This window comes from Arachis stenosperma, chromosome 6 (genome assembly GCF_014773155.1).
Source record: "Arachis stenosperma cultivar V10309 chromosome 6, arast.V10309.gnm1.PFL2, whole genome shotgun sequence".
Classification (NCBI taxonomy): Eukaryota; Viridiplantae; Streptophyta; class Magnoliopsida; order Fabales; family Fabaceae; genus Arachis; species Arachis stenosperma.
This window is the reverse complement of record NC_080382.1, coordinates 41,034,427-41,105,853: the sequence shown is the minus strand read 5'-3', so window position 1 is coordinate 41,105,853 and position 71,427 is coordinate 41,034,427. Positions and strand designations below refer to the sequence as shown.

The 71,427-nt window shown below is 38.9% G+C and overlaps 8 protein-coding genes and 1 long non-coding RNA gene across 17 annotated transcripts in view; 7 read left to right on the top strand and 2 right to left on the bottom strand.

The window, feature by feature from the left end:
- LOC130936106 (uncharacterized) overlaps nt 1-11,558 on the bottom strand; it is a 22,476-nt gene extending 10,918 nt beyond the window's left edge. For 2 of the 9 annotated variants that reach the window (XR_009068053.1, XR_009068057.1), the window contains exons 1-5: nt 10,126-10,906; nt 9,385-9,534; nt 9,032-9,120; nt 8,508-8,616; nt 7,439-7,518 (exon numbers count right to left, since the gene is read on the bottom strand). This is a non-coding gene — a long non-coding RNA (uncharacterized LOC130936106). The other 7 variants (XR_009068060.1, XR_009068061.1, XR_009068054.1 and 4 more) reach the window with 7 other exon arrangements.
- A 1,341-nt stretch (nt 11,559-12,899) lies between these two features.
- LOC130932454 (cell division cycle protein 48 homolog) lies at nt 12,900-17,247 on the top strand. The gene is made up of 9 exons (XM_057861782.1): nt 12,900-13,156; nt 13,266-13,431; nt 14,050-14,278; nt 14,396-15,162; nt 15,253-15,474; nt 15,604-15,675; nt 15,769-16,050; nt 16,207-16,566; nt 16,689-17,247. Exons 1-9 carry the CDS (start codon nt 13,128-13,130, stop codon nt 16,980-16,982), a joined length of 2,421 nt encoding a protein of 806 aa, XP_057717765.1. The 5' UTR covers nt 12,900-13,127; the 3' UTR covers nt 16,983-17,247.
- A 1,826-nt stretch (nt 17,248-19,073) lies between these two features.
- LOC130933979 (protein FAR1-RELATED SEQUENCE 5-like) lies at nt 19,074-20,396 on the top strand. The gene has a single exon (XM_057863570.1). It carries the CDS (start codon nt 19,074-19,076, stop codon nt 20,394-20,396), a length of 1,323 nt encoding a protein of 440 aa, XP_057719553.1.
- Nucleotides 20,397-26,618: 6,222 nt separating this feature from the next.
- LOC130933978 (uncharacterized) lies at nt 26,619-27,997 on the top strand. The gene is made up of 2 exons (XM_057863569.1): nt 26,619-26,693; nt 27,527-27,997. The coding sequence occupies exons 1-2, from the start codon at nt 26,619-26,621 to the stop codon at nt 27,995-27,997; spliced, it is 546 nt and encodes a 181-aa protein (XP_057719552.1).
- A 4,466-nt stretch (nt 27,998-32,463) lies between these two features.
- Nucleotides 32,464-49,577, top strand: LOC130933977 (uncharacterized). The gene is made up of 13 exons (XM_057863568.1): nt 32,464-32,573; nt 32,682-32,748; nt 32,830-33,040; nt 33,082-33,413; nt 33,485-33,573; nt 33,652-33,736; nt 33,849-33,935; nt 34,065-34,151; nt 34,242-34,379; nt 34,489-34,607; nt 34,714-34,786; nt 34,870-35,064; nt 49,567-49,577. The coding sequence occupies exons 1-12, from the start codon at nt 32,530-32,532 to the stop codon at nt 34,993-34,995; spliced, it is 1,458 nt and encodes a 485-aa protein (XP_057719551.1). The 5' UTR covers nt 32,464-32,529; the 3' UTR covers nt 34,996-35,064; nt 49,567-49,577.
- LOC130933976 (uncharacterized) lies at nt 35,616-36,338 on the top strand. Its single transcript, XM_057863567.1, has one exon. It carries the CDS (start codon nt 35,616-35,618, stop codon nt 36,336-36,338), a length of 723 nt encoding a protein of 240 aa, XP_057719550.1.
- Nucleotides 36,975-37,694, top strand: LOC130933975 (uncharacterized). The gene has a single exon (XM_057863566.1). The coding sequence runs from the start codon at nt 36,975-36,977 to the stop codon at nt 37,692-37,694; it is 720 nt and encodes a 239-aa protein (XP_057719549.1).
- On the bottom strand, nt 42,442-43,053 carry LOC130933974 (uncharacterized). The gene has a single exon (XM_057863564.1). The coding sequence runs from the start codon at nt 43,051-43,053 to the stop codon at nt 42,442-42,444; it is 612 nt and encodes a 203-aa protein (XP_057719547.1).
- A 2,910-nt stretch (nt 49,578-52,487) lies between the features above and the next one.
- LOC130933973 (uncharacterized) lies at nt 52,488-57,203 on the top strand. The gene is made up of 9 exons (XM_057863563.1): nt 52,488-52,731; nt 52,846-52,969; nt 53,058-53,165; nt 53,788-53,981; nt 54,060-54,570; nt 54,622-54,950; nt 55,645-56,294; nt 56,403-56,593; nt 56,777-57,203. The coding sequence occupies exons 1-9, from the start codon at nt 52,488-52,490 to the stop codon at nt 57,201-57,203; spliced, it is 2,778 nt and encodes a 925-aa protein (XP_057719546.1).
- Nucleotides 57,204-71,427: the final 14,224 nt, after the last annotated feature.

The following is a 71,427-nucleotide window of genomic DNA, read 5'->3' as shown; positions in this document are numbered from 1 at the left end:
TTAACATGTCACAAAGAATCAAGTATCTGTTAATTAAGAGAGAATTAGTTAGAAATTATCATTTGCAAAATTTATGTTATCACGGTTTAGAAATTGAGTTTAATTAACTTAAGCTTAGAGCAGTGATGGTTAGTATTAATCATAATAAATAAAATGAATTTCTCTAATAATAATTGAACAAGTTAGAGAAGGAAATCAACTCCCTATTTATGAGGGGTTTGGGTAGAAAATACCTTATTACAATTGTTGACCGTTTGGTTGTTGTGTATATAGAATTAGAGTCATTTCATATTGAACTCTCAAATATTTACAGAACAAAGCAGGGAAGCACGAAGAGTAAGGATACTGAAAATCCAAGACAAGAAAAAAATTATTCATAACAGCAATGAAAAAGGTAGTAATTGATCATTATCTCTAAAGGTCATATATCAGTTGTCTTTGTAATGATGAGTTCACATCTGTGCTTTCATCATCTAACTATTTTTAATTTGATTTAAGATAAATCTCATTCACAAATGAAGCTACTGAGAAATAATAGGGACATTACTTCTAACAAGACAGCCACATCTTTTTGTATAAATACATCAAACTTACCCAATGAAACAGGAGAAGTCAGTTCACATAACATGATAAATGACACTGGAACTATGGCACGTGGGGTAACACAACCAAGTTTAAGCTCTCTTCATATAGGTGAGATTTGATTATTATACAATGTTAAAAGAGGATACTGATAAACTATTTATAGAGTTTATAGCCACTGCAATCATTTAATTATGAGGTTGTTATGTTCATATTCAGGATCAGCATGCAGTCAAAATGTGCAATTAACACTGCTAAAACATAAAGATGAAACAGGTGATTTTTTGCTTATTTGCTTATACCAATAGCGAAGTGTGCTTTACACTAAACATACACAAGTTAACTCGGTACAACCTTTCAGCTAATACGTACCTGCACATGGGTGATGCAATGTATGCGTGTGAACATTGTCATGCACTGTTTTGGTACGAGGAAAGAACAATGAAGCACTACAACTCCACCGACCCAAAATTCACACTTTGTTGCAGAGGCGGTCAGGTCGAAATACCCCACTTACAAGATGCTCCTAAGGAATTATATGAGTTGTTGTATGGAGTAACAAACAAAAGCAAGCACTTTCTTGAGAACATTAGAACATATAATAATATGTTCCAATTCACATCAATGGGTGCAAAGATCGACCGAACAATAAATAAAACAAGAGGCCCACCAACATTTATTCTATGTGGTGAGAATTATCATCTGATGGGTAGTCTCCTACCTACAGAAGACAATCCAGCTAAATTTGCACAGTTGTATGTGTTTGACACACAAAATGAAATTCAGAACCGAATGAGCATAGTTCAGTAAGTGAAAGAACTTAATTAATTTCATATTTCTTTAGCACTTTATTTTATTTCTTTTGGTAGTTTGCATACATAATTAATAAGATAAATTGATTATATACCATGGAATTGTAATTTTCTACAGGGAATCTGACAAGAATCATTTAAAGGAGGAGATTATTAATGAGTTGAAAAAAATGTTAGATGAGCACAATGTGTTGGTGAAGGCTTTTCGTATGGTTAGGGACTCGATTCATAGTGAAGCAACATCCACCATAAAGCTTAGGCTTTTGGGGAAAAGGGGCAAGGATGGAAGAAGGTATAACCTTCCTTCAACAAATGAGGTGGCAGCATTGATTGTGGGTGACTTTGACATGGACAGAAATGATAGAGACATTATTGTCGAGACTAAAAGTGGGAGATTACAGCGAATCAACCAACTTAATCCGGCTTATTTGGGGTTACAATATCCTATATTGTTTCCTTATGGAGAGGATGGATACAAGGAAGATATACCACTTAATCGAAGTAATCCTAATTCAAAGAAAGGCAGACAAGATATTTCGATGAGAGAATTTTTTGCTTTTAGAATACAAGAAAGATTAGCCGATGGATCCCCGTTGCTATATTCAAGGAGGCTTTTCCAACAGTTTGTTGTTGATGCTTACTCAATGATTGAGTCATCTAGATTAAACTATATACGGCTTGACCAAGAAAAGTTTAGATGTGAGATGTACAAAGGACTCAAGGAAGCTGTATTTAATGGCGAGACAACACCTTCTTCTAGAGGCAAACGTATTATTTTGCCTTCGTCATTCACAGGTGGCCCTAGATACATGATTCAGAATTATCAAGATGCAATGGCTATATGCAAAGTTGTCGGTTATCCAGATCTTTTTATAACATTTACATGTAATCCTAAATGGCCAGAACTAGAAGATTTTCTAAGCAACAGAGAATTGCGATCTGAAGACCGACCAGACATGGTCTGTAGAGCATTCAAGATGAAGCTTGATCGGCTTATAAAGGATATCCGTACAAACCAAATATTTGGGCGTGTAATAGCAGGTTAGTGAAAACATTTATTACTAATACAGTGCATCGTTGATTTATGAAAATAAAGTTATTTACAGTAACTTACCCATCACCTAATTGTTAAGATCACTGATTGTACAAGTTACGAAGTAAGTAGTTCTACATATGAACGAGAAATATATATAGAATTGCACATTGAGATATTACAAATATAATTCTAATGGTTTTATATTGATGATTTATCAGTTGTTTACACAATTGAGTTCCAAAAGCGCGGATTGCCACATGCACACATTCTTATTTTTCTTCACCCAGCCGACAAATTTCCAACTGGAGAAGATATTGATCGAATTATTTCTGCTGAGATTCCGGACAAGCTTAAGGATCCATTATATTTTGAAGCAGTTGAGAACCATATGATGCATGGTCCATGTGGTCAGCTTAGAAGAAATTCTCCTTGCATGGACAATGGTAACTGCATAAGGCACTTCCCTAAACGTTTTGTTGATGCCACAACAATTGATGAGGATGGATATCCAGTTTATAGGCGCCGACAAGATGGGAGAGTGATAAAAAAGTCGGGTGTTGAACTTGACAACCGTTACGTCGTGCCACATAACAGGTTGTTATTGTTGAAATATGGCGCACATATTAACGTCGAATGGTGTAACCAATCTCGATCTATAAAGTACTTATTCAAATATGTTAACAAAGGAAATGATCGTGTTACAGTATCATTTTATAGGAGTGCAGCCCGTGATGAGGAGGTTGACGACATAGATGAAGTCAGTATGTACTACGATTGTAGATACATATCTCCCTGTGAAGCAGCATGGAGAATATTTGGATACAATATCAATTACAGAGATCCATCTGTTGTTCGACTCGGATTTCATTTGCCCGATCAACAACCAGTTGTTTTTAAAGATGATGAAAAACTCGATGATGTTGTTAAGGAAGCTTCCGTAAAGGAGTCTATGTTCCTTGGTTGGTTCCAAGCAAATAAAAATTACTCAGAAGCTAGATCACTCACATATGCTGAGTTGCCTACAAGGTTTGTTTGGAAGACAAAAGAAAGGTTGTGGGCTCCACGCAAATCCCATACAGATATTGGAAGGATTTTCTTTGTACCCCCAGGATCAGGAGAGATATATTACTTAAGACTACTCTTAAACTTTGTTAGAGGTCCGACTTCATTTGAAGACATCAAAACATTTGATGGTGTTAGGTATGAAAGTTTCAGAGATGCATGCTATGTGAGAGGTCTCCTCGATGATGATAGAGAATATATAGATGCGATAAAAGAATCAAGTCATTGGGGGTCTGGAGAATACTTAAGAAATCTATTTGCTACATTACTTTTTTCAAATTCAATGACAAAACCAGAGCGTGTATGGGAGAACACATGGTCGATACTAGCAGATGACATCCTTAATAGGCAAAGGAGAGTATTTCAAAACCCAGGTATGTCAAATTAACATGTTTGATTAAGCAATTTTTATTTAACAAAAACTAAGTTATTCGAACAAGATTTAGTTAGGTGGTGAAATATGTTTTAAAACTAATGGATTTAAGGATTTTAAGGATATATATAAATTTTCTTACATGATAAATTAGCATAGAAAATACACGCAAAGTTTGGACATCATATTAAATAGTTCCATTTATATACGAATGTAGAGTAAGTATTGGTAAAATTGCAATATAATTAAAAAGAAATCTAGATGATATACTGGAGTTATATTAATTAAAAAATTTTACTAAAATATTATATATATAATTATAGTTTTTTCTATTTTTAAAATTATTTTATCAAATATAACTGCTCTTTGTATTCAGTAAAAATTATTTTTAAGTTGATTTACCAAATTAAAAAATTATAACTCCAGACAAAATTATCTTGCAAACGTCAAGTTTAATATAAAAGTAATCGTTTTTGAAAAAAAAAATAAACTTCATCAAATCATCTTTAAACATGGAGATGTTAAATTAGTTTAAACATTTTTTTGGACATACTTTCCTATTTCAAAAAGACATATGAAGAAATAAAACTTAAAATTTAAAAAATAGAAGAAGTTCTATGTTAGTGAGAGGAGTTAATAATAAAAAAATATATAATGAATTGATAATTTGATATAAATGAATATTAATTTGGTAGTTGATGAAAATTTCGTAAAGGCTAATCCCAAATTTGGAGGCATACACTCAAGCTTAATGGGCACAGATTGATTCCTACTACCCTCTTATTAACACAAATACTGTTTTAGTTAAGTAACATATTTCAACTCATCATTGTATAACAAGAGTGGATCCGCTTAATTTGTTTTCATTGTTTAGTAAAATAAAATTTTATTTTTTAAAATTTTTTATATTTTTTATTTTACTTAAAAAACTAAGTAAAAAATTATACTATATAAACTAATTAAGGAAAACAATTAAAAAAATCGATGGACTTAAAAATAAGAGCATATATACTTTCATCTTTCCTCTATTATTTTTAGTGGTTTATTTTTCTTTTATAACAATGTTATCTATTAGCAAGTTGTTCATACTACGGAATATATAAGAAAAATTAAAATTGCATGCATTTAAATATAAGTCATGCCAATATAATTAAACATATATACTTTCAATAATCTGCTACTACTTTGTAAGTAAGCCCTCCAGCTATATTTGTCCCTACTACTTTCATTTTATCTGTTCATTTAATAAATAGTTTTTCCCTTTTTTTTATGCAATTTCAGTGGTTTTAATGCAATTTTATTTTTCTCATACAGAGTTACAATTATCTGATGAAGAGTTGAAAGATCTCACACTTATAGACATCGAAAACAAGCTAAAGAGCTACAACAAGAGCCTTAGAGATTTTCCCTCTATGCCATTTCCCGACATGGAGACATGTTCGGCTCAGTTCTTCCCCAATGGTGTAAACCGGTTAATTTGCGATGAGCTATGCTATGATAGGCGTAGTTTACGTGATGAACACAACAATTATTTACAACTGATGACAAATGAACAGAAAGAGGTATATAAACAGATAATGAGTGCTGTGGATGGTGCACATGGTGGAGTTTTCTTTTTATATGGATATGGTGGAACAGGAAAGACTTTTGTTTGGAAGACATTAGCTTCTGGATTAAGGTCGGATGGCAAGATTGTGTTGACCGTTGCATCAAGTGGCATAGCTTCTTTACTACTACCTGGCGGTAGGACGGCTCACTCCCGATTTGCAATTCCTCTCAACCTTGATGAATTCTCTATTTGCAACATAAAGCAGGGAAGTGCTTTGGCTGATTTATTGATAAAAGCTAAACTTATAATTTGGGATGAAGCTCCCATGGTCAATAAACATTGCATCGAGGCGCTTGACAGAACAATGAGAGACATTCTTAGATTCAAGGACACCAAAAGCGAAGAAAAACTGTTTGGAGGGAAGACTATTGTATTTGGTGGTGACTTTAGACAAATATTACCCGTTATACCCAAAGGTAGTAGACAAGAAATTGTTAGTGCAACTATCAATTCCTCATATATTTGGAATAGTTGCAAGTTACTCACGTTGACAAGAAACATGCGACTTCAGGCACAGGATGAACCTGCACAGTCAACCGAACTAGAGGAGTTTGCTCAATGGATACTCAATATTGGTGATGGCAAATGTGGAATATCTATTGATGGCCTCGAGAAAGTAAAGATACCAGCGGACATTTTGATCAAGGATTGGGTCGATCCTATTGAGGCTATATGTAATGCAATTTATCCTGAGTTATGCTCGAGTACAGTAACCCAATTTGCAGTGGAAGATCGAGCTATTCTTGCTCCCACATTGCAAATTGTTGATGAGATTAACTCATACATGATGAGTTTGAATCCCTCCGAGGCACAAACATATTATAGCTCTGATAAAGCATGCCCAACTGAGCAGGGCAATGACATATTAGCAAGCCTTCACACTCCAGAGTTCTTAAATACAATTAGATGTTCAGGAGTGCCAAATCATGAACTTACTCTTAAAGTTGGAACACCAATCATGCTTCTAAGGAACATTGATCACTCGATGGGGTTATGTAACGGTACACGTTTGGTAATAACAAACCTTGGCAAACACATAATAGAAGCAAAAAGCATCACAGGCAAAAGTTGCGGTCAAAAAATTTTTATTCCAAGGATGACACTAAGCCCATCTGACCACAGGATTCCATTCAAGTTCCAACGAAGGCAATTCCCTATAACGGTGTCCTATGCGATGACAATTAACAAAAGTCAAGGCCAATCTCTGTCAAAAGTTGGGTTGATATTGAAAAAGCCTGTTTTTACACATGGACAGTTGTATGTTGCCGTTTCTAGAGTTACTAATAGAAAAGGTCTCAAGATTTTGTTATGTCATGGTGATGAAATTACCTCAGAGACAGACAATGTGGTTTACAAAGAAGTCTTTCGAAACATTGGATGATATTTTAATATTGTAAGATGCAGAACTTATGAATTAGCTCACAGGTAACATATTTAGAATTCATCTATAAACACTTTATACAAAAAAGTCTATTAGTTTTCTTACCTGAGGGACTTTATAGCAGATTCATATGCTTTTATAATTATATTAGGATAAGCTAATCGTTTAGTTTATGATTCTCTCACAGGTAATTCTCAGGTACCCTACCAATTAAAGATGTTAACTTCGGGGTATATTTTCAACACAGATGTTAGTTACATCATTTGTTAATTGTGTTGTATCATCCTTTATTAGTTATTTAGTTAATTTCAAATCACAGATCTTAGTATCACCTGCCAGTTATTTTATATGTCATTTTAGTTATCAAATTCATGTTTTAAATCTTCAGTTAATGTTATTTTTTTATAAGCTGGTTTATGATATTTATTTTTGGTTACGTGTTAGATTCACAAATGTAACTTTACACAATTAAAGACTTCAACTATTAGTTCCTTTTTACCAAGCAATACCTTATTAATTTGCATGATGCTGTATTTTAATATACAATAATTCTTACAATTATAAATGGAGATTGAAATTTTACCTGCAATAATAATAAATATTCAGATGGGCGAACAGCATCAAAGATCAGTTGTATACGCATTCCTTTCCAATGTAGTTTCCCTGAATAAATTAAGGTTACCATTATATCCCAATAATATAGTGAATAATAATATGGCAGTGTGTACAAACTTCAAGAATAGAGTTAATATTATTATATTATATTCATCATTGATATTTCTAATGTAGGATTCAATTTAAACTACACCAGTTTTTGAGTGGTTAACCATTTTATATAGGAAAAATAAAGGAATATAATATTAGGCGAAGAAACTATTACAAGGTGATTGTTGAATTATTGAATGAAATTTATCCAAAAGAAAGTAATGCACAATTCAATTTTGGATACTATAGTTCCGGGAGGTTTTTAAATTTGTTTTGCGTTCATATTATTATGATTGTCTTATATTATAAGAAGACTATTATGATCCATGTACCACCTTAGCAATCCAATTGTGTAGTGTGCAAGTGCCTACTTTTTTATTGAGTTACACTTTGTTACAGCTAAACCATTGACCCCTAAGTTGTATTAAATATGGCAACTGGATAACCCACAAGTAAATTTTTATACACATAATTAACCATTTTATATGCACATCTATGCTTTCTGCAGATTTTGCCGACACATAAAGAAATGTCGAGAGATTTTCCAATTAATAAGTCTTATCACAATCTCAGTTCTTTAGAAAAATCGTTGCTCTGTTAATCTGTTACCATTAGTATCACACCAAAGTTACCATTAGTATCACACTTGGTGTAAAATTATAGAACGATGTTTTGCGATCAATTTCATTATTTGAGTTGTCCCATGGAAGGCAAACTTGATGCAATGTAGTACGCATATAAGATTTACTTATTTTAAAAAGATATTTGAGCTGTCCCATGGAAGGCAAACTTGATGCAATGTAGTACGCATATAAGATTTACTTATTTTAAAAAGATATTTTGGATGCAAGGTTTATACTATTTGTATCTCAACTTCAAAGAGACATGATTTAACAATTTAATGCAGTTATTTGGATTCTTAAGTAGCCGCCTTAATGAGTGCTTACACGTCATTGGTAATATCGGCAAATCAATCCCTGCCCACAATCAAAGCCTAATGTGACGTTGTAGAGTCTAGGACCCAATTACATGATCTGCTTCCTCTTGCAAATGAATCTATAAAACAAGCTCAATAAGTTTGAAGTGTTAAATATAATAAGATATGTATTAGGTATATAAATTTACGACTAAAATAAAGGACTCATCAGATTTTACACTAAGTGAACTATTTTTTATATATGAACGGCAAAAAATTGAAACATAAATTGAAAAAAAAGGGCCTAGAGATAGGATTTTTCCTCCGTATTTTCTATGTCCCTTTTAAATAACTATCAAAAAATCTAGATCAAATGCATTAGTCGTGTGCCACTTATGAGAAAAATTATTGCATATCGACAAACTGAGATTATATTTGGAAGGCCAAAATGTCATTTGTTTCTTTCTGGAAGTCATTTTGTCAAAAATTCAATCTTTTGGGAGGCCAAAATGGTAGTTTATTCTTTTATAAACATATTCACATATAAAAACTGACCCTTTGGCCAAATAATATGGTGCTAGAAGTCTCTCCTTGGTGACGTAGAAATGGGCCAATGGTCACAATCAATGATGTCCTTGCTGTGCCTACAGATTTATTGGAAAACATAAGGCAGGTAAAATAAAATAATAGCACTGTAAGTTTGAACAGATACAACTAACGTCCAAGATCAATTTATGTGATGCAGTGCCTGAGAGACTAAGGAAGATAAAGTAGTTGTGTCAGTCAAGGATCTAAGAAACCAGTTTACTGAACCATTAATGACATCTCACAAGATTTGACCAGAGTTTGTGAAACTTGAGGCCAATATTAGTAGGATATCTAACAAGACAGATTAAGGCACATCCAACCTCCAGAGGAATCTCGAAGCATCCTGGTAAGCTTTGAATCACAAAATGGAACATGAGCACTGTTCTCTGCTAGAGCATTAATGCACTTTCCCAGTGAACTTAGTGAAAGGTTGATTGATTTGGCTTCTTCTAGCATGTTTCCTTCACTTCCTGCAGGGGAAAACAAAAAAATGAAAAGTTTCAGCATATACCAAATTACCAACTAATAACAGTATCTATTAACTCAATTAAGTTAAAGGAGACACGATCAACACTGTCCGTATTTCAAAGGCCACGAGAAATCCAATTGTCTCAATTTTCTTTACAAAATTGTGCAAATGAGGAATAAATGAAAATAAGAGGAAGTATTGTAATTAATTATTATCAGTTAAAAATTATAACTGAAATACCCTTTTAGCATTCAGCAGTCCAGATCGCCAGAAAGTTGTCCTTCTTCTTTTATAACAATACACAAAAGGCACACCCAAATACTTTCAGACATTTATTATACAATATAGGACATGTAAATAGCATTCAATATTTCAATGCATATGCAAATTGACAGTTTTTTATAAAGGAAATAACTGATAGCATTAAAATGGAGAAAAATAGGTTTGAGAAACAAATCAAGGTGTGCCATTTGACTATATATATGGAGTAAGATACCTGCAAAAGTAACCAATATTATCTAAATAAACAAAATAAGCAAACAACGCAACACAAAAGAAAGGAAGATGTTCATGGGACATAGAATATACATACCTTTGAGCTTCGCCTATTTAATATTCAACAAATCAATAGTGAAATCAGCCCCATCTTAACACCAAGTATCTGGAGGTTACCAAACCAACGAGAGGCAAATCTATAGAATTAGGGTATACTGTAAAGAGCTATTATGATTATTAAAGGATCAACCATACAACTGTCTAAAATAGTCTATTTCCTACGGTCGACTCTCTTTACATGGATAGATACAACGACTCTGTTTGGTGGTTTTTGTAGATAGACATTTATGACCATTAATTAGACACAATACTCTATGAAGGGAAGTAGTTGGTTTTAAGAATCTTTTCTAAGGAAAGTCCCCTTTATTCCTGTTTTATGACCAACAGCAATAGATTAATACAAGGTTGCAATAACCGGACCAGTCAGACTGAAGTCACTGGTTCAACGATTCAACCGGAGTCGAACCGTTATTAGACCAATTTAATTAAATATAATGTAAAATCATTATAAATTCATTAAAATAATTCCTACACTCAAATTTAATAAGAACTATGTTTGTAAAATTCACAAATTCACATAATATTTTGTATATAATTTATTACAAAATAGTCGAAAACAAATTCAGAGTTTATGTATAAAGAAAATCAAGACAACAATAAAGCACTAATTATTAACAAAACAATAACAACAACCACTGTGGCAATTATCAGGCAACAAAAACAAGCAAGAATGCAAAACAAAGCACAACAACAATTAAACTGAAAATAAAAATCATAGCAAGAAGGCAAGAAACATAACGAAACTGAACAATTAAATTAAAGAAGCAACAATAACCTTCCACAGTTCTACAACATAGCAGTTGAGCAGCCATCAACGAAATCTATCCAAAATCGATAAATCAACAGTGAAACTCATGAACCTAACAGAGGCGAGCCACGCTGGCAGGTGAAATAAGGCCTCCAGGCGACCAAGGCTGAGCGAGGAACAAATTGCAGCTGGAGGCAGCACAGCTCGAGACAAGATGAAGAAATAGATGCTTCAACAGGACGATGGAGGAGCTGCGTGGGACGGCCTTGGATAGCGAACAAATAGATGACGCCGGACGAAACAGAGGAGGAAGATGAGCATGTAAAACAGAGAGATAACAGAGCCTGGAGCAGAAGAGGACGGCGGCGAAACGCTCTTTCCGTGACATTGCCCAAAACGACGACACTTTTGGGAGAAGAGGCATTGGGCGATGGAGAAGATGGCTACTATGGCTGTTAGGAGTGTGAATGGAATATGTGAATCATGTATGTGTTATGGGTATTTAGGTTTAGTATTAGGTACGGAGAGAGTGAGGATTTTTTTTTTCCCAATACAGGGGGCGCCGTTTTTAACAAAAGAAAATTGGGAAACTATGAAATTTAAATGAGGGTTTGAGCACCTCCAATCGACAGTCCCTCTCCCACTTCATCCTGACACACAGGCACTCCAATCGTTAGAGAAAAGAATAAAAAAGTCTTCACACAAATTTGAAGAAAGAGGAGTTCCTCCTCAAAGAAATTCTACCCACCAATGATAATTTGCCATGTGACAAATTATCTTTAAAATAATAATTAATTAAATAATTATATTAAATAATTAAATTATAATTATTCATAATAAATAATTATATTATTATTTAATTAATCATTTATATTAATAATTTAAATCATAACTAAAATAATTATATTCAATTATAACTAATTAAATTTATTTACATAAAAAAATAAATTTAATTTTTTATACATTATAAAATAATTTTTTAGTGAATTATTTTTTTTATTTATAAAATTTAAAATATTAACCACATTACAAAATAATAGAATTTAACTATATTTTTTATATTAAATAATTTTATAAATTAATATAATTTCAAATTATATATTGTGTATTATTTTTATATATGAATTTATTTAATATTAATATTTTTTAATAGTGAATTTTTTAAAATTTATAAATTTAGATTATGTTATTGAAAAAAATAATTAAATTAATTTAAGTATTTTAATTAATTAATTAAGTGAGACCATAACAGGGATTAAAGTTAGTTCCTCCTAACGAAGAAGAGAGAGATGTTTTAAACTCCTATTTACTGTTTATGACGCAAAAGTTGATGTAGAGTTATTTTTAAGACATGTGGACCATAAATACAAATTGGGTTGAATTTCCTACTGGAGATTGTCTAAAGACTTGATAGGTACACAGAGTTGCTCAGTAATAATGTAATATTTTCAGAATTTGTTTTTATTTTATGACCTGTGATTTATTTTTTATTTTTTTTTGGAATATTTCTAGATTGTTACTATTAAACTCACATTAAAATTGTGTACTATTAATTCAAATTGATTGACATAAATTGATTGATATTGCAAATTACTTAATTTACTTCCATAGAACAAAAATCTAAATAAAAATTAAATACATTTTTAAAAAAGATCCAAGACTTTTACACAATACGTTTCCATTAATAATTTTATAGTTAATTTTCTTACTGAGATTCAATTATGTTAATATTATTATATTTTTCATCCGCTATATGATATTTCACTAGGTATAATTAGAAAGTTTGTAATTTATAAAATTGATTAAAAGAAACCCGCGCTACGCGCGGGTATTACACTAGTTTCAAGTAAAGAGAAAGTTGTTACTACTGTTAGTTTTCCCATGATAAAAGTTCGAATGGGGAAGCTTATCTTATCATGGGATGAGATCATATCGTGATATCATATCTTTTAAGTCGGAATTTTTCTTGCATATATCGTTGAAGTAATTTGGATTCGAAAAGTGTAGTAGTGAAAAAACAAAAGAAAAGAAAAGAAAAGAGAGAATTTCATTTCTTTGATAACAAGAAACGTAGCTAATCTAACCCATGCTCTTATAAATATCAGCACACCAAACCAAACACCCTATTCTCTCTCACATCCACCGCACTGCTCAGATCCATACGTCTCTGTAGATTCATTTTTCTTCTGCAGAGGGAGAAACCAACAAACCCTCGCTCTTCTTCTTCATCCATGGCGAACCAACCTGAATCATCTGATCCGTATGTGTTTTCCTTTCAGATCTCACTTAATTCATATGATTGCTTTTCTTTTCGATCTCGATCTCTACGCCGGTGGCTGATTGAACTTTTTGTTTTTCTCTTTTCGCAGGAAGGGAACGAAGAGGGATTTCAGCACTGCGATTCTTGAGCGGAAGAAGGCGCCGAATCGGCTTGTTGTTGACGAGGCCGTCAACGATGACAACTCCGTTGTCGCGCTTCACCCGGACACCATGGAGAAGCTCCAGCTCTTTCGTGGTGACACCATCTTGATCAAGGTATTCGAGATGATTTTTTTTTTTCTTTTTCCTCTTCAATTGCGATTTATTATTTAATTCTTTAATTGTTTTCTTATTCTCTTGCGTAATTTTGTTTCTGATTGCAGGAAAATTAGGTTTTATTTTTTTTGTTGTGATTAAGGACCAAATGTGTTTATCGAGGGTTATTAGGGGTTAGGTATTTTTTGGGGCAGCTGAGTTCGTTATTTGTGTGTAATCTTAAGGTCCCTTCTGCTTCGGTTGACGTTGTAGAGTTTTTAGGGTTTTGGCATTTGACAAAGTAGAAAGCTTTTATGCATGACTGACTCGTTTTCTTTTCACATTCAATTTTTGTTTGCACGATATATGTGGTGGTATTTGTTTCCTGAGAGGATGTAGGGTGAAAAGAGAACAGTAATGATTATGGTTAATTGATTGTAATACAGAATATTCTGTGCTAAATGTTTTAACTCTCTGCATAAACATTTAGTTCTAGTTTGCTCAGGTAGCAGTTGCCATAAAAGAGGGGATACATTCTGTGTTTTATTTATTACCATATGAGTTGTTTTGTTCCTTGGCTGTCTAAGGTTAACTTGTTCCCTATTTAATCATTGTGTTCCTTTTCTTCTTTATTTTTAGGGAAAGAAAAGGAAAGACACAATCTGTATTGCACTCGCAGATGACACATGTGAGGAACCAAAAATAAGGATGAACAAGGTTGTGAGAAACAACCTTAGGGTTAGGCTTGGAGATGTCGTCTCTGTGCATCAATGTGCTGATGTCAAGTATGGAAAGAGAGTCCACATTCTTCCCGTTGACGACACTGTTGAAGGAGTAACAGGGAATCTCTTTGATGCATATTTAAAACGTGTGTTACTACTTTCTTGTGTTTGGTTTGAACTGTGTTGTTATTTTCTTGAGCGCACCCTCTTTTATTGCCTTCTAATTTAGGTTGGCTACTAAAATCCCTTTTTTCCTGTTGCAGCTTATTTCCTGGAGGCATATCGTCCAGTGAGGAAGGGTGACCTCTTTCTCGTGAGAGGAGGGATGAGAAGTGTTGAGTTCAAGGTTATTGAAACTGACCCATCTGAGTACTGTGTTGTTGCTCCAGACACAGAGATCTTCTGTGAAGGGGAACCCGTTAAAAGGGAAGATGAGAACAGATTAGACGAGGTTGGTTATGATGATGTTGGTGGTGTAAGAAAGCAGATGGCACAGATTCGGGAACTAGTGGAGCTGCCACTGAGGCACCCACAATTGTTCAAGTCTATTGGTGTTAAGCCACCAAAAGGAATTCTGCTGTATGGACCTCCTGGGTCTGGCAAGACTTTAATTGCCCGAGCAGTTGCGAATGAGACTGGTGCTTTCTTTTTCTGCATCAATGGCCCTGAGATCATGTCAAAACTGGCTGGTGAGAGTGAAAGCAATCTAAGAAAGGCATTTGAGGAAGCAGAGAAGAATGCACCTTCAATCATATTCATTGATGAGATAGATTCAATAGCTCCAAAGAGGGAGAAGACTCATGGAGAAGTTGAGAGGAGGATTGTTTCCCAACTCTTGACCCTCATGGATGGCCTTAAATCTCGTGCACATGTAATTGTTATTGGAGCTACAAATCGCCCGAATAGCATTGACCCTGCTCTTAGGAGGTTTGGAAGATTTGACAGGGAGATAGATATTGGTGTTCCAGATGAAGTTGGGCGTCTTGAAGTTCTTCGTATTCACACAAAGAATATGAAGCTTTCCGAAGATGTAATGTCAAAATTCTTTCCTCATCTAACTTCTGATTGATTTAAATGCGCTGAATTCTGAAAGAAATATGCTGTCTGGTTATTTGCACAGGTTGATTTGGAGAAGATTGCTAAGGACACCCATGGATATGTTGGTGCTGATCTTGCTGCTTTGTGTACTGAAGCTGCACTTCAATGCATCAGAGAGAAAATGGATGTGATTGACTTGGAAGATGAATCAATTGATGCTGAGATATTGAACTCAATGGCAGTAACAAATGAGCACTTCTCAACTGCTCTTGGCTCAAGCAATCCTTCTGCTCTCCGTGAAACAGTAAGTATTTAATTGGAAGTTTTAAATGTTCCTTTTTTCAATGCTAAGCTTCCCTTATTGGCTACCGTTTATTGGTCTCACCTATGGTTGCCTGATGTATTTATAACTTAAACTCTGCTGATGAATCAGGTTGTTGAAGTGCCCAATGTCAGCTGGGAAGATATTGGTGGTCTCGAAAACGTTAAGAGAGAACTCCAAGAGGTAACTGTGGCAATTCCATTTAATCGCATTGCTGCCTTTGCTTCCTTCTTGTATGCCTCTGGATTTTTTATTTTTTATGTTTATATATTGCAGACTGTTCAATATCCAGTGGAACACCCTGAAAAGTTTGAGAAGTTTGGAATGTCACCTTCAAAGGGTGTCCTTTTCTATGGTCCTCCTGGTTGTGGTAAAACGCTTTTGGCAAAGGCGATTGCCAACGAATGTCAGGCAAACTTCATCAGTGTCAAGGGTCCAGAGCTACTCACAATGTGGTTTGGAGAAAGTGAGGCTAATGTGAGGGAAATTTTTGACAAGGCTCGTGGTTCTGCTCCATGTGTCCTATTCTTCGATGAACTTGACTCTATTGCAACTCAGGTTAGTATGGATTGAGGTAACTAGGTTTTGATTTCTAAAACATTGTGGTCTCTATTCAATATATTGGAATAGAGAAATTCTGTTGCTTTAGAGTCAAGACAGATTATAATCTTTTGTGCTTACGTTCCCAATCTCTCTCTTTGTTTTATTATGCAGAGAGGTAGCAGTGTTGGGGATGCCGGTGGTGCTGCTGATAGGGTTTTGAATCAACTTCTTACTGAAATGGATGGGATGTCAGCAAAGAAAACTGTCTTCATAATTGGTGCCACCAATCGACCAGACATCATAGACCCTGCTCTTCTACGTCCTGGCCGTCTAGATCAGTTGATTTATATCCCTCTCCCAGATGAGGATTCACGTCATCAGATATTTAAAGCTTGCTTGAGAAAATCCCCCATCTCAAAAGATGTTGACCTTAGAGCTCTTGCGAAGTACACTCAAGGTTTTAGTGGTGCTGATATCACTGAGATTTGCCAGCGTGCATGCAAGTATGCCATAAGAGAAAATATTGAGAAGGTACAATTCTGGACACTTCTCTATAATCTATTATTTACCAAGTCTTTTAGAATTGTAGTTTTTCTTAGAAATGGATTTGTTGTAACAATTTTCTTTATTCTATTTTGAATTCTGTCTGACAGGACATTGAGAGAGAAAGGAGGAGAAGGGACAACCCAGAGGCAATGGAAGAGGATGTTGAAGACGAAGTGGCAGAAATCAAGGCAGCTCATTTTGAGGAGTCTATGAAGTATGCACGAAGGAGTGTTAGCGATGCCGACATTCGCAAGTACCAGGCATTTGCCCAAACATTGCAGCAGTCAAGAGGTTTTGGAACCGAGTTTAGGTTCGCAGATACTACCTCTGGTGGTACCGCAGCGGCATCGGATCCATTTGCATCTGCTGGGGGAGCTGATGAAGATGATCTTTACAGTTAAGTTAGGTTTATTTGGTTTGTTTCAATTTACTAATGAATACCAGTGCTATCATTTATGGTGGACTTCATCTGGATTATTGTGTCATGTCATGGTAAAAAGGCATTGGTTCATATGGCCGGCATTTTTTTGTGCGGAGCCCCCTTAAAAATTGGAAGGGATTAGTACGAAGTTTATTCTGCAACTCCGTATCTTTTGAAACTATTGTGCTCTGTTCTAAATTATCAAAACACCTTATATGAAGACGATTTCACAGATTTACACCTCATATTTCTCGCTGCAGCCTTTTATGTGCATATTTTTATGTTCCCGTTTCTTTATGAATGATGGTCCGTTATGGCATTTGTTTTTGTTGGTACAAAACGATCTATTTTTTTGGGGCTCTTTTGAAGATGCAATTAGCAGCCTACTAACTAAAGGTGTTCATAGTTCAGTTTATGCTTCAGTTTTTTCATAAATTGAACTGAAACTGCACTAAACTATTTTAAATGGTTTAAAAATTGAACCAAACTGTTTTGTCACAATAAAAAAATAGTTTTTAAACCAGTTTATAAAACAGTGTACTAATTTAAATCAGTTCATAAAAATAAAATTAATTTTAATTAAAAAATTAATTTATTTTAATTAAAAAATCAGTTTAAACTAGTTTATAGATTAAAATTAATTTTAATTTTTAACATATATAAAATTAATTTTTATATTTTTTCTTTCTCTCTCACTCTCTTTCTTTGTCTCTCTCCCCCTCTTTCTCTCTCTCTCGGGCACGGATTCGGTACGTGGCTATACATAGCGCACCGAAGTGCCATTTACTTGTTTGGCGCACCGGTCAGCCGAAGGAGGTAAGAATAAAAATATATTTTTTTTGGTGGGTTTTTTTCGTAATTTCGTATAAGTTAGAGGCGCACTTTTATAATTTTTAAAATGAATACATTTAACTTAATGGTCAGAATTAGTTGGACAATCAGCATTTGGCTAACAACTATTACTGCCGCTAAGTTCCTCCTCCAGTTCAGGTTCTCTTCCTCTCCTTCCCCTCCCCTTTTCCATCCGTCGCAGTCGCACCCTCTTCCTCCCCTTTCCGCTTCGTCGCAATCGCACCCTCTTCCTCTTCTTCCCTTCTGTCCCAATCGCATTGTCTCTTCTTATCTCCACCACCGATAACGACTGAAAACCTCCAGGCTGAGCTAACTTCTTCTCCCACCCCCCACTTAGTATTCGGCAGCTGATGGCTTCGCCGGCTCCATCAATGAAAAGAAGGTACCCGTTGTATTATCACCCTTCACTTGATTTACAAATATCCCAATTTTTCTTCGTTATAGGACTGCAGTTGTTTTTGGAGGAAATTTCCCAATTTTGCGTGTTTCGCTAAATTACCGCATTGTTGCTGTTTGGCACAGGGTTGCCGAGGATAAAGATACCACTGGGGGCGTGCGCGTCGGCGATGAAGCAGAAATATCCGACGGAGCAGACCACGGAGTTGGATCGATTGAAGGCGAACGCCCTGCAGGAATGGAGTCGGACGAGAACGACTTTCAGGAAGACGATACAGAACACGACCGTCATGCAGAGGCCGATGTCGACAATGGGGATGCGGTTGAATTGGAAAACGGTTTGGACGGCGCCGGAGGAATGTCTGAGAATTATGCGGAAGACGAGTTTTACGCCGTTGATTCCGGCGAGTCCATAGGTTGGATTGATTTTTTGAACTTGAGCGCGGAGGATGTTCTCCGGTTTAATTTCGCAGATGTTGACATTGCATTTGAGTTCTATCAGCAATATGCAAAGCACCATGGATTCGGCGCGAGACGTTCCAGAAGCGAAAAACGCGGCGAAGTAAGGATACGGCAGGAGTTCGTGTGCCACCGACAAGGGTTCCGATCCCCGAAGTTCTACTCGATGCCTAATCGGCAAAAGAGGCCGAGGGCCGAGACACGGTGTGGATGCCCTGCAAGGATGTTACTCCGCATGGACGATGAATCAGGACGTTGGCACGTTGCGTTCTTTTCAGACGCGCATAACCACCACGTTCTTGAGTTGCGATTTTCTTCCATGCTCCCGGGCCATCGGAAGATGAGCGAAGCGGACATCGAGTAGATGAACGACATGTGCAAATGGGGCATTGGCGTCTCCCGAATCCACGGTTTTATGGCGAGCCTGGCCGGCGGGTATCATAATGTCCCGTACACAACAAGGGACATGCACAATGTAAATGCGAAGCAACGAAGGGAGGGTGGCCTAGATGCGGAATCGTGCTTGAGGTATCTCCGAGAGTGCAAGGCAAATGATCCAGCACTGTACTACAAGGAAGTCGTTAACGGTGAGGGCGTGTTGCAACACTTGTTTTGGTGTGACGGCACCAGCCAAATTGATTACCAGGTGTTTGGAGACGTGGTTGCGTTTGATGCAACGTACAAGAAAAACGTTTACCTTTCACCTCTCGTAGTATTCTCCGGTGTGAATCACCACAACCAAACTGTTGTCTTTGTCGCTGCACTGGTGGCAGACGAGAAAGAAGAGACCTATGTCTGGCTGCTTCAGCAGTTGCAAACTTCAATGAAAGGGAAGGCTCCCGTGTCCATAATAACCGACGGTGACAGGCAAATGAAGTCTGCGATCGAGCAAGTTTTTCCAGAGGCTCACCATCGACTCTGCGCTTGGCATCTACTCCGAAACGCCACAAGCAACATTGGAAAGCCGAAATTCACCAGGATGTTTAGGGATTGCATGCTCGGCGACTACGAGGTCCGAACATTTCAGAGAAAGTGGTTTGAGATGGTTGAGAAATTTGGAGTGGCCGATAAAAGATGGGTACAGGACATGTACGAGAGAAGGCACAGTTGGGCCACAGCACACATACGGGGAAAGTTCTTTGCCGGATTTCGAACAACATCAAGGTGCGAGGGCTTGCACGCTGTGATATCACGGTATGTTAAGTCTCGATACAACTACACTGAGTTTTTATGTCATTTCCATCGATGCTTGATGTTCGTCCGCACAAAGGAGGTGGAGGCTGATTTCGAGTGCGCAAAGGGTGACCCTGTTATGACCACCAACCTGAAACAGCTGGAGCGGAGTGCAGCCGACAACTACACTCGTGCGATATTCTATTTGTTTGTTCCCATTCTTGACAGGGCCTGTGCAATGAGGGTGGTTGACTCTGAAGACAACGATTCCTATTTTATTCACACCGTCTCTCGATACGGCACTCCGGGGAAGGAGTGGCGTGTTGTTGCAACGTCTGATACGAGGGAGGTCCGATGCACATGCATGAGAATGGAATGTTTCGGGGTCCCCTGCGAACATATAATTGCGGTGCTTGTTCTTAACAATGTTCATGAGATCCCGAGGTCTCTGATATTACCGAGATGGACCAAGGATGCAAAACTTCTGGCGGTGGAGTCGATGGGCGTGATTTGAGATTCTGTACAACTGACGCAACACTGGTGCCTGATGGATTGGTACCGGAAAGTGTACAAGATTGCATGTCACAGCACCGAAAAGTTCCAGTTTGCAAGAGACATAGCCGTGCTGATGCTGAAGCACTTCGAGAACGAAGATGCAGGGAACACCAGTTTTCCACACGAGGGGCCACCTACTGAGGGTGGCAGACCCCCGGCGCGAAATCCACCCAGGCGCAATACAAAGGGTAACAGTGCTCATGGTGGAAAGAAGACCCAGCGATGTCGTTTGTGCCGGGAGGTGGGACACAACAGGACGACGTGTCCGGAGCGTCGCACAATGGAACCATCCAGCTCAGTTGCAGAAGACATGGATTCGATGGACACTGACATGGTGGGTTGGTCGTTCTATAGACAATGTAGTTAAGTTTTCTGCTCTGTTAAATGGATCTAATAATTTGTTTTTTGCATTGGTGTCAGGTCTATGATAACCTATCCGGCGATCTGTATGCGACCGCGGAGATTCCTTCGTTCCAATGCTCCGATAGTGACACGCAGGTCGGGTTTGCTAACAGCGACTTCGCTGGGACCAAGACGTCCGGGCCAGTCATGTCTCTCGCCGATTGAGCAAAGGGGGCCTACAGTCGTCACCACCGTGTGTTGCAACGGCAGGTTGGTCGAACCCTTTCACGTTCTCCGGTAGGTTGTAGCCGCACACCGAATGTTGTCTGCATTTCAAATAGGTACAGAACCGTCTACATGTCGTCCACGTTAAAACAAGTTTTTGGTATGTTGGCTTTCCTTGGTATGTAAATGTTCTATAGATATCACCGTTTTTAACCGAGATTCAGGATGTGTAGGGTTTAAGTGGTGTCATGCGAATAGCTGCAAATCGACTGTCAAACCTGATGTATTATTATTCGGTCGTTGTCCACCCTTTTGTTGAACCGGACATGGTAGTTAGGGGCATTTTTACAGCCATTCTATGTTAAGTGGATATTTTGTATGTATGGTAAGTGGATATTTTGTATGTAGTTGGTAGTAACGTTCAGTGGATATTCAGATGCACGTCTCATAAAAAATCTCGTTGGAAAATGCATGTGGTTCAATCGCGATCTTGAAGTTCTTTGTAAGGGATCATTGCTTCTGGATGTAATTTAAAACACACGCTTAAAACACCTGAAGTGAGGAGTAAAATGCACTAAATGAAGCACGGCAACAACTTCGAATCAATAAACAACCACTACTGATTAGCATTTTGAGGGTATTAACAACTTAGTGTGAAGTTTCAAAATTAAAAATGCAAAGATACAAAATGCAGGTGAAGTGAATCGGATTACATTCAAGCTTCACAGCTTAAAATAACATTCAAACTTCAGAGGCACAAATTGACATACATTTCTAATATTGGCAGATCAGTCCATTTGCAATGCTACGTGCACGTTAACAACAGAAACGATTATCGTGTTTGTCATCCAAAACATAAGCTAATGATGGGAAGGTAGAATTGTATTCCTGGGCCCTAATAACATATAGATTAAAGATACAGATGTATGGACATGCAGGTTGCACCACCGTACTTGACCGAGTTACTTGGATGGGGTTGGAGACGGTGGCTTGGGGTTTAGGAGACCGGAGTTCTCAATATACATGCAGCCGGTATTCTTGCGGTGCCAGCCGTTCGAAGACACAAACATGGCCGTGTCTTAGTTGGCATGCAGTTGCTAAGGCAGACTAGCCAATTCCAAAGCATCCGTTCGTCCTCCCGACATAGTGCGTATACCGAACGGTCCACGCGCCCCTCTCGTTGGTAATCGTAATTGGGCTATCCTCGCATACTCCCGGCAAAGGGAGGACATTCGGCTGGAAGTGAAGATATTTCTTTGGGTTAGATGAATAAAATAGTTGACTAGAACAATAGGATAGGAAATAGTTGCCTTTAAAAACAATTGTCGGCACACTTACGAGAAAACGGTTTGCCAGGCGATGCATGATTGGACTTACAAAGAACGGATTGGTCGATCTGAACCCATCGGCTATGTGCCTTGACCTGGGGGCCGACGGATCGGTTATACAAGTGCAGTCCGTCCCCGGGCCGGCATGGGCCAAGTAGTTGATTTCCATTGTATGACCGTTGAAGAACATGACGTACATTGTGTTCTGAACGGCGTGATAACGGAACAGCACAAGCCACTCATCCCTTAGGCCATAGCGTGCCTGGACACCGTCCCATCCTCCATGAAGCACGATCCTCCCATTAGGTTGCATATTCCAGCCCACGCGATGACGATGTCCTGTAGGCGTGGTTAGGGTCAGTGGTCGCGGTAGGGACCGGCCATATTCCCGGGAGAACCGCAGCGGGAGCTTCTGTAGTGGATGGTGAAAAAAAAAAGGGTTACAATGTGCCACAGATGGATGGATTGATGATTGCAGGTGGTAAATGAATTGAAATTGGGTTCTATACCAGTGTATCAGGGTCGTTCACCGGGATTATCGCGAAGAACTGGACTGTATAGTTGCCATGTGCAGGTATTGCCGGAAGACTTCCGTTTCTCAAGTTTCTGGTGGAACGTAAAACAGCATAAAACAAACGAGTTAGCCGAGTGCATACCAATAACCCGCTAGAATGATATTGTTACCTTCCGTAGTTGATCTCGCAATATCTTGTGTCGTGGATGGCCACATAGAAAAACTTCGGTTGGTGATACGATAGCAGCATTGAGTCACCGATTCGTAGGTGGTAATGTTCGTAAAAGGCTCGCCAGCCTCCGGTGAATACGATTTGATGCAGATGCTCCTCCTCCACAACCCACGAGATGCTCCACGACTGACCGTTTGTTGTGATTACCTCGACGGGGTTGCTCATGTTATCCCGTACAACGTTGGAGAAGGCCACTGGCAATCTCTGTAGGAGCAAAAAATCGATATTGATGTGGGCTTGCATGCGGGCCTTGGGGTTATGTGAGTAGAACAGAAAAAGTGAAAACTTACAATTTGATTCTCCATGTTGGGGATTATGAATCTGAAGAAGCGACAATCAGCGAGCGGCGGCATGGTGATACCTCGTCTGCGATTTCTTTGATGGTTTTGGGTTCTTTACTGCTGGAAGCTTTTGAGTATCCAACAATGGCTTCCCTTCTTCGAAAAGTATGCGATTTTTATTTTTTGGGTAACGTACAAACCTACGCGCGTTAAACAGGCGAAACAACTCCCGCCGTTTAAAGTTATTTTTTTAATAAATAACCCTTAAACCTGATTAGAGTGGACATTAATGGGGCATTAATATAGTTGCACTTACCAATGGCAATTACCGGATTTCAAAAAAAAAAAATCGATAACCACCGAATGAGCACATGATTTAAATTTAGCCCTAATCTAGTGTTATCATTCATTCCATTGCGTGGGTCAGTGAGTAATGACTTCGTATTGTCAGCCTGGACTTGGTGATGGATGGATGGATTGATGTATTCGAACGACGCAGATAATCACGATATTTTTTTCTTTTTGTATATTTACCGTTTTTAATTTTTTTTCCCTGAAAAAATTTTTTTTAAATTGTTTGCACATGTTGGAAGATAACATTTTCTTTTGTGTTGGTGTTGGTCCGGAGAAACCGAGTCGACTCAAAACCCAGAACCCATACTCGTCCAACGACCCAACATCAAATAACATAAAGGGGCCCAACATAAATATACAATAAAAGTAATAAGAAGTATGGCCCATGATATAATCAGTCCACGAAGACTATCCGTCAATTGCAGAATGCCCAACAATGTCACATAACATAACCGTTATCAATGCATCCAACAACCAAAAAAATTGTAGTGCATGAGTAAACAAAAAAAAAACGTTGTATTCCGCCCCTTCAAACGTATCTTAGTCACGCTTTCCCGTCTTGGCGGCCGACTTAGCAAGCAATGCACCACATTCCTCGTTGCATCTTCCCGTTAGCAGTGCAATTGCCATTTTTTTCCTGATGGTCTCTTCGTCCAGCTACAATGGTCAATACGGCGTTTATTAGAGACACACAGTGCAATTGCATTTTAGCTGTATGCATGCGTTAACTTACAATTGGCAACACCGCGTACGTGAAACTGCGTCCCATTGCCATCCACTGCATGACCCAAATGTCAGAGTCTGTACTGCTGCTGTTTTTGGGCACTCCCGGTGCGGACATGATTTCCATACTGGCAAACTCGGGAGCGGCCTTATAGCGTAAGTTTTTATACCCGTCAGTTGCAACAATTCCATCAAGCGCAGTCAGCTGGCACATATTCAAAAACATAAAACAGATTAGCGTATTCGGATAGGACGATGATCTTACTTATGTTCGTCGCCTACCATGCATTGTATGACACGTCTCCTTCTTGCCTTTGATTCTTTAGTTGCATTCGTGTCAAATTGATAGACTTGCTTGTCCGACAGGTCAACCACGGCCAAGAACCAGTGCTTGTCATAGTCTTCTTCTAGTGCTGGCATATAGACCTGCGATCGATAGAAAAAGCCGAAATCCAGAAGAGACTCAAAATTCAGTCTGACCATGACCAGAACTTGCGTACAAGAATCTTATTGGTCGGTAGCTTACAATGCGCAGGTATTCCATCGGGTGCATGTATTCTTCCCCGTATCGCTGTGCCAAAATTTTAGGGTGGACGCCCTCCATTACATCGGACTGGTTACTCAGGGAGTATTCAGAGGTTGAAACAAGTCACCGTCATATGTCAACGGTACAAGGTTCGTGTTAAAACAGAGAACGTTAAATCATAGTTATGCATTAAAATAAACTACGGAAGTTTGTTTTGGCCGTACCGCAAAATTCGGGTGCAAGCACCACACGGATCGAGGGTGATCTCCATCGGTTTCTCCCTCCGATGCAACCATGATCGTGATCATCTCCATTATCTGCAAGTCAAATCCGACAAAAAATAAAAAATCAGACTTCACATGGAAGTAATAAACCCGGGTCAGCGGAAATAAATCCATTTATTCGAAGAGGGTACGATCGATTGCTACGTGCTTTCGGGGTTGGTTGCCGTCCGTCTAACAGGCATCCCATGTCAGAACGAGTTGCATGTTACGACCCGATGCGTACAACGATCTCTCTGCGGTCAACAAATGGAAGATGTTACACCCTGAGGGCAATCTTAACTGCCTTCCGGCACTAATGACGCCGCACGGCATATTCAGCCGTTGATGTTCAGATACAATACTCACGTTGGGTCAGAATCATGGTCGTAGACGTAGCTACAGATGTCCATCGCGTGCTGAGAGATGGGCCATGCGTTAGTGGTGTTTGTTCCCTTCTTGGTCAGGTTTGAGGGGGGTCGTCGCGGAATATGTTTGTAGGTGTCGGCTGTCCGTCCGTGGTTGCTTTCAGGCTTCGATGAGCTCTCGTCGGATGACGTCATTGTGTTAAAGGGAAAAATGCCTTTTCTGTTTTGCGTTGGCTGCAGTCCATTGCGTCCTGTCGGGTTGTCTGCATTGTTGGTCCGTTCGGAAGATATAGTCCCTCGGTTACCCCCGTATACCTTTTCCTTGAATCGATTGAAGAAGTTTGTAGCCATGCCACCCTTCGGGTTATTTTCGTCGACGTTCGTATTTGACCTGCACATCTTTGGGTACATGGCCCGTTTCGGATCGTCATCTTCATCGTAAACAGACATTTCGACGTCTCCGCCGCTGCTTATTATCGACGACTGATGAAGTCTCTTCTTCATCGTTCCTGGAAACATCAACTGTCTACGGTTGGAAATCGAGGTGCGTGACATCGGGTTGTGCATGTGTACCCTTTCGGCGACAGGTTGTCTCTGCTTCTCAATCCGATTTCCATCGGACGTTACGTTGACTTTATCCGCATGTTCCTTTAGCCTCTGGGTGACAGGCTCTCTGACACCGCCCACCAACAGCCGAATCGTCACCAATTTCGCTTCGACCCTGTCCATTCGGCGTTGCGCGCTCTTCAATTGAAAATCGTAACAGATCTGTCAGATGGCTGGATTTACCGATTGAGTTAGAGCGGAAAGTGAGATGAGTGTTACCAACCTTTGTGTTCTCGAGCACCTCTCTCATTATTTCCAGCAACGCGTCGTTTGGAGTGGTGTCGTTGGGGCCCGGTGTTATCTGGTCCTCCTAGCATTGGGTGCTTGTTAGTTCGTTCGGGTATACTTCTAACTCAGAAGAATCGGGAGTAGAATAATCATAACAACAAAAAATAAATAAATAAATAAACAAAAAACGGTTGATGCACCGCAACCGTACCTGGGCCGTCTCGTGGTTGACGTTGTTGGATGCAGCGGGTGTCCCATTCTCTGCCATTGTTGGTTGCAGTATCGGTCGTCGGCGTCCGATGAGTTGGTCCGCGTTGGTTGTGCGTGGATATGGTTGTGTTTTGAGATGGTTTGATTTGTGAAGATATTTGACTAGGCTAGCTGTTGGTCGGTCAAAAAGTTGGGTCTGCAAACACCTTTCTTGGAGTCTGAAGACGGTCAGCTCCATCCAGGCAGGATGCATCACATGCGTTTAGAATTGCACCGGTTAGGCAACCACGGGTGCCGTCCAATATTTAAGCCTTTGCAAAGTGTTTCCTAAGATAGCAAAAGGTGACCTGCCATAGCATGAGGGGGCATGAGGTCAATTTTGCTATACACTTCTTTAGTTTTGCTACAGTGTAGCGCTCAGACGCGCAGTTGTGCATCATGATGGGTATGTCAATCACGTCATATCAAAAAACGTAAATGCCCTTTAAATACAGAAACATATAAAACAACTTATTAATCAATATCCTTTAACAACAACGAATAACAAGAGATTACTTGACAGTATGATAATTACATATGAATTAGTATTTTCGAAATTTTTCATATAGAAAGATTATAACATGCAGAGAAAACGGGTCACATATTTAATGTTGATGGTTTGGATCGTCAGCTAACAACTACATGGTGTAAGATGCATCCGGCCCGCGGTTGGGGGCTATAATCGACCGTTCCGTGCCAAGTTGGCGTCACAGGGGTCAGTCAACAAGATTGCCATTGGGATGCGAACACATGATGCCATTAGCAGAGAGGTGAATATGAAACCTCGTTGCGCACGGCTATTTCAAAAGCCAGTGTTTTACTCCCCTCGTGAACTATTGAACACACAATGCAGGGATCCTCTTCCATAAGCTCGTCCTCCGTCGATGCACCGACGCCTCGATGTCACTGTGGCGTGAGGTCGCCAATCAGAACCGCTTGGAAATGTGACTATCCGGGCAGAAGATTTTATGGATGTTCTGGGTACGGAACCAGCAGGAAATGCTCGTTCTTTCAGTGGTACGATCCAGAGCCCCCGCCTCGTTACTCCGACGTCATTCGCAGGTTGCTAGAAACGAACGAGGGCATTAGAAGCGAGAACACGGAGTTGAAGAAGACAAGACAGGAACTCCTAGACGAGCTGCGTTATTTGCAACATAGTTTGTATGAAACAAGGGCAGATCTGGAGGCCTCCATTTCAGCATCTACGGCCATGGAAGACAACATGCTTGCGAGTGTCGCGACGAGGAGGAGGCGAGGTGTTCTGATCACCGTGCTGATATCTGCGATCATTTTGTTGGTTTTTTTACCGGTAAAGATCGCTTGATGAGAATTTTTATTTGTAATTTATTTTTTTTTGGTGTTCACGACTGGAAAACATGACTAGTTCAATGGATTTGATTAGCCCTAATTGTTGCGTGGATTTGATTGCACTGGTACTATCTTTTCAATCTAATAAGATAATTTTCATTTCGCATATTCATTCTACCAAGTATAATAAAACATGATACACATCAATCCATTTGAAAAACATATTTTAAGCATGCCCGGAATACAAACAATGATACAACTGGTCCACATGTCTTCGCGACGGATTTACGCAATGAGTGCCTACCGCTTATGTGATCGAATCACAATAGCGGCCGCTCTATTAGGGAACTAGACAACCCACTCCCACAGTTATAACGCGTTGAAGGTTCATGTCACTCGGCCACTCACCATTGAATGCGGTGACTCTGTGTCGGTTAAGTAAATTAATCTGAACCAACGAAATCTCCGTCAGAAAACCACCGTTAGCACCTCTTGCCCGTTTGTGATTGTTTTCGCGCACTGTGATCATACGATCACCCATGATCGTCACTGGATTCCATGGAACGCCGTACTGACCGGCAACTCCTTGCTTGATGAACGGGACGACGCACATGGATTCCAAGTCAATCTTGCACCATATGGTCGATAGTCCTCGGTGCGGGGATCGTTCATAGCAGACCAGGTGTGGGATGCCGTCGAGCACACGCAGTGCCTGCACGTGCTGAATTAAGCTACGGTTTATCCTTATCTTGCTCAGAATAAATGTGTCTGCATCCAACACTACCACATGCGTTGCAATCGTCAAACCACGTCCACCCCAGTTTACCCACACGGCCTTACCAAGGTGAAAAGCTGAGCCCTCGTCAAGGTGAGTGAGACGTTGATCGTTTATGTACGCGTGTTTCCAGCTTCCTTCTGCCAAATTGAAAACATTGCAGTGCAAAAACCTGTCTAGGACGTGCCTCTTTGACATATGGACGACGCAGTAATTATCAGTTCCCGCCCGGTATCCAAACGCGTATCCGATGACGGCTTGTTTAAGTAGTTTGTCGGCCGGATCGTCGAGTTGACGAGCGATTCGCAGCAGCGGATTCCATAACAGGAGCCTCAAATCAGGACCATTCGTGCTATACTGGACGCAGATCACACCGCAATCGGAGCCGATAACATTCCACCATCCGCGTGGACCCAGTTGTTCTGGCATTGGCGCGGCTACTCTTCCTCCGCCTACACAGTCCACAATGCAAAAAGCCTGGGTTGAACCGTACCTCTCCGGGTCACCAATCTGGAGCAACACATTACGGTATTTTCCAATGTTTGTGAGCGTGTTGTCTTTCCTAAATCTCTCGGAAGACAGTCGGACACGCCAGGTTGTGCTTGCGGTTCTGCATCTCGCCGCCGTCTTCGGGTCAGTTCGAGTGAAAATCTCCATCAAGAGATCGTCTGGAAGGATCTGCTCCCCCATATCAGCCAACGAATCCGGAAATTGATTTTCCATAGTCAAGTTGCTTTTCTTTTCCTATTTATTTTTTTTCTTTCAATGCCGTGTGTTAGACTAGCCACAACAATGGCAATCGAGTAGATGGAAGCGTATATTATACAGTTTCCACATTTGCTGTATTATATAGTTGTTGAGCGCGTTGCGTTGGGCATCATGGTTATTCTGACTATCTTGTTCCGCGGGCCGTCTGAAGTAGTCACTCACATCACATCAAGAGACGTCAATTCCCCTTAAATAAAATAAAATATTAAACATCATTTTTCAAGAAATATCGTGATATTAGGTGACAATAAATTCGATTTATTCTAAATTCAAAGAAGATGAAACGGAAGAGTCCTGCCACAATACCAAGGAAAGCTTTTTTAAATTTTTTGTCCGCGGTTCTGGGTCAGCAGACCGCCCCGAACCAACTCAATAGTAGTGCTCCGCCCGAATCCAATAAAGTTCCCGCACCCGCTCCAGATGAGGCCCGACTGTCAACCATATGTTTGCTCGTCGTCCTTCTACACACTGTGTTATCCCATTACTGTCGCTCCTTCGGCTCACCTTGGTTTGATGCATTATAAGAGGAGGATTTGGGAATTGATGGGTGGGGTTGTATGATCTGGATAGTGTTAACGGCTTATCCAATGAACGAAATAATAAATATATATATATATATATATATATATATATATATATATATGCAGCAAAAATAGTGATAAAATGATAAAAAAATACTTAGAAGGAATATATGCAGTAAGTTTTTCAGATGTAATATTGTCTGAAAATGTGGTAGAGGACCAATACTTCCATCAGATGTTTCATTACGTAGTAATGGTGAGACTTGGAATATTGAGTGAGAATGACGGTGGAAGGCCAGTGCTTCTAGCAGACCTTGAATGAAAAGGGTGATGAACGGTCAGACCTTTATGGTTTGTGCTTTAAGGTTTAGGGTTAAGGGTTTAGTGTGTAGGGTTTACGGTTTATGATTTATGGTTTATGGTTTAGGGTTTAGGGTTTAGGGTTTAGGGTTTAGGGTTTAGGATTTATGGTTTTTGGTTTTAGGGTTTAGGGTTTATGGTTTAGGGTTTAAGGTTTAAGGTTTATGGTTTAGGGTTTATGGTTTAGGGTTTAGGGTTTGTGATTTTATGGTTTATGGTTTAAGTGTAGGGTTTAGGGTTTAGGGTTTAGGGTTTATGATTTAGGGTTTGTGGATTAGAGTTTGTGATTTATGGTATAAGGTTTATGGTTTAGGGATTATGGTTTAGGGTTTAGGGTTTATGGATTAAGGTTTATGGTTTAGGGTTATGGGGTTAGGATTTAGGGGTTAGGGTTTAGGGTTTACTGTTTAGGGTTTATGGTTTATGGTTTAGGGTTTAGGGTTTAGGGTTCATGGTGTAGGGTTTAGGGTTCATGGTGTAGGGTTTAGGGTTCAGGGTTTAGGGTTTAGTGCTTAGGGTTTAGGGTTTTGGGTTTAGGGTTTAAGGTTTTATGGTTTAGGGTTTAGGGTTTAGGGTTTAGGGTGTAGGGTTTAGGGTTTAGGTTTTAGGGTTTATGGTTTAGGGTTTAGGGTTTAGGGTTTGTGATTTATGGTTTATGGTTTAAGTTTAGGGTTTAGGGTTTAGGGTTTAGGTTTTAGGGTTTAGGGTTGATGGTTTATTGTTAAGAATTTAGGCTTTAGGGTTTAGTATTTAGGGTTTACGGTTTATTGTTTATGGTTTAGGGTTTAGGGTTTAGGGTTTAGTGTTTATGGATTAGCGTTTAGGGTTTAGGGTTATGGGGTTAGGATTTAGGGGTTAGGGTTTAGGGTTTACGGTTTAGGGTTTATGGTTTAGGGTTTAGGGTTTATTTTATATGATTTATGGTTTAGGGTTTAGGGTTTAGGGTGTAGGCTTTAGGATTTATGGGTGAGGGTTTGTGGTAGGGTTTAGGGTTTAGGGTTTAGGGTTTGTGGTTTAGGGTTTAGGGCTTATGGTTTATGGTTTAGGGTTTATGGTTTAGGATTTATGAGTTAGGATTTGTGGTAGGGTTGATGGTTTAGGGTTTAAGGTTTAGGGTTTTGGGTTTAGGGTTTATGTTGCACCGACTTTAATTTTTGGTCTACTAAAAAGGACACATATCCATTAAATCTTCAATCTGAAATTATATCCAACGGTCGTTTTCCAAGACTTCACTGGAAAGTCCACCTAAAACTAAACCCTGTGCTTTATGCTTAAAAAATAACGTAACCAGATTCATGGGCAATGGTGGTCATAACCGGGAGAGAACTAGATGCTACTAATCCGCGCACGATAGTGGAAAGCAACCTCCGCCACTAATTTTGTCGTGATGCACCCGAGGCGAAACTTTATGACGCGCTGACCTAGAGCATGGGTAGCTGCAGACGAGCAAGTGTATATGTCAATTCGGGGTATGGGACAATACGCTTTCTATAGATATTTATGCTTTAAACATGAATGGTACAACTTTGGACAAAAGGTTAATACGTACGCTAGGAAGGGAACCGGAAGGAAGCGAATGTATTAGCCATTTTGGCTTTGTCCCATCTCCCAACGAATGCCTTTTGACGGTTTACTTGTGTAGGAAATTCAGCATTACGCCCATCACATATATAGCGCGCAGTCCCATGCCTCTACGATATAATGAATTAAAATAATGATGGCGAGGCGGGGTGGGGAAGGCATGGTGTGACTTAGCGCCTGAGTGGAGGCCACTCGATAGTTTTGGATTGATTTGACCGCAGTGGTCATAGCATAAGTGATTGCAAAAGGAAGTTCTATAGTATAGTGTCACTCAAAACATTCACTTTTGGATACGGAACACACCATAAAACGAGCCCAAATAACAACGTACCATACGAGTGAAAGATTTGTCGCGAGTTTGACGATTACAACAGATAGCCGTGACTCCATCCACAACACCCGAGTACCGTTAACATAGACGCATCACATTCCGTAAACGGAGGACAAAGCCGTGGGCATTTGCAAGTTCCTTTGCATTTAAAATAAACCCACCTACCGTACTAAACCATCAATATTCGAAACACAAAAAAAAAAAGAAAAACAATGGGCGACGGTGAAGCACGCTCCGACGGTGACACACACAACAGGTTAGACAGGTTTCATTTATGACTTTTAGAATACAACAAAACGCAGTACGTTGCATATGCATGGTAGACGAATATTCGCATTAACAGCCACGTACGGGGTACATGCAGGGACGTATGCGAAGAGGTCCACGACGCAGATACAGTTGAGCAGTCGCAGCCCCGACAAGCGTCTGAGGTAAATCTTCTGCTCAGGTGTACTTCACACATTTTTTAAACAAATAACTGATTTGATTTTGGTCTTTTTTTTAATATGTAGCTCCCCGGTGGACCCAAAGCTGACTTCGAAACCTCAGCCGAAGCTCCACAGCCGGATGATGTTAATGCAGTCAAAGGTGACCCGATCCAGTCGGAAGAGGACTGGTCGTTTCCGAAGATCGGTCTCATTGTCAAGGACTTGATGAGGGGCTTCGTGGAAAAGGTTCTGGTTAGGTTTTACTCCTTGGCCATGTATGTAACGTGTCATGTAGGTGTTCGTGATACTAAACCGGTTTAGCTTATTCTCCGACAGAGGGATCTCGAGAAGGAGACCGACAACGCAGCTGCGGCAATCTCCGAGAAAACCATCGTGTTGTTGGATTCCGAGGGGAGACGGATGGACAGTCAACCCCGCAGTCCAAGAAAGTTGCATCTGGCATCGCTAGTGGAACGCCGATTGTCCCAGATCCGCCTGAGAATAGTACTCCACCCCTTGCAGGAACCGACAGCATCATGAGAAAGTTGTTTCGCACACCACCATCGACAACAAGGAATGCCAAACGGCGACGTTCCGGTGATGGAACTGACAGTTCTATGCGATCTGGTTCCAGCAGGGAAAAGTCTGCCCATTCAACGAGCAAGAAGGTAACTAATCGGTAAGTTTGTTTATCGAAAACTGCGCTAACCGACTGATGTTTGACAAACATGTGTCGTAGATGAGGTTCAAGATCACTCCTGCCATGGACTTTAACAACCGACAGTCGGCCTTATTCGCGTACGTCTTCGACGGAAACCTTGATCCATGGTAAAACTCAAGCTTTGTTTTCTTTAAACCTGCTTATCGCGGTTATTTTAATTCGTTAACACTTTCCTCTGACTATAGCGAGGAACTTGTCCGTATTGGAGTCAAGTCCGCGGACAGGGTTGATTTACACAGCTTACTACCGGGAAATGACGTTGATGACAAGGTATGACACCTGTTTATGCTTGTTTTGAGTAGGAAAAACACATATATGGTGTTGCGAGACATCATCGGGGTTTTTTGTTTATCTTATATTTTTGGCTATTCTTCGTTACCAGATCATCCATCTGGTTGCCATGACTATGACCTGTGCTAAGATACTTGCCACGTCGCCCGCGTACTGGTACTTACCACCGTTTGTCTCGGTAAGTTTGTCCTGATCTGGCGTTGGTGCTCGATATGAATTATTGCGCCGTTAACGGTCGTTGACAGTCGTCGACGCACTGACACTTATAGAACATAACTTATTTAATTCGTCAGCGTTGTCTGTGCAGGATGATATATTGAACGGGGAGACGACAGAGTTAATGCTCAACCGTTACATGGAGAACTGGATGCGGCCATCCAGATTCCTTGAACTTGTCTGTTAAAGGACAACTTTTGGTTCATCGAAATCTAAACCAGGAACAAGTGTCTTCAGTGGATTAACTATACGTGTTTATCTTGTGCAGATTTATGACCCCATGCAGGACGCGCTGGGCCACTGGTTTTTGATGCTCGTGTCTCTGAAAGACAAGGCAATTAACAACCTTGATTCATCGCTGAACCAGTTCGAGACGCCTCACCGGGAAGACCGGATTCGGAAAACGGTTAACTACAACTTTGATTGTAGTCTTTACTTTTAATTTGGCATACTGGTATAGCATGCAACACGGCGTGCATAAAAGCGTTCTGATTTATATTCCGCAGTCCGTGCAGGCAAGGGTGTTGTACAACGTGACACAAGCAGTTTACGAGAAGCACTTTATGCCCTTACCAAGCAACTTCGGAGATTTCCCGATAAGGAGCCCCATAGGGATACCTAATTGTGGGCAGAGGTACGTTATCAGCAAATAAAACATGCATGTATCACAGTGATGATTTTCACATGTTATCCATAATACGTACTGACGGTTACTGTCTATTCGTCGGATCAACATTCAGCATGAACTCAGGGATATGGGTCATTGGGTGGCTCAACATGGGGGACAAATTCAACCCGATCATGGACGGGATTGTAAGTACGCTCAAATAAAAATGGTAGATTACGGCTATTAAATTATAGGGGCACAATAAACCCGATCGTTAACCATTTTGCAGTTACGGGAGAACGAGATCAGGGCAACAACTGCGGTGAACCTGACCAGCACACCATTCAACAAACTCCGGGACCGTGTATTGGGCAAGGCAGAGTTATGGAGGATGAAAACAAAGAAGAACACCTAAGTCGACCGGCTGGTACTGCATTGGCGACATGGTTCAACCAGCTGTGACGCTTATGCCCCCATGCCAGAGGTAGTATTACGTTGCTTTCTTCTTTAGTTTTATATTAGGGTACACTGCGACCACGTGTGGCGATTCAAGTTTATGTTACTCGCAAATTAAGACTTTCTGTGTTTACGGCCGTTCGTTTCATGTTTCCTCTTTCGTGCATGTACGCCTATTGCAATTTCCAGGAATGATTTTCTTTAATTATATTTATACATATGAATGCGATGATGATTAGTTAGCATATATTTTACTTAGATTTAATTTTAACGCTCCTAGCCGTCGACTAAATACGCACCAGCGCGTAACGACAAATCTAAAAATGCCCTCAATTAACAATGTTATTTCTATTTACAATACAAGTTCGTAGAATCCCTTTTCCTTTTTATTTTTTTGGAAAACTTAAATGGATTTTCGCCAACGAAATTATGCGTCGGTTAAGTCCAAGGAAATTGGATTCCAAAGGGCGACCCTTATCCATAAATATACTAGCATTCCTACTCTCAAAACCACTGGTCAGTGGATAACATCCTGTGAAGTATATACACTAGCAGGCCCCAGTCCAAGCGAAAGTTTTAATGGAGCGTTTCTGTAACACCTCCGAACTACCCCGCGATGTTTGGGTAGCCATAGCCATTAAAGTCGCGACGACATCAATTGATGACCTGTGCAGGTTCCGTATGACGTGTTGCGTTGCGCGCGATGTAGGCGACGACGATACTGTGCTCAGGATGGTTGCCATACCACCTCCACATGACATGAATTGGGTGTGGATACGGGACCCTATTGGGCGAAGATTTTTTGAGAGGTGCATTGAGATTGGTCACCCGGAACTTCTGTTTCGGGAGGCGCTGCGGGAGCTCTACATAAGACGTAACCACGCCGTCGGATGGGAAATGCTGCAAAATACAGCAAGGAATGGGCTGGACGCCGCCAAGTACGCATTTTCAATGGAGTTGCTCCTCCGAAGGGACGACAGAGACGCCAAAAAAGAAGGTTTGAAACTATTTTGCACGCTCGAAGCGGGTAACTTACTCCCGGCATGTTACTCGAGTTGCTTCGCAGTCCTCACAATTTCTTGGCCAGATGAAGTCCAAATGCTAGATAAGGGAGAAGAACATACAGTATGTAACTCGACCAGATGCTTGACCCGAGGCCACATGGGTCTTCTCTATGACTACCGCCGAAGGGCCGCAGAACGGGGCTCCATCCACGGTGTCGGAGGCGCCAACCATATTCGGTGCATTCGTTGTCGCGCCGACTACGAGGTGGAACGATTCGTTGACATAGCTAGGGTTTAGGATTGTTATGCATATTAGGTTTATTATTGACATATAATATTTCGGTTTAGTATGGATGTATAATATTAGCGGTTATCTACTTTATTACCATATAAATGTTATTTAAGTAAACAGATACTTATTACATATAGATATCTTAAAATTATAGTTAAACAACATGAATTTTGAACAATGTCTAAATAATGTCAATTAATATTATTAAAATATTAGACTAAATTAATAACATTAAATTATGATATAACAAAACATAAAGAGGAAAAAAATATATTTGGAAATCCCCAAGCGACGAAATAGAAAAAACCTAACTTTAAAGGGAAGTTATTGATCGGTTAGTTAAACAAAAATGAAAAAAAATAAAAAATATGAATACAAGGGACGTGTTGGCTAAGGAACCCTTGTGTGAGCCGACGGGAAACTCAACCGGCAGGCTCTCTAAACGACGTGATTGTAGCTGAGTAGGTGTAGATGCACAGTACACAACCGATGGGATACCATCGCACACGGCACCGGGTGACTATAAAGACACCGTAAACAACAACCATTGAGATAACTGATTGGAGCCTTTCTGTTATCCAGTACTTACACATAACCGACCATTTATCTATCGTGTGAGGGCGCTCAATACAAGGGGAGGAGATGTATCGTCCGACAGGCCCGGCCAACCTTCCCCACGATGTATGGACCTTAATTGCTGGAAGGACCGCAGCACAGTCCGTCAGGGACTTGTGCACTCTCAGGATGTCGTGCACCACTGCACGTAATGCAGGGGATGAGGATTTCGTTTACAGATGCGCCAACATTCCAATTTGGGACCAGCGATGGTGGAGTGTGAGTCCCATGCACCAGCCGGGAAGAAACTTCTTAGCGCGATGCAGGCAGAGTGGGCACCTGGAAGTTCTGTTTCGGTCTGCTGTGTCTGACCTTTTCCTAGGCGGGTGTCGTTTTGCGGGGATGGAAACCATGCACGTTGTCGCAGCCCAAGGCAATTCGGCAGCCCAGTACACAGTGCCGATGATGGTGATGCTACGCGACGACGCCGAGTCAAAGAACAAGGGCTTACAAATATTTCGTGGGCTTGAGGCGGCCGGTGCCCTGACAAACTGCAAATTGGTGTTCCGCGGCGTTGTCCAGGGGACGTGGAGACACCTGCGTCGCCTGCCAAGGCTAAACGCAGAGAATCAAGTCTGTTCTTCGCATGCATGTCCAAGCCGTGGAAACATGGGTGCAATTTACCGCCATCAACGCTATGGAAGAGGGTGGGACGTAAACGAGGGTGACGGAGGTGCTGCTCATATTCCGTGCGTGCATTGTAGGGCTGATTATGAATTGATCCTGTTTGTTCACCTCTTTGACTAATTGGATAGGAATGGGTTCTCAATATTTTTTTGGTTATCCTATGTAATATATCTTTATCACTATTATGTAAAAATTTTTCCAACTATTTGACTCGTTTTGCCGTTTTGGTACTTTTTGTCTCGTTTTGCCATCATTTTTATTTTTGTGTTTTCTGCTTAGTATTAAAAATTTAACTTATGGAAAATACAATTGTTTCCACTTACTAACCTCACATTCGGTGACCCTTGGTTGCATAGCCAAGTAATAAAGTTTTTTTTATGAGATCAACACAAGTCCTGTCTGCCACGTTATTCATAGCAGTCCATAGACCTTCATCCCTTCCTGTCTACTCTAACGTTACATTGTCAAGATTTGCAATCATAGCGGATTTTGCGCAATCGATGCAGCATAAGTTTTCCCAGGCTTTTTCTTCGTTTATCGATTAAACCACCAGGTGCATTATTATCTTCATTTTCTCAAGGAATAGCATACGTACATTAATTAACCACATTAAAATGTATTAATTTATTTATTATTAACTTAAATTTTTATTTTCATTAATGTATATCAATGCACAAGTCCGTCATAATTCATAACCATTCCTTATATTTATCCATAACCTCTGCCGGGAGAAAAGTCATAGCTTTAAGGGCCGTTATCGTCTACCAAACCTCCCGGTCTTCATCCGACAAAATGTCGCACGAATCCCTCGATGACCACACCATTAGTCCGGGCGACCTCGAGGAACATCCGACCGCAGACCTGATCAACACCCTCCAACAGAGGATGAGGTTTCTGAGTGATAGTCTTCGTAGGACACAAGACGAAGCAAGGACGGCGAGGATCGAGGCAATCACCGCGAAAGTCAGGGCTAGTATCAGGAAGCATCAACTGGAACAAGGCCGCCAGTTGGAAAAGAAGTTGCGCATGGAGATGGAACAGCATCAAACCACCGTTCGCGAACTCGAAGACAAAGCAAACGCTTTGAAAGCGGAAATTGCCGATCTTCGTCGAAGGGAACAGCAACAGATGGCACCGTGGCGTGAAATGGAAGGTAGGCTTGAGGTTGTGGAGATCAAGGTAAGTTTATTGGTCCGCCAACTGTATGGTCAACCTGCGGCAACGGCAGACGGCTCTGACTATCAGGAAACCGCCGGGCAGAATAGAGACGATGTCGGGGCTATATGACCCACGGCATCTACCTTCCAAGTCTTTATTTGCTGTGTTTCCGTATTTCCTTAGCTGTTCTTTTCATGTTCTGTAACCCCTGCGTAAAACTCGGTTTTCTTAATTATATATAATTTCCGCAACATTTGAGTTTTTTTTCTTTCTTTCTTTCTATTTTCGGATGAAGCTATCTACACAGTAGCAACATGGCTGACACATAACCTACTTCGATGCTGCCCTCCGTCTAGACTCCAGACAGCAGTTCCATCCCAATGCCACAGCGGGCAAACCGGAAATACTCCATCAACCCCTGTCGGAGTATAGCATCCGCAATTCCTGCTTCAACACAGCGACCGATACTCTCCTGCCGGTCAAGGAAAAATAAAAAGGACAATAACGGTATAACACGTAAATCGTTTCGTTGCCCAACATTAGATTATACACTGACATTAGTTAATTTTTACGGCTTAGCGCGTAACTCGTTTCGTTGCACAACATTATGGTTAATACCGGATATTTAGTACATTTAATTTATGTACTTACACCCATATTTACCTATACGTACAATTAGAAGTGGCATCCTTTTGCCAAACGCCGGTGGGCAGTCTGGATTTCATTTTCCAGCTTGCGTAGATATCCGAAAATGAGAAATGGGAATTGGAAAACGTGAATGACATTTTTGTTGTTTGCAAATTTAATGGAGCTCGTCGATAATCGTTATTATTGGAAAGCGTCAGATAAAACAATTAAATACATGTCGTATTCTGTACATTATGGAATATTAAACCGATTAAAAACCGTCAGTGATCACATCAAATTAAGTTATCGAATAATATGGTAAATTTTTTATTTTCGGTTAATTGCATTAATTTTTTTATGGTTGATTTGACAAAACAAAACTCTTTTCTTCATATCTAACTTTGTACACCACACCTCTACACCTGTCCCTGGCATCCCTGCACACCTGCTTCTGAACCTAATTCGGATTGAAGTACACGCTAACTCCTGAGCGTGGGGTCCGCGCGACAGAAAACCTCTACCTTTCCACTTCCACTACTAAGCATCCAGGCGAGGGAAAACCTATAAACCAATTCGCACCATTGAGTCTACACCCACGCGCGAAGATGGAAACAGAATAAAAATATATTATGAGTATAACCGTGATTAAAGTTAACAAAATTGGAGATAATGCTTCATACGCTAACACAACTCACGAGAATCATAAACGACAAACCAGGAAAACAGAAACCCCAAGATATACAATTTTTATTCGAATGCAAACAACTGCAGGAACACCTGAACCTCGTAATCGGCCAAACACTGCACACAGGAGACCCAGGACAAATCTTCCACATCACCCATGGTTCCCCTGGTGCGGCAACTGGTTGAGCGACAAACCTCGGGCAGTCCAGTATAGAACGGCTTAAGTTCCAACCTCGGACTCGCGAAAAAGTGAGTGACTACACCTCTACACCTTTCGAGCACCCCAGTAGCACGTACAATCTCAAAATATTTAAGTCCCTTTCGCACGAGCACTTCGTCTTCATTGGCAATAGACAGTAGCAGCATCGCACACATGTAACAGCCCTCCAACTCGTCTCCAGTTACACCAATGGAGTCACCAAACAAACAGAATTCATTCATCTCCGCCCGGAGCATGGCACCCGGATTTCCTGCCTCAGCGCATCGTTCTATGAACCTATGTTTAGGTAGGCAATGGTTGTCTAAAAAGGACGCAATCGGCAACTCCGTCATCGACGCCTCCTTGTAAACAGCGTTGGACCTCGCTGCACCCAGAAACACCTTGCAACTAACCTGCATGTTGAACAAATCCTTAATTGAATCCAACGCAACCCTCGTGGCAATCCTAACCCATATATCGCGAGGAAGAAGATTTAGTGGACATTCGCACTCAACAGATACGGTCCCTTTACCTCCGACCCTCTTGGCTGCCTTCCTCTTCCTTCCGTTATTCATGGAACCTCCAGCCATTTGCAAGCAACTTAGGCCGTAGGTTATACAAAGTATAAAGAGGACACACGACCACCAACGATACGTTTTGTGCTGTTAGGATATATATTTTTTTTAATTGGTTCAGTGCCTCGTTCGTTTCTCTACCGATGGTTCTGGAAAAGATAAGATAATTAATTAATAAGGGACGAACGAAATACTAATGTGCTTTCCAATTCAACTGATTTGGTTTTACGACGCACAAATTTAATGTTGACTTTTCGATTCTTGTGTTATATTCATGACAACCTTAATTGCGTTCCTTAATTACTCATTGAATAAATGTTAAATGTTATCCTTTACTTTTTTTTTCAAGCAAAATAGCTTAAATTAATGTCTTATTTTCGTGAATAAACCCCATCATTGACACGTTATTTGCGTAAAAAACCCATCCAAGCAACTTTATACTATATATATGCATACGTGCCCGTTATTCACAACCCCAAACCCTACTAACTACTAACCCTTCTTCACTTCTTCTTTGCCGTAACTCCTTCTCTCAACTCTCAGTCTGCCCTTCTCCATACCTGCCACTATGTCCTCGTCCTCTTATCCCGAGAAAATGTCGGAGCAATCCATCACAGAACACGCCATTAGTCCCGAGGACCTCGCGGAACTCTCCATCGACGCACTTATCGACATCATCCGCGTAGATGAAAAGTCCGCAGATTGTGATCTCGTTGCGGCGGCACTGGTTAAGAGGGAGGAGATCTTAAAGGCTACATTTGTAACCACCAATCCAGAACTGAGGCAGGCAAAGGTGGAGCTGATTGCCTCCAAGTTCGTCTTCGAGGCAAGAAAGGATGAACTGGAGAAAGAGGTGCAGGAAAAGCGACAGCTTGAAAAAGAATTGAAACACAATTAGGGATTTACGTTACGACGAAGCCAAACGCTAATACCTAATAAAAACAAATTAATACAGACATGGTGTCCTTTTTTTATATCATACGAAATACGTCTTTTAAAAACCTTAAACATACATTTAGTGTATTTACATAATAAAAAACTCCTTAAAATGTTGAAGCAATTTTGTTCATTAAAGGACAGTTGTTGAATCTCTGGCCCTGTTATATTATGCGAATACAATCCCGTGGTTCGAGTTGAGCATACCCACATGATCGTTGTTCAACCTCTGTACAGATTTTATACACCATCGTCAAATATCATCATTGCTCATAAAAAATTTATCCCGTACCCTTTTTTTACATGACCCCTTTCGGTCAATCCCTATTGCCTATACAAGTTACCAATTTTGCATAAATTCCCTGTCGCGATCTCAATACGCAGCCCTAGAAAAAATCCTTCCGATGGTGGAAAAGGTTGATTAACTCTACAGTCTTATGTCCATTCAAACGTCACTTCAATAGTGCAAGGTCCAGATCATTTCCCAGTCAAGAAGAAAGAATTATTCAGACTAAGTTATGGCCAAGATACGACTTAATTGCGTCGTCTGTGTACTCCACATGATAATTGATCGAAAAGACTGTTCTTTAACAAAAAAAATGTTTACAAAAATAAGGTAAAATACACCATCAGTACGCATAGCAATTAGCATGATCGGCATCTCCATCGTCGGGGTTTACAAAACTACTTAAACGCAATAAGTCTCCAAGAACTTCCGCACCTCGTATTCGGCCAGGCATTGCACACACGCCACACTGGACAGATCGCTGTCATCACCAATGGTCCCACGGGTACGGCAACTACCGGAACGGCATGACACGGACTCTTCTGGGTTCACCGGGGGTATATCGGACCACGGGCCGGCGAACACCTGCGTGAAGACCTCCCTGCACCTTTCGACTGTGCCGGACTCACGAACGACGCAAAAAAATTTGAATCCACGGCAGACCTCATCATCTGTTTTGTCACCAAGCGACAGAAGCAGCATCGCAGCGATGTAGCAGGCCTCCACATCGCCCAACTCTGCTGCCTCGGTCAGGGTCTGCATACCACCTCTACGGTGGCCACACCAGAATAAATGAGACATCCCAATGCGGAGCATAGCGGCCAGATTCCGCACTCTGGCGCATCGACGCAGAAATGTCATTGCAGGCGTACCGGAGTAGTCGAGGAAGCAAGCGATCGGCAACACCGACACCAAGGCGTGCCTGTACACGGCGTCAGAATTGCATGCAGATGCAAATAACCTGCAACTCGCCTGCATGTTGAACAGATCCTCAATCGAATTCGATGCAACCATTGTCGCAATACTCGACCATATTTCGAGAGGAAGAAGATTCGGCAGACACTCGTGCTGAACGGATACCTCCAGTTTCGTTTTGTCCTTTTGGGAACTTCCGGCCATTTGGAGGGACTTCGAGGACGGATTATTGGAGATTACAAAAGGAGGATGGACGAATTTGTAGATGCCCTTGTGGCATTTTGCTTTTAATATAATATACTGCCGTTCGGGGGGTAGGGGGAGGGGGGTTGCCCGTGGTTCAGTACCGCATATGTTTTCCTAGATGTTTTCGTTTACCGATGCATTCATATATTATAATAATTATATTGATTAAAGAAGCATTTATTGTAATTAAATCATACAGCAGATGGCCGACGTTTTGCTGGACAGGTGAAGTCCCAGGTCTTACGGGTCAGTGCAACAACGGGATGGAGACACCATAAACCGACCCCTCCCATCCCCGGCAATGTATGTTTAGGATTACTATTGTACTGTTTAGTCCCAACGCTAATATTGAACTTTTATGGCCCGTTTTTTTTTTTTATTTATTCGGCTTGGCCTATTAGCTAATGAAGTTATGAAATAGTGCTTCTATCGAAGGTTATGCGTGTGACCGTTTAAATGTTTGAACACGGTGATATGCATCGGTTCAAATATGTTACTTATCTGGTCCACGAAAGCGGGGATTTACAAGGCCACCCAACCCAAACACCCGACTCATTAACAATAAAATACATTCAGCTTTGGTTACAGCGAAACTTCATCTGAAAGTAAATAGACTAAAGAAATGCAACACCTCAAACTCGGCAAGGCAGTGGACGCAGGACACAGTCGAGGAATCGTTGGTGGCACCCATGGTCCCGCGGGTCGGACAGACGCTTGACCGGCAGACGACGGGCTTCCCTGGATCCGACGGGTGCACCCCAATCAGTGGATTTGCGAACAACTGCCCGAAGAGTTCTCAGCACATTTCGATTTTTCCAGCAGTCAGCACGTTCTCAAACATTTCAACCCCCATTCCAGCGTCCGCCCCGTCCCCAACACCTGGCGTCAACAGCAGCATCGCACACATGTAGCGGGCTTGGACATCACCCGCATCGGCGGCTTCAAGCAGGGTGTCGACCCCAGCGATGTGTCGGCCCATCCAGCAGAATTCTCTTATCCCTATACGGAATATAGCGCCTGGATTTCCTGCGCGCGCGCGCTTACATAAAGGAACCCATCCTCAGGACGGTCCTCCAAGTCATAACCGAAAACGACGGGTATCTCCGCCATGGAGGCCACCTTGTACACCGCAGATGAGCGGCCTGTGTCCAAAAATACCTTGCAGGTCGCCTGCATGTTAAACAGATCCTGGATCGAGGACGACGCAACCCTTGATGCAATTCTCTCCCATATTTCGCGAGGCAGCAGAGTCAGCGGACAGACGCGTGGTGGGACCCCTTTCCCTTTCCCTTTCCCTTTCCTTCTCCCATATCCGGCATTCTCTCTTATTCTGCCTTTCTCGGTGGTTGCACTAGATCTCATCCTATTTGATCTAAATTTATTGAATAGGTGGTGGAAGGGGAAGTTTACAGGAGGACCGTCGTTAGTATGGATCACCAGATGCGATGAAGGAAAACTGGGTAGTGAACTTATAAACTGCAAAACGGCTCACCAGATAAGTCAGGATCCGTGCCACGCATGCCTTCATTTACGCCCGCTGTAACCGATGCTTCGTTTTTAGGTTTGGCACAGGAATCGAAGACATCTTAAACGTAGGTTTAAAACCTGAACGCTGAAAAATAACTTTAAATTTAAATTTAAAACTACATTAAATTTGTTATCCCTTCTTTTTCGTTAAATATAAATATTTTATTTTTTCAAAAAAAAAACGACGTACATTAATTACACATTTTCTATGGAAAAAAAAGTATTCGAAGCAGCTTCTCACTTTACACTATAGGGCCTACACTGCACGTTAATGACAAACCCTATCCCTCTCAATGCTTCTTTCCCAGTTCTTCTCTGCTGTATCTCCTTCTCTCACCTCTCCGTCTATCCTTATCCACCTCCTTATTTCTGCCACCCTCCACTGCTCTCTCCGTTGTGTACTACCGAGAAAATGTCGAAGGAGACCGTCAACGACAACGGCGTCAGTCCCGTCTACCTCAAGGAACAGCCCATGGCCAAACTGATCGACATCGTCCGTACAGATGAAAAGTTCCTGGTATGTGACTTCGTTCAAGCCGAACTTGTCAGGAGGGAGGAAATTTGGGAGGCTAGCGTTGAAACAATATCACAGCAACTCTTCAGGGTCAGGTCCGAGAATTTGAAGTTAATGGTCAAGTTGAACAAGAAGGAGGATCAACTGGAGGAAGAGGAGAAGGCAAGGCGTATGGAGGAAAAGTTTCTGCGCATGGAGCAGCAACAGTGTGAAGCGACCGTTCGCCAAATGTATGACAAAGCAAACGAAATGATGGCCGAAAGCTCAAAGTGGCGTGACCTGGCACAAAGGGTCGTCGATGTTTTGGAGGTCAAGGAGAAATCTTTGTCCCCTCCATTAGGCGTTCAACCGGAGCAGAGTGACCACAGGGACGGAGGAATTTGACCTGGTGCACATGTGTGACATCTCTATGTTGCGTTGGTTTCTGTCGAAACCTGAAGCCCTGAACGATCTATTTAGTTTGTTTGTTAGGTCGCCCTTTTGATCTTTTGAAATGCTAATTAAAACTTGGCAGCGATTATTATATCTACTTTCATCGGTTCGATTTCGAAAATCCGTTAATATTGAATTGTTAATCAGTTTATCCTTCCTCGCCAATGACGACTACACGTCAACAACCAAATTTGAGTCATTTCCATTTTGAATGGCATTGTTTCGGTAGATTAATACTCTATGCTTCTAGTCAGTATAATTTCGCTTAATCCAGATGCGGTTAACTATCAATATCTTCTCATCTCCTGTATTGTTAGTAATAATTTGAGTTGATTTAAATTGAAATAATTTCCCATAAATATGCAAAACACGCATTTCGGCGACTCGCCATTGAGTTAACAATTTTTTGGGCTGTTTTGTATCAATTAAATGTATACGTATCTGATAGTTCACAGCCCCAAGCAAAAAACGGGGAATTATCTGAGGGGTTGATACATAATTAGGGAATTATCTTGCGTTGTTAGCATAGAAGACCAGACGCGATGAGGGAACGCTGGGGAGGGAGATTATATACTGTAAAACGCCTTACCAGATAAGTCGGGTACCGTGCCACATACGCCTTCATTTATGCCCACTGTAACCGATGCTCCATCTGTGGGTTTGGCACGTGAATCGAGGAGATCCTAGACGTAATTATTAAAGCTGAGCATTGAAGGGCAATTGAAAAACAAATTTAAAACTATATTAACGCAAAATGTTCCTTTTTTTTTCTTCCATCGAACTAGTTTTTAAATATAAATCGTTTATTTTCCCAAAAATAAACCAAGTACATTAATTACTCGTTTATTCGACGAAGCTTCCCAATTTACACGGTATATGTATACGTGCCCCTTAATGACAAACCCTACCTCCCAATGCTTCTTTCCCAGTTATTCTCTGCCGTAACTCCTTCTCTCACCTCTCCGTCTATCCTTATCCTCTTCCTTATTTCTGCCGCCCTCCACTGCTCTCTCCACTGTGTACTTCTGAGAAAATGTCGAAGGAGACCGTCACCGACCCCACCATTAGTCCCATCGACTTCACGGAAGAGCCGATGTCTAATCTGATCAACATCTTCTGTACAGATGAACAGTCCGCGGATTTTGACCTCGTTGAGGCCGAACTTGTCAGGAGGGAGGAGTTATGGAAGGCTAGGATTGAAAAAGCGGCAAAGGAACTCTTCCAGGTCGATGCCAAGAACGTAGACTTAATGGTCAAATTGAAGCAAAAGGAGGATCAACTGGAGGAAGAGAAGAAGGCACGGCGACGGGATGAAAAGTTGCTTCGCAGGAACTTGCAACAATATGACGCGGGCGGTCGACGACTGTATGACAAAGCAACCGAAATGATGGCGGAAAGCTCAAATTGGCGACTCCTGGCAAACAGTGTCGTCGATGTTTTGAAAGCCAAGGAGAAATCTTTGTCCCGCCAGGCAGGCGTTCGACCGGAGCAGGATGAAGACAGTGACGGAGGTATTTGAACTGGTTCACATGGGTGACATCTTTATGTTGTTTTGGTTTTTTGTCGATGACCAAAGCATTGAATGATCTATCTGGTTTGTTTGTTTCGTCGTCCTTTTGATCTTATGAAAAGCTAATTAAAACTCCGTAGCGATTATTATATCTACTTTCATCGGTTCGTTCTCTGCTTATCGTGAATTGTTTGTTGTTACTCATAACTCAGCCCCTCTGCCTGTAATTCACCCAAATAAAACAAGTCGTTTGAGCGGTTTAAACAAAATTACGGAATTGTCTTGAGCCGTTAGCATTTAACGTTTCCAACTTATGATTCCAGAACATTTCGGCAACTATTTACGGGTGCGTTATGAAAGACCTGTCTATCGAGTTATCCTTGCAAATCGGTTTTACACTACCGGAATAAACATTCGGAATTATTTTCATTTACGCCCACTGTAACCGATGCTTCGTTTTTTGGTTTGGCACAGGAATCGAAGACATCTTAAACGTAGGTTTAAAACCTGAACGCTGAAAAATAACTTTAAATTTAAATTTAAAACTACATTAAATTTGTTATCTCTTCTTTCCCAGTTCTTCTCTGCGGTAACTCCTTCTCTCACCTCTCTGTCTATCCATATCCCCCTCCTTATTTCCTGCCACCATCCACTGCTCTCTCCGCTGTGTACCTCCAAGAAAATGTCTAAGGAGACCGTCACCGACCACGCCGTTAGTCCCGTCTACCTCACAGAACAGCCAATGTCCAAGCTGACCGACATCGTCCGTACAGATTAGAAGTCCTTGGAATGTGACTTCGTTGAGGCCGAACTTGTCAGGAGAGAGGAAATTTGGGAGGCTAGGCTTGGGAAAATCTTGGATGACCTCTTCGGGGTTAGGTCCGAGAGGTTGAAGTTAATGGTCAAGTTAATGGTCAAGTTTATGCCCACAATATATGGTTCCATGTGTTTTTTGAGCGTATCGATTGGTTATGGGCTATGGCCTTCTAATGGAGACGGAGCCAGGACAAAATTGTTTTAAAATCCAAAGTCTCGCTTAACACAACCACAAAAAAAACATTCCCATCTGACCCATCAAGCACGAAACTTTTTGGCTTCTCGAGGAAGACTTTATGGAAGGGTGATGGCACACAGTGCTAAGGGGTGGAACTCTGACTAAATTAATTAATTAGATAGGATTCACCCTTCATATCCGCTCGATTCACACGCTGTCCACTCTGTTGGTGTTGTTCTCCTAACTAAGAATATCCCCTTCTTCTCTGTTGGTGCCTGGACGAGAAAATGGTACGAGAACACGCGAAAGGTGACATCGTTAGGGTTATCAAAGCGGCAGGAGATCCGTCGCGACCGATGGTAGGTTAAAGCTTGCTCTTCTGTTCTTTCCATTATTTCTGACTCTCCTCTCCGCATTTTGTTCTATCTCTTACGCCGACTCCTCATGTGCCCTTATATGCAGCGTCTACCGTTACCGAATGGGCTCCTCCCCAAAGGTAGCAACCATCTCTATGTCACGGTCGCCGATGGGTCAAACCATACCTACAAGATTGCATGCAGACCCAAGGGGTGGAAAGAGATCACTCTCGGCAGGGGATGGCAAAGGTTCTATCATGAATACAAGCTACAACCATCTAACATTCTGCTGTTCAAGCACAAGGGCAGAGACGACTTCAGCATTCGCATCTTTCAGTCACCGGGTGTGGAGAGGACGTATGTTACGTCCGGTGATGAAGCCGACGACATCACACCCCCGAAGGTTCCACGGAACCGTACACGCGCTCCTGAAGCGCCCCGGCGTCAAACGGGGTGCATCAATGTCCCCAGGAGCGCAGCTGCAGCTGAGGTGGAGCAGACATTTCTGTCCGAGCACCCCTTCTTCATCATGCACATCACAAAAAGGCTCTTGGGCACCCACTTCCTGGTAATGGCTTTCCCTCTCCACTATATATGCACGTGTTACGTTGTTTAACTTTGGGGACCGCATTATCTGTTTTGTTCCCCTGCTGTTCCCTCTATTAAAAGTAATGTGGCGGCCTACCTGGTCTATATAAAGTGTTGTTCTTTCGCTGGTCCTTACTTTGTTGGCATGTGTGCCCTTCTACGTGTTCCACATCTTCTGTCCTCTGCTGTTGCTTAATTGTTAATGGTTGGCTATCTGGTGGATCGGTTGTTGACTTCAAATTCATTACAAAAATTTGTTGGTAATGTATGTTGTTGTTAAATACTTAAATTCCATTGTTTAGGGAAAGAAGCACCCAATTGCATGCTAATTGTTCATAATGCCATCGTCAGTAGTTGTCGTTTCATTCTGTTTGACTGCATGCACATTGCATTCATGTTACACATGTCCTTAACTTCATCTCCTTCTCCATTTTGGTTTGCCCAGCTAAATGTGCCGCACTTTGGAGACGACGTCAACGATGGTGTCATGGTCACTCTCAGATCGGGGGAGATTTCCGTCCGGGCCGTCTACAGCAAATACGAGGGCAAAAGAAGGCGCAATTGTGGCACCATTAGCCAAGGGTGGGTGGGTTTCTTGCGCAAGTGTAACATAAGTGTGCCCAAGCTGGCTGTCTTTGAGATCTCCAGTACCCACCCAGAAGTGGAGCTGTTGGTCCAATTTGTTGATTTTGAATGAATCCAACTGGGTTGATGAACTAGCTGACCATGTTATTTTGGATTGCCTTTTCTGATTTGGCAACAACTTTTTGTGTTCTGATTGTTGATGTGTTGCAACTGCTAGACTTAACTCTTTTTGTACATGATACAATCTTATGACCGGTGTAACTAAGAACTTTTCAAAATATCAGTGTTCCTTAGATTACTGTACAATTCCAATTCACACAGCAGCATAGATGCTCTCTACACTAATTTGCAATTTCAATTCATACAGCACCATGGATGCTCTACAATAATTTCCAGTTTAAATATAGGGCGTTACAAAATAAAGTCATATAGCGGCCTGGATATGGTCAAATTGGAAGTATAACAGTCCAAAACAGTTTTCTATAGCTACCTATTGTTTGCCCAAACATAGAACATCACGCATGATCTTCTAAGAAGCTAAAACAACTGCTGCATCACCAAACCTTTGCCTAATTTGAAGACCCACGTTCCCACTGGATTTAGTTGTGAGCGCACTAAAAATAATGAATGGTTACCAAATTGTGGCCTGTGAATCATAACCCTCGTCCAAGGCAACGTCCGATGCATCGTCCCATGCCAGCTACAACGATACTTTCAGTTAGCCATGAACTAGGAATCGATGAACAGCAATACATTAATTGAAAAAGACGACTAAACAAATTTGTTGGCAAAGTCTTACCTCATCCTCCGCAGACGAGTCCTCCCTTGTGCCAGTTTCACCTTTGCCCTCACCAATAAAGTATGATGCACCCTCTTGTGTGTTCATTCTGCTGTTGGGATTTAAGTGGCAAGAAACTCGATCATGCCCTGTCTGGCGACAAAGACCGCACCTCTGCACCCCCTTCATCGTTTCCTTTCTTTGCCTCTTTCGACACCGCACCAACTCGTGCGGTGAAAAGGACCACCATACTAGACCATTTATCTAGTTTTAACAACACTTTTAATAGCCCAACACTTGAGCCCAGCATTGGTTTCAGAAAAAATGTGCATCTCAGGGAAAAAAATCCAGAGGCCCATCACGATTGACCCAAGTTCAACCAACTGTGTTCTAACCTAACCCGCCCGACCCGTAACACCAAGGGCTTCTCCTTCGTCATCCTGTCGCCCACCATCCCCGCGCCGCTTCGATCCTTCCTTGTTGGGCGTCTCCGGCAAACCCAGGCATCTAGCCGAAACATCACTCATTGTTATCCGACGGTGATCGAATCCAGCTCCGGCGAGGACGCTATGCAGATCTTCATCCTCCGAACCAACGAGTCGCAACAGAGGCCGCATTTCGGAGAGCAGGCAGCTTTGCAGTGTGACTCCGTAGGAGAAAGCTTCCTGCAACTCCGTTACTCCATTGACGGGTCAGTGACGGATACGTATCCATCGCAGCTTATCTTGTATGCGTCAAATGACGTCCACGGCGCTTTTCCTTCTCTCTCAGCCCTCCTCTATCATGTCTGATTTGGCGTTAAACAGAATCACTAACAGCCATTAATTTAGTTCTTAAAACATGATAAACTAATTCTACATAACCCCAACTAATTTTTTATTGTAACAAAAATAACCAGCTACAAAGTGAAACTTGCAAACTAACCCCTCTGACACACCTACATCACTAACCAATCATAGGAGGAGAGAGAAAGAGTAATCTCTACCATTGGATTGAAAAAACAGAGAGATCCGACGGCCACCCTCAAATGGCGCACCGATCAGCCAAACATAAACATCATGTGCACTGGTGTGCCAAAGAATTTCGGCACACCGAATCTGTGCCCCTCTCTCTCTCTCCCTCTTTTCTCTCTTCCTCTCTTATTTCCCTCTTCCTCTCTCTCTTCTTCCCTCTCTTTCTCCCCCTTTTTTTCTCTCTCCCACTCTCTCGCCCTCTCTCTCCTTTCCCTCTTTTTTTCTCTCTCCTCCTCTCTTTTCTTTTTCTCTCTTTCTCCCCCTTCTCTTTCTCCCCTCCCCTCTGTCTTTTTCTCCTTTTTCTCCCTCTATCACTTTCTCTCTCCCTTTTCTCTTTATCCCTTTCTTTCATTCTCTCTCTCTTATCCCTCTTCCTCTCTTTCTCTTTCTCTCTCTCTCCCTTTCCTTTCCTCTCCCCCTTCTCTCTCTTTCTGTCCTCTCTCTCTCTCTCTTCCTCTTCTCTCTTCCTCCCTCTCTCCCTCTCCCCCCTCTCTCTCTCTCTCTCCGTCTTTTCCTTTTCTCTCTCCCCCTCTCTCTCCTTATCTCCTTCTCTCTCTCTTGTCCTTTTTCTTCATTGGGGTACAAAAAAGACAATCTTCCTCTGTTGTTGCTTCGGTGGCTATTAATTTGGCACAACTTTATGAAGATATAAATTTATTGACTGTTAAGACGCACCCACCAAGCGGTGACACACAAAGTGGCCAAAATGTTGACCCTTTTGTTGATGATGAAGGTAATTTCTCATTATATCAAAGAATTTAGGTTTGTAGTTTGCAAGATATATGAATTATTAGTAATACATCAATATATATATTTGTATTTTTTATAATTTTTATTTATTATAGTTTTGAATGGTTATAAAGATTTAATGTTGGATGGAATATGGAAGATAATTTTATACCATCCTTAGAAACCTTAGACAGTATGTAAAAATTTTATCTGTATGTTTATTTGCATTTTTGTGTACATCATGGACTAAATTGTATCGGTATGACAACTGAGTATCTAAAGAGAGTTCAATCAGCAGATGTCTGGGATATAGGAAATCCTATTTATCAATATCAACACTGTAAAGCATGGATGTGGTTTGGAGAAATTAAAAGGCTTGCTAAATCCAAACAGTCGCCTCAACCAAAGTTTTTATTATGTTGTATGGAAGGAAAGATCGAGCTTCCTCTACTTTCTGTGCCTCCTGATGAGCTCATTCAGCTTTATACTGGAGGAGATCAAAGAAGTATTCATTTCCTAAAAAATATAAGGACATTTAATTCAATATTTTTGTTTTACATCAATGACTGAAAAAATTAACCATGGGGAGAACAATGGGACTGCTCCTCCAATTTTTAAGCTTGGGGTCAAAACTACTATAGCATTGGTAGCTTACTTCCTCCTGATAGTTTGCGACCAACATTTGTCCAACTATATATCTATGAAACAGAAAATGAGATTGATAATCGAATAGGCACACTTCGGTAATTTTTATGCAACCAATCAAACTTTTTAGTTATTTCTTATCTGTGAGAGAAAATAACATAAATTTTATTGTTTTTTTTTTCGCAGTTCCAATGAAGCTATAAATGAGCGGGATAGGAAAATTGTGACAATATTAAGAAACATGCTAGACAAATATAATAGTTTGAAAAAGAGTTTTTGCTATGCAAGAGATAGGTACCAATAGAAAAATTGCACAAACATAAGGTTTAAGTTGATTAGTAAAAGGACTACAGATGGCAGGACATACAACTTGCCATCTACATCTGAAATGGCTGCGTTGATTGTTGGTGATGTCGTACAACTTAGCAAAGATAGAGATATTATTATAGAGAGTCAATCTAGAAAGCTCCAGCGGATTGATATTTTTAATCCATCTTATTTAGCCTTGCAATATCCATTGTTTTTTCCGTATGGGGATGATGGATTTTATTTGGATATTGCAATATCAGATTCTCTGCTAGGCCTACAAAGAAAAACAAAACAATCACTTTGCGATAATTCTTTGCTTTTTGACTACTGAAAAGGACAAGTGAATCTCTATTAATTCTGAGATCAAAGAGATTATTCCAACAGTTTCTAGTAGATACCTACACAATGGTAGAATCAGAGAGGTTAAAATTCTTTAAGCGTAAACAACCACAGTTGAGGGTTGATAATACAAATGTCTGGATGAAAGTCTTATAAACGGGGATGTAGATGCTGTAAGGTTTGGCAAAATAATCATTCTTCCCACTACTTTTACCGGTGGACCTAGGTATATGATGAATAATTGTAAAGATGCATTTGTAATTTACAGATATGTAGGATATCCTAGCTATTTTATCACCATGACCTGTAACCCTGAATGGGATGAGATAAAAAGAGAAGTGACTCCCATTGGATTGAAGGCAGAAGACCGTCCTGATATATTATGTCGAGTTTTCAAGATCAAGTTTGATGGTTTGATTGATGACCTAAAAGAGGAAAAAATTTTTGGCAAAATTTTGGGATGTAAGTCTGTGTTTATGCAATGCTTTATTAAAATCTTATGCTGTAATGCTTTGCTCATTTGTCTTTTTCAATTTTCAGACGTTTGCACTGTAGAGTTTCAAAAGAAAGGGATTTCGCATGCACATATCCTTTTATTCATGAGTAACGAGTTCAAGCCACAAACACCAGATGACATAGACAAACATATAACAGCTGAGATTCCTGATGAAAATAAAAGACCAAATCTACATGGAGCTTTTCAAAATTACATGGTACATGGTCCATGTGGTCCGTACAATAAGAATTCACCTTGCATGAAGAATGGATCCTGTTCAAAGTTCTATGCTAAAGAGTTTAGACAGCGAACACTCATTGATGAGGCCAGATTTTTCAAATATAGGCGTACTGATAATGGTCGAACAATGAAGAAAATGGAATGTGTACTAGACAATAAGTTCATTGTTTCGTATAATCCAGAATTGTTGCTCAAGTTCGGGTGCCACATAAATGTGGAATACACATGCCAAACAAGTTCTATTAAGTATCTGTTTAATTATGTACACAAGGGTAATAACCGCGTCACAGCTACTCTATACAATGCTGGTGATCCGTCAGAAGCCACATAAGTTGTTGACAAAATTAGGAATTACTACGATTGTAGGTACATTTCGGCATGTGAGGCAATCTGGTGTCTATTTGGATACGAAATCCAAAAGAAAGAACCATTTGTGATTAGACTTCCATTCCATTTGGAGGATGAGCAACTTGTGGTTTATGGTGAAACTTCTAATGTGAATGATATCGTCGAAAAAGCAATATCTCATAAGTCCATATTTTTGGGATGGATCACAGCGAACATGTCATATCCCTGTGCTCGAAGTCTGACTTATGCTGAGTTTCCAACCAAGTTTGTTTGGAAGGACGATTCTTCAAAGTGGTTTTCTCGAAAGAAAGGCTTCGCAATTGGAAGGTTGACTTATGTACCTGCAGGTAATGACGAGTTTATATTCAATTTTGATCTTTAATGATTTAAATTTAAAATCTTAACAGCCTGTACCACATGTCCATTTTATTCGATTTATCTACACTAGAAAATAAATGTTCAAATAACTTTCAACAGTTATAATCTGTAGATTATACAATTTTTTATTTTTCTATATTTTTTAAGAAAATTATTCTTATGCGGATGTGTAGCTATAATAATTAAAATAGCGTACCTTAATCCATTTAACAACTTAAAAGTGAGATTTTAACCAAGTTTTTTGCAACAAATACCGAAGAATATTACCAACGACTTCTCTTGAATACTCAAAGAGGATGTATGAGTTTTTGCGATATAAGAACAGTAGGAGGAACAATTTATGCTACGTATAGAGATGCATACTTTGCCCTTAGACTCTTGCAAAATGACAAAAAATTCATTGATGCAATTAAGGAAGCAAGCTCATGGGCCTCAGGATCATATGTTAGGAGATTATTTGTCATTCTATTAACATCCAACAATATCTCAAGACCAAAACATGTCTGGAATAGATGTTGATATGAACTCTCAGATGATATTTTGTATTGACAGAGAGCCATGATGACATGAGGAGTGAGTTTATATTAATTGCAATGATAAAAGTTCTTTCTTATTGATCATTTTTAGTTTGATTGAATTTTTACAGTATCGTATAATATGCAGAGTTAACAATGTCAGATGATGAGATTAAGCAGTTGTGCTTAGTGGATATAGACAAGATCTTACATTCCTATGGTAAAATCTTGAAAGACTATCCTCCTATGCCTTTAGCAACTAAAGTTGATAGTTCTTTGTTAACCGAAAGGGTTATTAGGGAAGAGCTAAACTTTAACAGGGATGATTTAAAGAAAAATGCCTCAGACATGTTAGCCAATGCAACACCTGAGCAGAGATATGCATTCGATAAAATTGTTACAGCTGTGTATTGTGATGAAGGGGTTTTTTTCTTTGTATATGGTCATGGGGGTACTGAAAAAACATTTCTTTGGAACCTTATGTCTGCTGAGATTCGCTCAAGGGATGATATAGTGTTAAACGTTGCTTCGAGTAGTATTGCATCTTTACTTCTTCCCAATGGAAGAACGGCATACTCAAGGTTCAAAATACCGCTGAATATAACTGAGGATTCTGTATGTAACATCAAACCTGGTTCCCCTCAAGCAATGTTGCTATTGAAAGCCAAACTTATAATTTGGGATGAGGCTCCAATGGTTAGTAGGTACTATTATGAAGCACCTGATAAATGTTTGGGTGATATAATGAGGTGTTCTCTAACATATAGCAAAGATTTGTCCTTTGGAGGAAAAGTGATTGTACTAGGTAGAGACTTTAGACAAATTCTTCCTGTCATTCTATGAGAATCGAGGCAAGATATCGTTCATTCAACCATGAATTCGTCTTACTTTTGAAAGTTTTGTCAGGTGCTCAAACTAACAAAAAACATGAGACTCTCTGTAGGGACGACTGCTTCAGATCAAGATGAGACAGAGCAATTTGGTGAGTGGTTATTGAAAGTTGGTGATGGTCTAATAGGTGACAATATGGATGGTGAATCTGAGATATGTCTTTCAGGAGATATTGTTATTCCTTCTTTGGACCAGTCATTTGATGAGTTGGTTCATTTTTCTTATCAAAATATTTTAGAAAACATGTCCTCAAAGGATTTTTTCAAAGCAAGAACTTACTGGCTCCCACGCTAGACATCGTTGAAGAGATCAACAACCATCTGATGGCTATCATTCCTGGAGGAAAAAAAATTATATCTTAGTTCGGATTTCATTCGTATGGATGAAAGGAATATGGAGAGTCAACTAGATCTCTATGGTCCTGAATTACTGAATAGCATAAATTGCACTGGTTTGCCTCCACATAAATTTATACTCAAAGTTGATGTTCTGGTGATGTTACTAAGAAATATTGACCAATCCAGTGGTCTTTATAATGGTACAAGGATACAAGTTAGGAAGCTTGAAAATTATGTCATAGAATGTGAAGTCTTAACAGGTAACAATGTTGGTCATATTGCTTTGATTCCAAGAATGAATATGGTACCAACAAATAAAACCGTCCCAGTTAGATTCCAACGAAGACAGTTTTCCATAATAGTATCGTTTGCCATGACAATTAATAAGTCTCAGGGACAAATTTTATCTCATGTTGGATTGTACTTGCCCAAACCAGTTTTTACACATGGCCAACTATATGGCACTTTCAAGAATTAAGAGTAAGATAGGTTTAAAAATTTTACTTATGAGTCACGTAGGAATGTCTGCAAATTTAACCATCAATATTATTTATAGAGAAGTCTCTAACAAAAAGTATTCTAATATAAATATTTTAATTTTATTTTAAATTCTGTATCAGTAGAGAATTATTTTACCTTAAAAATATAAAATAATTATTACTCACTTTTTAAGTTAAACTTTGATTTTGATAATAATTTTATAAATTTCTTAAAATAATAATTATTTTGTATTTTTATTTTAAATATCGAAGCATATAATTTTTTTTACTTTTATAAATTTTTCCGTGCTAAGCACGAGCTCATATACTAGTTTATCTAAAAATATATTTTTAAATTTTGAAATAAACAAAAAAATAAGATATTTCTATCTAAATATTTCTGAAAATACTCTAATATTTTTCCAACCACACACACTCATAGGTATTAGATTTATCATACTTTCAAAGCGAATTATCCTATTTTCCTCTCCAAATTCCAACTCTTCGATAATATCATACAAAGCTCCACATGGCTAATATAAGTTATGGATGCCAATTTTAGAGACCAATTTAAAGTTATTTATATGAGTTATAGGTAAAATTTTTTATTTAATAGAATTATTTTCATTTAAAAATTATGAGTGCAATTTTACGGGTCGAATTTGGATCTTCTAAATTTTAAATTTTTACTTTAGAAGATAAAGTGTGATCTTTTATCTTTAAATGATTTTTAGTCCTACTTATAAATAAATAATAAAAAATTATACTTTTTTATCCTTTAAGATAAAATTCAAAATTTAGAGAATCTTAATCCTCACCGGCTTGAGTACTAACTCTACTCTTTTCTCTAATTATTTTTGAAAGCAAGGATGCTTGTCTTCTAAATTCGTTTGGACTCGGATATAAGCTGGAGTCTCAACTCTCAAGTAATGGTTGGGCTTATTTTATTTCGCAACATCATATGGTTTTAATAATTCAAATTTTGGCCCATTCAATACAACGTCTTTTTCATAATGACAAATAATTGGATTGTTACTGTCCAAAAATATGATAATAATTGGATTGTTTCAAAACATTGTTCAGGACCTGACCCAAAAGGGAAAAAAAAATTCTCAGTAAAAGCTATTCTCTTCGAACCTAATATAGTGATTATAAGTTGACCAAATTATAAGATGCTTAATTAAGAAACATTCTTTCTAAGATGAACATCATGTTTTTGGTTTTTTTAATCTTAACATGACTTCATGAAATGATAAAGATCTACATGCAGCATTTTGTCAAGAAACACTTTAGTGACTTGTGTCCTTTTCCTTTGAATATTTTGTTCATATAAGTTCCCATCCGTTACTTGAAGAACGCCGAGTACTACTTTTATATGATTAAGCCTAAAAAGGTAATCAAATATTTTAATAAGATGAAGGGGGGTGCATACCGTGTCTCATTCACAAATCACATCACATTGAATTGTGTTAACGAGTGGAACACTTTGTTTTGGGGGTCAAATTAAGCAGCATCACATGTGTATGGTGGGACTTATTACATAAATACATCAACACACAAGTCAATAAGGTTTGGTATACATGCAGGAGAAACAGGGTTCATGTTCCACAAAGGAAAACAAACAAGGCTATTTAACATAACTTTGTAACAATAATTATCCTACTAAACTACTACTATTTTTTTTTTTGGGGGGGGGGGGGGGGTGGTTGGCATCTATCTTCACCGTTGAGGGCATGATTGGAGCTTAAAGATTGTAATGATTAGATAGACATTATTTGAGGCAAAGATTGTTTTGTTTTGGGCACATACTTGTGACTAGACTAAATAGCTTTTACTTGAGAGGCACTCACATGAAAGCTTTATTCTTAATGGGTCCTCAAATCATTTATTACACACTATGATTTGATAGCGTAATTGGCCTTCTCTTTGTTTCTCAATCCCCCCTCACAACTAAATTCAAACTCCTGCCGTAACATCAACTCATTAAGACCACACTTTTTCACTTTATACATGTATATATCTCCCCCAAATTTGCTGGATGTAGAGGTAATCAAGAACACTGCGTAACTAAATATATTATAACCTATAAAAAATGCGCTAATCTAATCAATCTCTCTTGCATAATAAAAAGAGTCACTTGTTTATCACTATAGCGAATTAAATTAGCCAAAATGTGTGTTCATGAATTCATGTTAAAGTTTCAATTCTTCCTGTCAATATCTGCACTAGGACATTAAGAATATAAACTCAATAGTCCAAACAAAATATTCAAATAAAAACATCCATGTCCAGACGTATAAATTATTTATACTAAAATAGTTATATCCATTGATAAGTTGTGAAGATTTTAATCATAAATAATCTTTTAATTATTTCATCAAATAAATAGAAGATCTATTAAAATGTGAGATATTATCTGTTATAGTGTAATGTGTTTTCATTTTTCAATACCAGTAAAAAGTAACTCAACTAATGGTGTTTAACTTTCAATAAAATTAGATATTCAAACTTTTTTAAATTAAGTATTTAACCAAGTTACAGTGCGCTTCTTCTTCTTCCTCCTCCTTTATTATTATTGTTGTCATCTTCTTCTTTCTTTTTATTAAACAATGTTATCATCATCTTCGCCATCGACTTCTTCTTCTTCCTCTCTTGTTTTTCTTCAATGTTATCATCTTCTTCTTCTTTTATTTGATTTCTTCTCCTCCTCCTTTTTCTTTCTCATCCTCCTTCATTATCATTATCATCATGATTGTCTTATTCATCTTCTTCTTCTCTTATATGTTTAAAAAATTAGAGGATTAAAATTGTTTCACAGTATAAAAATTTTGATGTACAGTACAAAAAATTTTGATGCTCAACACATAAATTTTTAAATGACCACATATCCAGAATATTGTCACCCAACTAATAAAATACACAGCACGAAAATTTTGGTGCACATCACAAAATTTTTTAAAAGACTACATATCTAAAATATTGACACCCAACCAACAATATACATATAGCATAAAAATTTTAATGTATAATATAAAAAAATTTTATGAATACAGAAATTTTTTATTCACAGCACGAAAATTTTTTAAGGACTACATGTTCAGAATATTGACTCACCAAAGCAACAAATTACATTCGCGACAAAATTTATGTACTATGGGTACAAATTGTTATACTATATATAAACGTACATTTTTATACTATATTGATAAAATTTTTGCCATATACAAAAATTTTTGTGCTATGTGTAAAAATTTATGTGCTTTGTCATTAAATTTTTGTGCTCTCTAACAAATATTTATGTAATCAAAAAGGACAAAAAAAGAAATATGACAATGTATGCATGCGTGTTTTTTTTGTTGGACTTAAATACAAAAAAGTTTGTTACGACTAAAACACTGCCAAAAAAAATTCGTCTCAAACTAAAATATCACAAGCACCACATTGTCCCGAACCATTGTAAAGAACACCATAACCAAAATATTTTTTTCTAGCATTAAATTAGAATTATGTATATCTAAAGCACATTTTACTAACATCAATATAATTATATATAAACTTTGAACAATAGTATAATAAATTAAAAAATCTACGGGCCTATTATTAAAAATAAAGAATTACTACTCTCATTTATAGTGTTTAATCTATTAAATTCGAATCACTTTTAAATTTATTTCAAATTTCATTGATATGATAACATTATTATCATATTATTAATAATCTAATATCAATAAATTTTTTTATTAATTATATATTTTTTCATTAGGTAAATCAAATTATTTGTTTTTTTAAGTTAATATGTAAATAATAGATACATTATATTTACGTACATATATTTTAATGGTTACTCTAATATTATTTATATTAATAAAAAATATATTCAATAACAAATATCTGTACTAAACTTAGCTTAGCCTATTGTTAAAGCTGCATGGAAAAAAAATAAGATAAAATTTGATTTTAAACTTTTTTTTAGTTTTTGGTCATTCATATAAGAAATCACCTGATATGTAATAATCAATATATATAATATGAACATTTGGGTTATAGTTTTAAAGATGCATGAAAAAAGAAAAAATTTAATTTTAAATGTTTCTTTTAAGTATTCGGTCATTCATAAGATCATCTGATATAAAATAATCAAACTAAAAAAGTAAAAACATCTTATTATTTACGTATGCTTGAAAAAAAATTAATTTAAATTTAATTTTTAAAATTTTTAATAAAAATTTAATTTTAGTATACTAATAAATAAAAAATAAATTTATATGTATATTTAATTATATAATATTAAAACAATATAATTAAACAAATATATATATATATATATATATATATATATATATATCATTGTATACCATTCGTATATTAAAATTATATATTTAAATAATATATATATCTCTCTATATATACACTTTGAACAGTGTGTCTTTTTTCAATAAAAAATTATGTATATTACATTATTTTAAAAATTAGATCGGATCAATTGGTTCGACTGGATTAATTAAAAATTAGTTTTTTGATTGGTCCGATTGATATATAAAACCGTTCTGCAAAAAATCAATTTAAAAGTTAACCGAATCAATAGTAAATTAGTGAACTGATTGAACCGTACCGATTTTGTGATATCACGATTCGCTCGCCGTTTTGATTTTTAAAAAAAAAAAGGCAACACTACAACAGAACACCCCCTCCCCTTTTTTCTCTCACAAATCCCCAAACCCCACCCTAAAACACGTTTCATCACCACTGCTTTGAGTTCGTCGTCTCTGTCCTCGTCGGGTAGAGGGTGCCATTGCCACCGACAGCGACAAAAGGTGTCGTCGTCATCTTTGGAAGGTCTGAAAGCTCTCATCACGAATGGTTGCTCTTCTCCTCAATCCTCTTCTCTTCTACATCGCGTGAAGGTCTCGAAGGTTTTGGCGCTACCGTCGCAAATGCATGGCTGCTCGGTCTCGAACGGTTGCTCGTTAATCCTGTTTTTGTCAATCATAAACGGTTGCTCAATCCTCTTCAAGCACGTCCTCTCCTCCGTGAATTTCTACCTGGAACCTCACTGTGGAATCTCTGCTCAGGGCCTTGTTGTCGCAAATTGATTCTCTTCCAAGCTCATTCTGTCACCGTTGTTCCTTCTTCGCCGTGTCTTTGGTAATTCACTGCTTACTAAAAAAAAAAGGCCTATCGGCATCCTTTTTTCTTGCCACGCTTTAAAAATGTAGTCAAAAGTGATTAATGACTTCAGTTTTAATTTCTAAGATTTTGACTTTTGAGCTGAGTTTTTGTACTAGATTTTGAGTTGGGATTGTACTTTGAGTTAGGTTATTTTTTATGTAATTTTAAATTTAGTTTGGATGCTGAGTTTGAAATTTTTTTTTTTTGCTTGATTTTTTTTTGGATTTCTTAGTTTTGGATATTGAATTTTTTATTTTTGGATTTTGAATTTTTGTTGAATACTTGATTGAAAGACTTTTGTTAAAATTGTCGTGATTTAAATTCTTTATTATTGATGGTTTAAATTTTTGTATAAGTTTGTGATTCTAAATTTTTATTATTGAATTCTCGCTGATTACTTGATTATAAAACTTAAAACTTAGAAGTTAATTAAAAAAAAATTATTCTGTAAATTTTTAATAATAAAATATAAAATTATTATGTCAATTATAAAATTTTAAATATTATTAATTAAAAAATTATTAAATTTATATATTTAAAATTATATATTAAATTTTAATAATTTTATTATATATTTAATTAAATTAATTCAACCATAATTTAATTCTAATTAAATTGTTAAATTATTGAATAAATCGTTCCACTGATTTAATGACCGATTCAATTTTTGCCGCTTGGTAGTGTCCATAAACGATGAGACTGTCGCAATTTTTGTGAACAAACGGCCACCGGCCACATTTCAAGCAAATTATATATATATAACACATGGAACAATTGTTACTAAATTGGTACAACTTGATTTTGACAACTGTATTAGATGATAGGTAATAATTAAAAATTAAAAAGATGAATGTTAGGCATTATTAAAATTTATTATTTTTTTGTTATTAATTAATTATTAATATTTAAAAATATAAAATAAAATATATTATTAAATTATTAAATTAAAATAACTAAACTAAAAAAATTGAATTAATAACCAAAAATAATAAATTTAATTTTGATAATTTTTTAACATTTCGCAATTAAAAAAGTGAGTTTGTACAAGAGTTGTATTTTTTTTCAGACTAATGTAAATAGCAATTATATTGAATTTATTAATATTTTGTTTGTTTGTTCGGTATTAGAAGTTTTGTTCGGAATAATTTAGATTAGATTATAGTCGTGTATTTGACTATAATGAGTGAATCTTTCAGCAAAAATAATTATATACGCTTGGTCTCGAATTTAAAACATGTTTAGTGAATCTAATCCGCTTATCAATGGGATCAATTTCGTTAGAAGAATTTGTTACTCTTTAATCTATGGAATAGTGTGATTGAAGTAATTGTAAAATTGGAAAGCAAATTAAAAAAAGAAGGGCTAAAACTAAAAAGAAGAGCATCGGCAATCATCAAATTGGATTTTCAAAAGATCTATAACAGAATCAAGTGGAACTTTGTTGATATTATGCTAGAAAAGATGGGGTTCGGTACTAGATGGAGGGAATGGGTTACAGAGTGTATTAGGTCAGCATCTATCTCCATAATGGTCAACGGGTCACCGTTAAAATCTTTCAAGATGGAAAGGGGGGTGCAACAAGGCGATCCCTTGTCACCCTTTCTTTTTGTCCTGGTTGTAGATGTCTTGAATAGGATGATTGGGAAGGCAGTAAGAAATAGGAGAATATCTCCTCTTCTAGTCGAAAAGGATAATATAGAGTTATTGCATCTGTTGTTTGCTGATGACACTATATTGTTCTGTCCACCAGAAGAAGAAACAGTGAGAAATTACAACAGACTCTTGAGGTGTTTTGAAGTAATGTCCAGACTGAGCATCAACTTTGAAAAGTCTAGCTTGATACCGGTAAATTGCAGTCAGGAGGGGGTGGATCGGATGTGCGAGTTATTAGGGTGCCCGGCGACAACTCTTCCAGTGAAGCATTTGGGTATTAATCTAGGGGCTAATCCACGACTGGTAAAAATATGGAAGCCGGTAATAGACAAGGTAGAAGAGAAACTTATTTTGTGGAAAGCAAAGGTCCTCAGTAAAGCAGGGAAGTTGGTTCTCATTAAGTCGGTCATCAATAGTCTACTTGTTTACTATCTGAGTTTATATAAAATGCCAGTTGCGGTGGCGGAAAAATTAATTTCATTGCAACGGAAATTCTTTTAGGGGAAGGACGATGGAAGAGCTGGGTTGGCTCTTGTAAAGTGGGAGTTGATACAGGCACCGAAGAAACTAGGAAGGCTAGGGGTGGGAGATGCCATGGTTCGCAACACTGCCTTATTGTTCAAGTGGTGGTGGAGATTTTCTAAGGAAGAATGTCCATTATAGAAGAAGATTGTGTGCTCGTGCAATAATCTGAACCTGAACCAGTTGTTATCGACCCAAGCTTTACTATCAAAAGGGGCCCGTGAAAAGATATATGTAACCTGCAAATAAAAAAGTAAATTGTCAGACAGAAGATGATTGATGGACTTGCTATGGTAGTAGGAGATGGTAGAACAACCAGATTTTGGGAGGATACATGGGTTATAGTCGGGGAAGTTGAAAGATTCCTTTTCGAGACTTTTCTTGATTTCAAATAACAAAGGATCTATAATTGAGGACTGTGAGTTTTGGAATGGGTTAGAGTGGGTGTAGCACTTCCGATGGAGGAGGAAACTCCGCCAATGGGAGATTGAAAGTTTGAATCAAATGCTAGATATCTTGCACACTGTGAGACTGATAGCAAGTGTACAAGATAGAGTGGTGTGAAAATTTGACAAGGAATGCATTTATACTGCTAACTCATTTGTGCAGGTCTTGCAGGAGCATACTTTGAAGGATGATATCCTTAAATACAAGTACACAAATAGAATCTGGAAAGGACTAGTATCCCCTGAAGTGGAGTTGTTCACTTGGTTTGTGCTAGTAGGTCGAGTTAACACGAATGATCGTTTGAGTAGATTTGGCATTATTGATCAGAATGACAATGTTTGTATGATGTGTAACAAGGACCTTGAATCTGTGCAACATTTGTTTGTTACGTGTGAGTATTCTTGACATGTATGGTGCGCATGGATTACTCATGTGAGGCGGGCTTGGTGTATTCCAGGATCCATCAGAGAACTCTTTGAGAATTGGAGGACGGTGCTGTTAAAAAAAAAAAGAGCACAAAACATGATTAGTAGGATCTTTCTCTGTGATATGGAATATTTGGTTGTGTAGAAATGAATTTATTTTTTAGAATAAGACAATGATTGTAGTGAAATATATTGCAAGAATGATTTATAGTTCTAAAAAATGATGTGAAACAAACTCATGTTATTGATAGTTTTGACAGAGGTAACATAAAAGTTGCAATGTGATTTTTTTTGTTTGTAACTCCATCTAATGTGTTGAGCTTATTTTGACTTTCACTACAAGAAAAAAGGCCTGTCGGCACCCTTTTTTCTTGCCACGCTTTTAAAGCGTACCCAAAAGTGGTCTATGGGCACGCTTTTGTGAGGGTGGCCACTGATTTGTGATTTGGGCACGCTTTTTTTTGCCACACTTAAAAAGCGTGGCCATAGAGGAAAATCGGCACGCTTTTAAGAGGGTGCCCAATAACTTGAAATTTGGCCACGCTTTTTTATTGGCACGCTTAAAAAGCGTGACGATAGAGGGAAATCGGCACGCTTTTACATGGGTGGCCAATGACTTGAAATTTTGCCACGTTTTTTTACTGCCACGCTTAAAAAGCGTGGCCATATCAAGAAACCGGCACGCTTAAAAAGCGTGACTAGTTTGTGTTTCAATTGTCCATGGGCACCCTAAAAAACCCGTACCCATAGTTCCCTCCCCCCAAAATTTAGTTTCCCACACTTAGCTTTTTTTTCGTTAGCTTACCCTGAAACAACATGACATTAGTTCATCACATACATTACCCTCAATCAAAAGTAACCCACTCACAAAAAAAAACCCTAAAAGCTAAGTAACCCGCGCCGTCCTCCAACAAATCTCCATGACCGTTCATCGTTCATCGCTCATCGCCTTCGTCTTCATCCTCAATCAACATCTCCGTGACCTTCTCAGCCATGCCTTAGTTACCCGCGCCGTTCTCAGCCATCCGTGACCGAAAATCGTTGATCGCCTTCATCGCACCATGACCGTTGATCGCCTTCATCGCCGTCATCCTCATCTGTCTAAGCGAATGACCGTCGCACCCATGCCGTTCGTGTAACCCTCGCACCGACCGTCGAACCTATTGCTGTTTCTCAACCATCGCCATTCAACGCAACCCGTTGGCCCTCTGTCTCGTCTCACCATCAACGCAACCCTCGTTGGCCCTCCCTCAACGCAGCGGTCTCTGTCTCTCGCAAACCTGGTAAGTCTTTCTTCCCATTTTGGACCGCTGTCTCTATGCTCCTCTGTGTTCTGTCTCTGTGTTCCTCTGTGTTCTCTGGCAAATCTGGTAACCCTGGTTTGCAAAAAAGCCTTGTTATTAGGTGTGTTAAGCTAAATACTATTTTAACCGATTTGTGTTATTTCTTTTTGTAAAATTGTTCTAGGATCAAGTACTTCCTGCGGACCTGAAAGGAGAAAGTTTCTTGGTCTTTTAGGAATCATTACAGGTATTCCTCCCCCTTTCTCTCTCTCTCTCTATCTCTCACACACAACACACACTCACTCTCTGTTCACTGACTACATGTATTTGTTTTCAATATAGTGAGAAAATGAGTCTCTTTCTGAAAAGCAAAAGCCCAAACCAATTTCTGGAGTAACTATTTTGATATAGCATTATGTTTACGTTAAAGCTTTTTAACATTGCAGCAGTGTGGTTAAGTAGAAGCATTTTGGTTCAGTATACTCTAGCTTAAATCTTTCCTCTGTAAATACTTGGGAACTTAATCTTGTAGTATCACAGATTTCTTGTTGTGAAGATGAATTGACATTTCTCAATAGGTATTTCAAACACTTTCCCAGATCTCTGAAAGCAGTTGCAATAGCTGGCTGCGTTACTTTTAGAAACCAAGAACTTTGTTAATAGAGTCTATACTTTGAACAGGCTAGATTTCTGGAAAAAAGCAGTCCTTTTATACTGGCTGGTGTGTTGCTTAGAGTTTTAAATACTCTTTTGGCCCTAGAATCTCTTAATCATTACTCCATCTGTAAATATAAGTAAGCTTTGACTAAAAACACATTTGAAAATGGTTCAGACTGAATTTATATTTGAATATTTTCTTTTCCCTAACTCAATTAAATTCTTAGCACACATATTAGGTGTTCTAATAGGGGGTATAAGTGGAAAAGGATATAATGGTGCATTTCCGTTTTATACCCACCATTTCTTGTTTCCCGATATTCTCTTTCTCCTTTTTTGTTGTTGTCTTGTGTGTGTGCGCGTTTTCTTTCTTCTTATTATTTGTTTATTTTATTTTATTGGGCCGGCTGTGCCATAGTTTAGCTTTAGCTAGTGATTTCCATTGATCACCTTGTGCTTTAAATTAGATTTTCCATTTTACCACAAGCTTCCATATCTTTTTCTAAGTATCTTGACATGCTTCTTTTCCAGGTTTGTTGCATCAGCCCATCAATTGGTGTGGAAGTTCCATTAGTAAATGATTTAGGATATACAAAGGAGATATGTGCGTGCCTATAGGTATTTATCCATTTCCAATCATTACTCACCTTACTTTTCCAGTACATAATGTTTTAGAGAATGTTTCAGATGGTGCACTTTGATCCTTTGAATTAGTATCGGTCTTTTACAACCTTATTTATGTTTGCAGATATCAGAAGTGGTAAATAGTATGAAGGACTTGATAGATTACAGCAGAGAGACAGGGACTGGACCCATGGGTAAGCTTATATGCATTTTACTAGTTCATTGCTCTCTTGTATGTGCAGATATTGACGTATCAATCAAATTATACCATTGAGAATCTTAGTACATTTACATCATATTCCTCCTTTTAAATAAGTTTAAAGTTGTTTTAATGCCACGAATTGCAAAAAAGGTGCGCACATCAAATGGAATCAATTATAGCATAGTTATTAATAAAATTAAATTATACTTTTATATATTAATAAAATTATACTGTTATTTATCCCTAGTTATAGCTTCCTGAAAGTGCAAATTCTGTTAAAATGGATATTGAAGAGACTTTCTCGGCTATCTATCATCTCAGTTTATTTAGTATATCTTAGCTTTTTCTATTTGATGGAAAATAATATGCTTCTCCTTCAAGGATTTTTTTTTTTGTTCAAGAACATTTTCAGGCTTGTTAAATAATAAGCAAGCTCAGATATACTGTTTATGTTTGTAGTTTCAGAATATCTAATTGTTCTGAATTTTATATATTTAGTTGCCCCACTGCATAAGATCTTTTTGCATCTGGATTACGCAAGAGATCCAGCGTTCTTCTGTACGATCCTCTTGGAACTGGCAGAGTAAGTTGCTGAGTACCTATTAATGACAATATTCAACCTGCCTTTTATTGTTTTTTTCCCCTTACTGAAGTTTTCTGACTCCATTCTGTTTTCAATTATTTTTATTGCATTTCAGACATTATTAGCAAAAGTTGTTGCTACTGAATGTTAACTTGATATTGGGATAATAACAAGTTCAAATGGAAGCATGCTTGGTCAGATGTGAGCATCAGGAATGTAACTAAGGATCTTTTTACAATTTTGGGAAAAGAAAGTAAGTTAAATATGTTGATAGTTTTCTGGTGTTTGAAGTATTTTTTTTGAAGTTTTGTTGTTAGAAATGTTACTTAAGAAATTCTTTTGTTATTGCTATGTGAGAATTGAAATTCTACTATGTATGAAGTCGGGTTTACTAATTCTGTTCTTTTGTTGTTGTTGTGGCCTGTTATTTCTCATGCTGACTGATTTTTATTATTTGAACAAGCATGTGGTTGCTCATTTTGTTGAAACCTTTTCACTAGTTAACTACTTTATTTTTTGGGTTACACTCACTATCTAACCTAAAGTCAAAATTAGTAATCAGAAAATAATAGAATAATACACCCATTTAATCTGATTTCAGTCTTGTTATCAAAGATCACAGTCTTTTGTAGCTCAAATGTGTGCAGATTTTAGAACTTTTTTTTGTTTAAGCTGATTATAATGATCATGATCATTGACACTGCTCCACGCTAATGCTACCTCTTCATTTCCAATTTTTTTAACCCCTTTAACTTGTTACGATCAAGGCTGTTGTCCAAACAGAACGTGCATATATCATTACACAAAACTAGTATTTACTTTTTTCTACCTTTGTTTGCCATGTCATATACTAATCAATATATACAATAGTAAAATTGAAAACTGTGTTTGTTTGCTTGAACTGAATCTTGTGTTTGTTTGGTTGCTGCTGAATCTTATTAGTATTGATTTAAGTCTATTTATTTTTATTACAGGCTTTTAATAGTTGTGTTTTCGCTGCTGTTGCCGCTGCCACCTCTCTTGGTTTGCTTCTGCTGTGGTACTGCTGTTGGCTGTTGCTGCTAGGGTACGGATTTAGTTTCTGCGGTGCTAGTTGACTACTATCTTTATTTTAGTTTAATTTTAAAAATTCCAACACCTTTATTATTGTTGATTGAGAATTTATGTTGCTGGCTGAATTGAGAATTCAGAATTGTTGATTATTGTTGATTGAGAATTTATGTTGCTGGCTGAATTGAGAATTGAGAATTGAGAATTATTGATTTTTGTTGATTGAGAATTTATACTAGCTGAATTGAGAATTGAGAACTATTGATTCTTGTTGATTGCGAATTTATGTTGCTGGCTGAGGTAGTGTAGCATTAACTAGGTAAAAGGAATATGAATTTTAGTTACAGATGGGTTGCTTACCATTCAGCTAAACCAATTGCATGATAATGATGCACTTGTGAATTGTAGCATTCCTTTTAGTTTTTAATTACTTGTTACCTGCGAGTCAACTTTTTAATTCCTTTTAGTCAAAATTAAAGCATTCCTTTTTACTCATGTAAATGTTTGTTCCTCTGCCCCAATAATTTGAAACTTGTGTAAACAGCTCCTTGAAACTTGTGTAAACAGCTCCTTTTGTGACCATGTATAGGGGACTATTTGCTTTTGTGTTTGATATGTGTTTTTTGTTCTAATGGCTGAATATGATTGTGGGACCTAATTAAAGTTGCTTTGCCATTTTCATGTTTAATCAATTTGGATTTGGAATTGGATTTGTTGGACTTAATTGAAGTCGCTTTTATAACATGTACTAACACAAGATTATTTAAAATTCTGCAGGGCAGTGATAAAAACAATGGAGCTCATAATGGATGATCACACTACTCATGAAATTTCATATTTTGTAACTAAGTATATAAAAGAAGTAGATATGTGACATTTGTTGGAATGACAATTCTTATTTACTTGTTATGACTTTATTTTTGGTACTTTGTCATCAAAACCTACTTTTATGGTGACAATTTTATATGTATGTCTTTTTTATGGGAAAGTTATATTTGTTGGATTAGTTCAATATATATAATTTTATTTTGGTCTATAATTTTAAAATTATATATGAATTTTGCAAGAATATTAGGAAGATTAATAAAAAAAATTCTGACCAAACTTATGGGCACGCTTAAAAAGGGTGGCTATTCCTTAATTTTGGGCTCAAACAAGCACACTAATAAGCGTGGCCATAACTTGGCAACCGGCACGCTTTAAAGCGTACCCATATCCTCATCTACTGGCCGTTTTTTGAGTGTACCCATATCTTCATACGTTTATCCTATTGGCACGTTTAAAAAGTGTAGCCATATCTTCCGCTATCGGTACGCTTTTAAAGAGTACCCAAAGCACACATACTGGCACGTTTTAAAAGCGTGGCGATACGTGCATTTTTCGGTACGCTTTATAAGCATACCTATAGGTTAAGACCTATGGCCACGCTTTTAAACGTGGCAAGAAAAGAAAGCGTGCCGACAAAAAAAGCGTGCCAATAGATCCACAAAAGCGTGGCGATAGAGCAACCGGCACGCTGACAGATGTGACCCTTTGAAAAGCGTACCGATAGCTCAAAAAGCGTGGCGAAAAGCTATCGGTACGCTTTTTTGCACTTTTCGGCACGCT

Coding starts and splice junctions, on each gene's coding strand:
- LOC130933976 (XM_057863567.1), top strand. CDS start 35,616: ATGGAGCGTTTCTGTAACACCTCCGAACTACCCCGCGATGTTTGGGTA.
- LOC130933973 (XM_057863563.1), top strand. CDS start 52,488: ATGACAACTGAGTATCTAAAGAGAGTTCAATCAGCAGATGTCTGGGAT. Junction 52,732..52,845: donor TACTGGAGGAGATCAAAGAA/GTATTCATTTCC, acceptor CCAATTTTTAAG/CTTGGGGTCAAAACTACTAT. Junction 53,982..54,059: donor TTTTGGCAAAATTTTGGGAT/GTAAGTCTGTGT, acceptor TTCAATTTTCAG/ACGTTTGCACTGTAGAGTTT.
- LOC130933975 (XM_057863566.1), top strand. CDS start 36,975: ATGTATCGTCCGACAGGCCCGGCCAACCTTCCCCACGATGTATGGACC.
- LOC130933979 (XM_057863570.1), top strand. CDS start 19,074: ATGAACGACATGTGCAAATGGGGCATTGGCGTCTCCCGAATCCACGGT.
- LOC130933978 (XM_057863569.1), top strand. CDS start 26,619: ATGCACCGCAACCGTACCTGGGCCGTCTCGTGGTTGACGTTGTTGGAT. Junction 26,694..27,526: donor GTGTCCCATTCTCTGCCATT/GTTGGTTGCAGT, acceptor CACACAATGCAG/GGATCCTCTTCCATAAGCTC.
- LOC130933974 (XM_057863564.1), bottom strand. CDS start 43,053: ATGGTTGCATCGAATTCGATTGAGGATCTGTTCAACATGCAGGCGAGT.
- LOC130932454 (XM_057861782.1), top strand. CDS start 13,128: ATGGCGAACCAACCTGAATCATCTGATCC. Junction 13,432..14,049: donor GTGACACCATCTTGATCAAG/GTATTCGAGATG, acceptor CTTTATTTTTAG/GGAAAGAAAAGGAAAGACAC. Junction 16,567..16,688: donor TAAGAGAAAATATTGAGAAG/GTACAATTCTGG, acceptor TCTGTCTGACAG/GACATTGAGAGAGAAAGGAG.
- LOC130933977 (XM_057863568.1), top strand. CDS start 32,530: ATGGGCGACGGTGAAGCACGCTCCGACGGTGACACACACAACAG. Junction 32,574..32,681: donor GACGGTGACACACACAACAG/GTTAGACAGGTT, acceptor GGGTACATGCAG/GGACGTATGCGAAGAGGTCC. Junction 34,787..34,869: donor ACCCGATCATGGACGGGATT/GTAAGTACGCTC, acceptor ACCATTTTGCAG/TTACGGGAGAACGAGATCAG.